The sequence below is a fragment of the Lynx rufus genome, unplaced genomic scaffold (assembly GCF_022079265.1).
Source record: "Lynx rufus isolate CCGP_SWC_20201006 ecotype Redwood Valley unplaced genomic scaffold, mLynRuf1.p SCAF_3, whole genome shotgun sequence".
In the NCBI taxonomy this organism is placed as follows: domain Eukaryota; kingdom Metazoa; phylum Chordata; class Mammalia; order Carnivora; family Felidae; genus Lynx; species Lynx rufus.
Window position 1 is genome coordinate 149,667,965 of NW_025814845.1, and position 72,089 is coordinate 149,740,053.

The 72,089-nt window shown below is 40.5% G+C and overlaps 2 protein-coding genes, 1 non-coding gene and 2 pseudogenes across 3 annotated transcripts; 4 read left to right on the top strand and 1 right to left on the bottom strand.

The window, feature by feature from the left end:
• Positions 1–11,785: 11,785 nt before the first annotated feature.
• LOC124520999 (COP9 signalosome complex subunit 5-like) lies at positions 11,786–12,721 on the top strand (annotated as a pseudogene).
• A 9,600-nt stretch (positions 12,722–22,321) lies between these two features.
• On the top strand, positions 22,322–23,279 carry LOC124521335 (Y-box-binding protein 1-like; annotated as a pseudogene).
• A 2,286-nt stretch (positions 23,280–25,565) lies between these two features.
• On the top strand, positions 25,566–27,740 carry DEFB134 (defensin beta 134). Its single transcript, XM_047091097.1, has 2 exons — positions 25,566–25,623; positions 27,598–27,740. Exons 1-2 carry the CDS (start codon positions 25,566–25,568, stop codon positions 27,738–27,740), a joined length of 201 nt encoding a protein of 66 aa, XP_046947053.1.
• A 37,862-nt stretch (positions 27,741–65,602) lies between these two features.
• On the bottom strand, positions 65,603–65,734 carry LOC124521464 (small nucleolar RNA SNORA72). Its single transcript, XR_006964545.1, has one exon. It is a non-coding gene; the product is annotated as a small nucleolar RNA SNORA72 (small nucleolar RNA).
• Positions 65,735–68,959: 3,225 nt separating this feature from the next.
• Positions 68,960–69,638, top strand: DEFB136 (defensin beta 136). Its single transcript, XM_047092302.1, has 2 exons — positions 68,960–69,014; positions 69,466–69,638. Exons 1-2 carry the CDS (start codon positions 68,960–68,962, stop codon positions 69,636–69,638), a joined length of 228 nt encoding a protein of 75 aa, XP_046948258.1.
• The last annotated feature ends 2,451 nt before the right edge of the window (positions 69,639–72,089 follow it).

Consider the following 72,089-nt stretch of genomic DNA (forward strand, 5'->3'; position numbering starts at 1 on the left):
CTTCCACAAAGAACCCTAGGAACAAATGGTTTCATTGGTGAGTTATACCAAATATTTAAAGAAAACTTAACATCAATTCTTCTCAACTGTCCAAAAAATTGAAGAGGAGGGAACACTCCCAAGCTCATTTCATCTGGCCAGATTTACCCTGACACCAAAGCCAGGTAAAAACACTACAAAAAAGTAATAAAACCACAGTCTAACATTCCTGATGAATATAGATGCAAAAACTCTCTACAAAATATTAGCAAACTAAATTCAACAACACATTAAAAGTATGCTACACCATGATCAAGTGGGATTTATTCCTAAAATGCAAATATGGTTCAACATATCCAAATCAATACATATAATACACTAAATTTATACAATGAAAGACAAAAATCATATGATATTCTCAATAGATGCAGAAAAATCATCTGACAAAGTACATCTATTAATGATAAAAACCCTCAACCAATTCTGTATAGAAGGACCATAATATGGACCACATATGACAAACCCACAGCTAATATCATACTCAACTGTAAAAGGTTGAAAGCTTTTCCTCTAAGATCAGGAATAAGACAAGAGTTTCCACCTCACCATTCTTATTCAACATAGTTCTGAAAATCCTAACTAAAATAATTAGGCAAGACTAAGAAATGAAATGCATCCAAATTGAAATGGTTAAGTAAAATTGTCATTATTTGCAGGTGATATAACCATATAGCAAATCCTTACTCAGCCAAAACCTTTTGGAATTAATCAACAAATTCAGTAAAGATTCAAGATATAAAATTAACATACAGGGGTGCCTGGGTGGCTCAGTTGTTTGAGCGTCCAGCTCTTGATTTTGGCACAGATCATGATCCCAGGGTTGTGGGATTGAGCCTCACATTGAGCTCCATGCTCAGCATGGAGCCTGCTTGAGATTCTTTCTCTCTCTCCCTCTGCCCCTCTCCCCCACTCTCTCTCTCTAAAATTAAAAAAAGAAAAATCAAAATACACAAAACAGTTGCTTTTCTATACACAACAACTAAATATCAGCAGAAGAAATAAAGAAAATTATCTCATTCACAACATCTCTTAAAAATGTAGGTTTAGTTCAAAATGGTGGCAAAGGAAGATCCTGAATTTACTCCATCTCAAAGATACAACAAATATACAACCATATATGGAATAATTTCCTCTGAAAAAGACTAGGAAACTGGTTGAACAGAGCATCCACAACAAAGGACAAAAAGGACAGCATTGAGATGGGTAGGAAAGGCAGGACATCATCTGGCCAAGTAAGCCCCACCCTGGGTGTGGTAATCCACAATTGGGAGATCTCAAAAATATGGAATTTTTTCCTGAGAAGTAGGGGATGTGTGCTCCACATCAGGGACTACAACCCTTAGATTTTTCACAAGCCCCCTAAATACTAGGCTTTGAAAAACCAATGTGAAATATGTCCAGGAAAACCATTGAACTCTAGGGAATATGAACCCATTCTTAAAGGGTTTATGGCAGACTTGCTCACCCTGGGAGCCAAGGCAAAAATAACAACGTGAAAAGACCCTAGACCATATGTGAAGAAAATCTACTTATTAATTTTAAATTGCCTGCCAGAACTTTCCCAGGGATGGAGACACTAGTGGATGCCATATTTGTGACCTCATTCTAACTTGCTAAGGTTGGCACTGGCATGTGACATTTTGAAACTCTCCTTCTAACTTTCAGGAGACAGTGTGCATAACCAGCTGAGAACCCTACCAATCCTTGTAATACAAATGTGCCTCATAGCTGGGTCAGGCAATGGTTCAGCCCACCTCCATGTCCCAACACAGCCATGTGTCACAGTCAGGCTGACACCAGCCCTACCTAATCCCACAGTACAACTATGGGTCGCAGCCCCACCCACCCTTCTACCACATACACACTCCACAACAGCAGACAGGTGTGTGCAGCCCACATAGGAGAAAACCTTTGAGTACGCCAACTCTAATAGTCAGAGGACATTGCATTCCTGGGCTCCAAGTGACATCTCCTAAAAAAGGCTGCTCTGTCAGGACTGGGAAAGGTACTTAATCTGACCAATAAATAGAAACAAACAGAGCCAGGGAAAATGAGGAGACAGAGAAATACATTCCAAATGATAGAACAAGATAAAACATCAAAAAAAAAAAAAGCATTAATAAAACAGAAATAAGACATCTACCTGGTAAAGAATTCAAAGTAATGATAATAATGATGCGTGATGGACTCAGGAGAAGAATGGATAAACACAGTAAGATCCTCAACAAAGAGATAAAAAATATAACAAAGTTCCAAACAGAAGTCATAGAGATGAAGAATACAATAACTGAACTAAAAAATATAGTAGGGTTTCAACAACAGACTGGGTGAAGCTGAAAATCATATCAGAGAGCTAGAAGACAAGCAATAGAACTCATCCAGACAGAGCAGCAAAAAGAAAAATAATAATAATAATAATAATAATAATGATAATAATGATAATAAAGATAACTTAAGGGACCTTTGGGACATCAAATGTAATAACTTTTGCATTACAAAGAACCAGATAGGAAAAAGAAAGGGCCAGAAAACTTATTTGAAGAAAGAATGGCCGCAAACTTCCGTAATCTGAGGAACAAAACAAACATACAGATTCCCAGGAAGTTACACATATGATGAACCCAAAGAGACCCACACCAAGACACATTATAATTAAAATGATAAAAGTTAAAGATAGAAAGAGAGAATCTTAAAAGTAGCAACAACTTATTACATACAGAGGAAACCTCATAAGGCTATAAGCAGACTTTTCAGCAGAAACTTTGTAAGCCAGAAAGAGAGTGGCACAACATATTAAAAGTGCTGGAGGAAAAAAGTTCCAGCCAAGAATTCTCCATATGGAAAGATTATAATTCAGAACTGGAAGAGAGATAAAGAATTTCAAATGCAAGCAAAAACTAAAGGAGTCCATCACCACTAAATCAGACTTATAAGAAATGTTGAAAGGTCTTCTTTAAGTGGAAAGAAAAAGGCCGTGATGAGAAGAAAATTACGAATGGAAAAAAAATTCCCTGGTAAAAGCAAATATATACTAAAGTCAGTAAACCAACCATTTATAAAGCCAATATGAATATTAAAAGACAAAACTAGTAATCGATAATATCTACAATAATTACTTAAGGGACACCCAAAATAAAAGATGTCAAATACAACATCATATACACAAAATATAGAATGGGGATAAAAATGTAGTTCTTTTAGAATATATTTGAACTTAAGTAACCATCTACTTTAAATAGACCTCTATATACATAAGATGCTTTGTATGAACCTCGTGGTAACCACAAACCAAAAACCTATAATAAATCCAAAAAAATAAAGGAAATCAAGTATAACACTAAAAAAGTCATCAATTCACAAGGAAAAAGAGCAGGAGAAAAAGAAAGGAACAAAGAACTACAAAACAACCAGAAAGCAATTAATAAAATGACAGTAAATACATTTAAGTATAATAATTACTTAAAATGTAAATGGATTAAATGCTCCAATCAAAAGACATAAGAGGTCTACACTGATTTAAAAAAAAAAAAAAAGATTCATCTCCATGCTGCCTAGAAGAGACTCCCTCCAGGCTGAAAGACACATACAGACTAACAGGAAACAATGAAAAAACTTTCTATAGCAGACTTCCCTGGTCCAGCCAGTGAACAGAATTTTCATTCCAACATTTGAGCATATTTAAAGCTAATTATTGGAAAATTGATTTTCCTTACTATAAATATTTGCCAGAATCTGCCATTACAGAAAGAATTTAAACAGTTTATTAACCTTCAGCAAACCATCATCTTTAAGATGTATGCTTGGAATTTACTCCTCTTAGTTCTTTCATTTCTACCCCCTTTCCAGGACAGTAAGAATTTTTTTATTCACTGTATACTCTAGTTTCTATAAACAAGACAAGCATATAAGCTCTGTGCTCTCATTATTTGTGAAACAGGTGAATCATTATCATATACTTGCTAAAATCCTAAACTTTTAATTCTTTTACATATAATAGATAGAAATACCTTAAAATATATTCTATAAATTCATTGCAACAGCTCATATAAATTTCAGCAATCAGTCCACTGTAAAAGTGCATATGTAAATTATATTTCTTGGGTTTCTAAAGAGTTCTTTAAAAACAATATTAGACTTGGGGCTCCTGGGTGACTCAGTTGGTTAAGTGTCCGACTTCAGCTCAGGTCATGATTGCACAGTTTGTGGGATGGAGCCCCACATCATGTTCCTGCACTAACAGCTCAAGAGCCTACTTGTGGGTTTCCCTATCCCTCTCTCTCTGCTCCTTCCCTGCTCGTGCTCGCTCTCTCTCTATCTCTTTCTCTCTCAAAATAAATAAATAAACATTTTTTTTACTAAAATAAAACTGGGAAACTTTCTTCTGGTTTCTGGTTTAGCATGTAAGGAGCTTAGAACCATAACTGCCATTTTCACAGAAAGAGAAAAGCGGAATGAACTGAAAGCCAACAACTCTTTCTTTCGTCTCTCAGAGAACTGAAGTCACAGAGCAAACCACAGCCCCCATAATTAGAGAGATAGAAAAGCAGATACAGAGAATTAAAACTTACCAGAACAGAAGCCCATGTGCATTATCCATGAGAACAAGTACCAGGGTAATTGACAAATTTCAGGAAACTTAATATAAATTCGAGAGTTAAAACCTAGAAATTAAGCAAAAAAGTCTTAGGGGTGCTTTCACACTACTATGAATTTTACTTCCTGGAGTGCTAACAGGTTTTTACAATGATTATTAGGAAGAAAATCCTTTCATAGGTCCAGCAGAAAGAGATGAGAGTAGTCATTTTGAAATATACCCAGATCAATCTGTTCTTAACAAAGTCTGCCCTTAAAAGAAACTATATCACCAGAACCTAACCAACTGAGGTTTTACCAGGGCCAGAGTGACCAGGTGAAAGTGAAACACCCAACTCTAGCCTGATCTAGGTTTCCACATGGGGGAAGGAAAATGTCCAACTCCAGTCTCCTCTAGACTCTTGTCTCACCTAAGGTGGGAGAGGGGAGTACTGAGAAACAATTTGTGAACGTCATAGCCCTTCCAGGGGCACAGTATCACTAAAAACTGATATCTAATCATAGGACTATAAAATGATTTCTCTGCCCCCACACCAAAATATTGCAAAAGGGGAATACAACTGGAAGAACTGCGTGTCTCAGACCTTATTCAAGAAGTCATCTTGAGGTAAATCCAAAAGCATTTGGGAATATAAAAGCAAAGAAATCAGAAGAAATTTTCACTTCTAATAGCTACTGTTAAAGTGAAAAGTAAAAACAACTTAACCCCTAGGAAGAGAAACAGAAAATCTCACACTAAAGATTTATTTATCTCAATTCCTTTAGCCCATTATATCATGTTTAGCTTTCAGTACAAATTTACAAGATATACTAAAAGACCAAAACACAGTTTAGAGAGACAGGACAAACATCCAAACCAGACACAGATATGTCAGAGATGTTGGAATTATCAAACTGGGGATTTGAAACAACTATGATTAATACACTAAGGTCCCTAATGCAAAAATGGACAACAAGCAAAAGCCAATGGATAATGTAAGCAGAGACACAGAAACTCTAAGAAGAAATCAAATACAATGCTAGAAATCAAAACACTGTGACAAAAATAAAGAATATCTTTGATGGGTGTATTAGTTTGCTAGGGCTATATAACAAACTATCACAGATTGGTGACTTAAACAAAAATGTATTTTCTCATACTTCTGGAAGCTAAAAGTTCAAAAGCAAGGTGTCAGCACGTCTGGTATCTCCTGAAGCCATTTTCCTTAGCTTGTAGATGACCACCTGTTCATTGTGTCCTCATATAGACCTTCCTCTGTCAAGGCACATCCCTGAGGTTTCTTCCTCTTCTTATAAGGACACCAGTCATACTGGATTAGGGCTCCACCATAATAGTCTCATTAATTTCATCTATTTTAAAAACTTGTGTCCAAATATGGTTACGTTCTGAAGCTCTAGGGGTTGGGATATGAAAATATAGATTTTGGGAGAATACAATTTGGGTGATAACAATGGGGTCATCGACAAGTGGGACACATCCAAAGAATTAGTGAGCTTAAAAAATGTCAATAGATTGGGGCACCTGGGTGGCTCAGTCATTTAAGCGTCTAACTTCCACTCAGGTCATGATCTCACAGTTCATGAGTTCGAGCCCCGCATCGGGCTCTGTGCTGACAGCTCAGAGTCTGGAGCCTGCTTTGGATTCTGTGTCTCCCTCTCTCTCTCTGCCCCACCCCCTCTTCTCTCTCTCAAAAATAAATAAACAGTAAAAAAAAAAAATCTAAGGGGTGGCTGGGTGGCTCAGTCAGTTAAGCATCTGACTTCGGTTCAGGTCATGATCTCACAGTCCATGAGTTCGAGCCCCACATCAGGCTCTGTGCTGACAGCTCAAAGCCTGGAGCCTACATCAGATTCTGTGTCTCCCTGTCTCTATCCCTCCCCCACTCACACTCTGTATCAAAAATAAATAAACATTAAAAATAATAATAATAATAATAAAATAAAAATAAATTTTTTTAAATATGTCAACAGAAATTTCCAAAACTGAAAGGCTTAAACAGAATGAAAGTGAACAGACTATCCAGTAACTGTGTAACATTACAAAAGTTGTAAAATCTGTCTAATGGGAATACCAGGAAAAGAAGAAAGAGAGAAAGATAAAGAAGATATCATTGACGCAATATTGACTGGTAATTCCCAAAACTAATGATAGACACAATACATTCTAATAAACTCAGAGAATATCAAGGATAAATGGCCCCCAAAAATATAAACCTAGCAATATTATATTCAACCTGAAGAAAAATAAAAGACAAAATCTTGAAAAGAGCAATAGAAAGAAAAAATCCGGCCTATAGATGAGCTAAGATAAGAATTACAACAGTCCTCCTCAGACACCATACAAGAAAAAGGAAGTGAAGTGAAACATGTGAAGTGTTGAAAGAAAAAATACTCCACCAATCTAGAATTATTCTTTCCAGAAAAATTATTCTTCAAAACTAAAAGAGAAATCGTTTCCTTCTTTTCTTACAAGGACTTTAATTTTATTTCATTGCGAACAGTTTTTTGTTTTGCATTTCTTTACACAAAACCTAATCACATCTCTGAGAACAATGTATTAAGAAACATAGCTGGGAAATATTTTCGGTTTGTTTTTGTTTTATCTTCTATAAGGATGACACACTGGACCTGATGGACTTAAAGATATATTCAGAACATTTCATCCTAAAGCAGCAGAATATACATTCTTCTCCAGTGCTCATGGAACACTCTCCAGAATAGGTTCCATAGTAGGACACAAGTCAACCTTCAAAAAATACAAAAAGACGGAAATCATACTGTGCATATTTTCAGACCACAACGCTATGAAACTCGAAATCAGCCATAAGAAACAATTCGGAAAGATAACAAATACTTGGAGACTAAATAACATCCTACTAATGAATGAATGGGCTAACAAGAAGTTAAAGAGGAAACTAAAAAGTACATGGAAGCCAATGAAAATTATAACACCACAGCCCCAAACCTCTGGGACGCAGCTAAGGTGGTCATAGAGGGAAGTATATACCAATCCAGGACTTCCTAAAGAAGGAAGAAAGGTCTCAGATACACAATCTAACCTTACACCTTAAAGAGCTGGAAAAAGAACTGCAAATAAAACCCAAGCCCAGCAGAAGACAGGAAACTATAAAGATTAGAGCAGAAATCAATGCTATCGAAACCAAAAACAAAAAACAAACAAACAAACAAAAAAAAAACAGTAGAACAGATCAATGAAACCAGAAGCTGGTTCTTTGAAAGAATTAACAAAATTAATAAACTCCTAGCCAGTTGATCAAAAAGAAAAAGGAAACTACCCAAATACATAAAATCAAGAATGAAAGAGGAGAGATCACAAGCAACCCAGCACAAATGCAAATAATAAGAGAATATTGTAAGCAATTATATGCCAATAAAATGGGCAATCTGGAAGAAATGGACAAATTCCTGGAAACATATAAACTACCAAAACTGAAATAGGAAGAAATAGAAAATTTGAACAGACCCATATCCAGTAAAAAAATGGAAATAGTAATAAGAAATCTCCCCCAAAAACAACAGTCTAGGGCCAGATGGCTTTCCAGAGGAATTCTACCTAACATTTAAAGAAGAGTTAACACCTAATCTTTTGACTCTCTTCCAAAAAATAGAAATGGAAAGAAAACTTCCAAACTCATTATGAAGCCAGTACTACCTTGATTCCAAAATGAGACACAGACCCCACTAAAAAGGAGAACTACAGACCAATTTTCCTGATGAACATGGATGCAAAAATCCTCAAGACACTAGCCAACCAGATCCAACAATACATTAAAAGAATTATTCACCACGACCAAGTGGGATTTATACCTGGGATGCCGGGCTGGTTCCATATCCGTGAAACAATCAGTGTGATACATCACATCAATAAAAGAAAGGACAGGAACCATATGATCCTCTCAAAAGCTGAAGAGGAAGTATTTGACAAAATACAGCATCCTTTCTTGATAAAAACCCTCAAGAAAGTAGGGATAGAAGGATCATACCTCAAATCATAAAAGCCATATATGAAAGATCCATCGCTAATATCATCTTCAATGGGGAAAAACTGAGAACTTTCCTCCTAAGGTCAGGAACAAGACAGGGATGTCCACTCTCACCACTGTTATTCAACATAGTATTGGAAATCTTAGCTTCAGCAATCAGACAACACAAAGGAATAAAAGGCATCCAAATCGGCCAGAAGGAAGTCAAACTTTCACTCTTTGCAGATAACATGATACTCGACATGAAAAAAATTCCACCAAAATACTGCTAGAACTGATCCACGAATTCAGAAAGTCACAAGATATAAAACCAATGCACAAAAATGGTTGCATTCCCATACACCAATAATGAAGCAGCAGAAGGAGAAAGCAAGGAATCGACCCCATTTACAATTGCACCAAAAACCATAAAATATCTAGGAATAAACCTAACCAAAGAGATGAAAAATCTATATACTGAAACTATAGAAAGTGTATGAAAGAAATTGAAGAAGACACAAAGAAATGGAAAAACATTCCATGCTCCTGGATTGGAAGAACAAATATCGTTAAAATGTCGATACTACCCAAAGCAATCTACATATTCAATGCAATCCCTGTCAAAACAACACCAGCATTCTTCACAGAGCTAGAAAAATCCTAAAATTGGGATGGAACCACAAAAGACCCCAAATAGTCAAAGCAATCCTGAAAAAGAAAACCAAAGCTGGAGACATCACAATCCCAGACGTCAATACATATTACAAAGCTCTAATCATCAAGAAGGTATGGTATTGGCACAAAAACAGACACTCATATCAGTGGAACAGAATAGAGAACCCATAAATGGACCCACAAACATGTGGCCAACTAATCTTTGACAAAGCAGGAAAGACTATCCAATGGAATAAAGACAGTCTCTTCAGCAATGGTGCTGGGAAAATTGGACAGCGACATGCAGAATAATAAACCTGGACCACTTTCTTACACCATACACAAAAATAAACTCAAAATGGATGAAATACTTAAACATAAGACAGGAAGTCATCAAAATCCTAGAGAAGAGGCGCAGCTGGATGGCTCAGTTGGTTAAGCACCAACTTCGGCTCAGGTCATGATCACACATTTTGTGAGTTCAAGCCCCCGTGACAGCTCAAAGACTGGAACCTGCTTTGGATCCTGTGTCACCCTCTGTCTCTGCTCCTCCCCCACTCATTCTCTCTCTCTCTCTCTCTCTCTCTCTCTCTCTCTCTCTCTCTCTTTCAGAAATAAAATAAACATTAAAAAAATTTTTTTTAATCCTAGAGGCAAAAGCAGGCAAAAACCTCTTTAACCTCAGCCACAGCAACTTTTTACTCAACATGTCTCCAGAGGCAAGGGAAACAAAAGCAAAAATGAATTATTGGGACGTTATCAAAATAAAAACCTTCTTCACAGCAAAGGAAACAATCAGCAAAACTAAAAGGCAACCGACAGAATGGGAGAAGATATTTGCAAATGACACAGCAGATGAGTTAGTATCCAAAATCTATAAAGAACTTATCAAACTCAACACCAAAAAAATAATCTGGTGAAGAAATGGGCAAAAGACACGAATAGACACTTTTCCAAAGAAGACATCCAGATGGCAAACAAATACATGAAAAAATGCTCAACATCACCCATAATCAGGAAAATACAAATTAAAACCACAATGAGATACCACCTTACTCCAATCAGAATGGCTAAAATGAAAAACTCAAGCAACAACAGATGTTGGTGAGGATGCAGAGAAAGAGGATCTCTTTTGCACTGCTGGTGGGAGTCACTCTGGAAAACAGTATGGAGGTTCCTCAAAAAATTAAAAATAGAACTACCCTACGACCCAGCAATTGCACTACTAGGTATTTATCCAAGGGATACAGGTGTGATGTTTTGAAGGGGCACATGCACCACAATGTTTATAGCAGCACTATCGACAATAGCCAAAGTATGGAAAGAGCCCAACTGTTCATTGACAGATGAATGGGTAAAGAATATGTAGTATATACATACTATGGAGTATTACTTGGCAATTGGAAAGAATGAAATCTTGCCATTTGCTACTATATGGATGGAACTAGAGGGTATTATCCTAAGCAAAATTAGCCAGAGAAAGACAAATATCATATGACTTCACTCCTATGAGGAGTGTTTTAAGATACAAAACATGAACGTAAGGGAAGGGAAGCAAAAATAACACAAAAACAGGGAGGGAAGGGCACGTGGGTGGCTCAGTCGGTTCAGTGTCCAACTTCGGCTCAGGTCATGGTCTCACAGTTCGTGAGTTAGAGCCCCACGTCGGGCTCTGTGCTGACAGGTCAGAGCCTGGAGCCTGTTTTGGATTCTGTGTCTCCCTCTCTCTCTGCCCCTCTCCCACTCATTTTGTCTCTCTCTCTCAAAAATAAATAGAAACATTAAAAAAAAACAGGGAGGGAGACAAAACATAAGAGACTCTTAAATACAGAGAACAAACAGAAGGTTGTTGGAGGGGTTGTGAGAGGGAAGATGGACTAAATGGGCGAGGGGCATTAAGGAATCTACTCTTGAAATCATTGTTGCACTATATGCTAACTTGGATGTGAGTTTGAAAATTTAAAAAAAAAAACTAAAAAAAATAATAATAAAATTTTTTAAAATTAAATTAAAAAAATAAAAGTAAAGAAATGATCTCTATAAAACTTAGATTTCTTGGAGGGCAAAAGATAGAAGGAAATGCCTATGTGACACAGAAAGAGAGAGAGAAGTGGGGGTAAGAACTGGAAACCAAAGTGAGAAATTATGACTTACAGGAATTTGTGTAATCTTAGAAACTTCCTCAGTAAAGGAGACATGGCTTTGAGCCTAAATATACTGGACAGTTAGAACCAAGATTCAACTTCCTTATTGTCAGTTGATGATTTCTTTTTATTTCACCAAGAAAGTAAAAGCACCAAGAGATAACTGCTGCATTTTCCCACCACCATATGTCTCCCCCTAATTTTACCTTCCTCTGCCTTCTCTTCATTTTCTGATTTAAAGTTAGCCCTCCGCGAGGTGTCATGGTTGCCTCCAGAGACTAGTAGGAGTTTGCACCTGTGGTGGAGAGAGTCCCAAGCCCACATCCGGGAGGCTGCGTCTTGGGAGGAGATGACTTCTCCGATTCCACGGTGATGGCTGCATCCGGGAGTGGTACGGCTCAGAAAACCTGGGAATGGGCCAACAACGTGCAGGAAGCATGTTGTTCATGATATCGATGAAATCTAGAAATACAAGAAACAGCAGCAAGAAATTCTGACGGCGAAGCCCTGGACTAATGATCGCCATTGCTTTAAGTACTGCAAAATCTCAGCATTGGCCCTACTGAAAATGGTGATGCTTGCCAGATCAGGAAGCAACTGATCTGAAGTGATGGCCTAATGCTAGGAAAGGTGGATGGTGAAACCATGATCATTATAGACAGTTTTGCTTTGCACTGAAACCCGAGTAAATAAGTGCTCAGGCTGCTGCATATGAGTACATGGCTGCATATATAGAAAATGCCAAACAGGTTGGCCTCCTTGGAAATGCAATTGGCTGGCATCATAGCCAACCTGGCTGTGGCTGCTGGCTTTCTGGGATTGACGTTAGTAATCAAACGCTGAATCAGCAGTTCCAGGAACCATTCCTAGCAGTAGTAATTGACCCATCAAGAATAGTATCTGCAGAGAAAGTGAATCTTGGAGCCTTTAGAACACACCCAAAGGGCTACAAACATGCAAACAATATTATGTCTTACAAGTGTCATATTTCAAATCCTCCTTGGATCGCAAATTGAGCTTTTGCAGAATAAATACTGTGTGGATATGATGAGTTCCTCTAGCTTTCTTCCGAATGCAAACTATACCACTGGTCAGGTCTTTAATTTGTCTGAAAAATTAGAAACAGTCAGAAGCAAGCCCAGCTGGGATGAGGGAGTTTCATGTTGGGTTTGGAAACACATGACAGAAAGAAGACAAACATGCCAAGGCTAAAGTGACAGGTGTAGTAAAACTACCATAGAAGCTACCCATGGATTGATGTCTCAGGTTATTGAGGATAAACTGTTTCACCGAATTAACATCTCTTAAACAATCACTAAGTAGTACTTTTGACTGAAAGTCAGTGTGAGAAAAATACTCAAGGAACACTTTAAAGCCAGTTACCAAAATTCTGATTTTAACTAGAAGGTGCTCTGAAGTATTCCGATTATAACATCCTGTAATAAAACTCTTTAAAATGAAAAATAATGTAACTAGATTTCATCCCCACTCACTTGTTAAAGACTTCGCTGCTGAAATGGAACATTGTTTCTTGCATCATGAATCCCCACCACTAAACAAACTACCCATTTTACACAGAAATATGCTGTCATATTCTCAGGAAAAACTCTCCTCTTTAGCTCACTGCCCCATTTAGCTACCCTATAGAAGAAATCCTCATTTATTGTTATTCACTATCTCTGCTTTTCTCTTCTGCATTCTTTTTGTTGTTGTTGTTATTTTTTTCTGAGCAAGTTCTTTACTGATGTTGTTTTAATTTATTGTAAAACACTTCAGACATTAAAATATACAAATAAAAGTATCACTTTTTTTTCTCTTTTCAAAGCCAGGACCTCATTTTTTAAAGACATATGTTCCTCAAGAAACTATCACTGCAGAATGAAGTGCAATCCTGATGAACATGCAATTAAATACTGTGCTGACTGGACCATCTGCTGCAAACCAAAGAGAATTCAATTTAGGGAAAAAAAGTGGTGAAAAGTCTATCTCCACCTTCTTCAGATTCTGGGAAAAGAAGCTAAAAATGTTTAAAACTCTTTTCTATATAAGAATAATCAATATGATGGATAAAGGAAATTCATGATAATTATATGTTTAAATGACAAGGTTCAAGTAAATATGAATTTTATAAAGGCTTACACTCTATTTTCATGTGTGCGCTTTTACATTAATTTCTTTAATTTATATCCACAACCATATTGTTGTTTCACCTATAGTACTATATCCCAGCCCCACAATTTACTGTCTGACCTTGAGCAAGTTCTTTACTCTCTCTATATATCAGTTTCCTTACCTACAAAATGAGATAACAATGATACCTACATCATGGTGTTATGGGAATTATATTACTTAGTATGTGTAAAGGTCTTAAGCAGCACCTGACCCCGTGTATGTTCTGTATGTGTTAACTATAATTTCATGGAGCGAGAGAATGTGACCTGTTCTATAGCTTTTGGAATTTATTAAAAAATTCTTTGTGATCTAAGTTAAAATTAATATTTGTGAAAATTCCATGTGTTTTTTAAGTAAGATATATTTTCCATTTATGAGATATACAACCTTATAAAACACAATATGTTTATTCAGCACTATTCTACTGCAGTAATCTAGGACTGGGACACTGGTACTGAGGGCTAAGAAGAAAGAAGATATTCAGGATGGATTTCAAAAATAAGATTGACAGAATTTAGTGGCTATATGATATAATAAGAAGAAAGTATGAAAGATGATACTGTGATTTCAAAGCTGACAAAGAAATGGTTAGCAACACAATTCACTACACTAGAGAGGCCAGAAGAGAAGGTAGGTTGGGAGTGGGGGGAGTGTCAATAAAGAGATGTTTTAGCATAATGGAGTCATGCAAGGGATATGGATATCAGTTCACTGGACATATTTTTAAGAGTCTAGTTTTATTTCTTTTTTAATTTATTTTTGAGAGAGACAGAGCACGAGTGGGGGAGGGGCAGAGAGAGAGGGAGACACAGAATCCAAAGCAGGCTCCAAGCTGTCAGCACAGAGCCTGATGCGGGGCTCGAACCCATGAACCATGAGTTCATGACCCGACCCAAAATCGGATGCTTAATGGACTGAGCCACCCATGCACCCCAACTTTATTCTTTTAATAAATGAGCCTAATTCCTATAATGAACCTCATTCCCCTTCGTCACAGAAACTTAAACTCAGTGTATTCAGAGTTGTTTCTCTAGAATTATTTGGAAGTTTGAGAGGACTTATAGTGGTGAGGCATCTGGGAGAGCATTGATTATGCTAACATTACTAAGATATCATTATCCCTGCTTGGTCTTGAGTCACTAGCCAATGTACAATTACTAAGGTGCTTCTTGTTCTTACTAAAATTCTTAAAATTCTTTTTGGGGGCTTGGGGGACAGCTGGCTGGCTCAGTCAGTTAAGCATCTGACTTTTGATTTCAGCTCAGGTCATGATCTCAAGGTTTGTGGGATCGAGCCCCTCATCGGGCTCTCTGTCTCTCCCTGTCTCTCTGCCCACCCTCACTCTCTCTCTCTCTCTTTCTCTCTCAAAATAAATAAATAAACATTTTTTTTAAAAAACCTCTTTGGGAAAGGCTCATTCTTTAGTGCATAGGATAATTCTGCCACTCAAGCATCATTCTAGTTTACCAGAAATTCCAGTGGGAATATCTATCACTCCACCACATCCTATGGTGATCTCAGTAATATAAGGATTCTACTCTTACTCCCTTCACATGCTGGGGGAACCCGTGTGAGGGAAGACTACCTCACAATGCTGTGAGAATCTCAGACCTATCTACCAAAGAAAACCAATCAGTGCTATGCTACGCTATGGCCTTGCCACCTCTCTGAGCTCCACTCACATAAGCAAACACTAGTGTCTGTCCTCCATTACCTGCTCCCATTTCTCTCCCCTCCCACTATATGAATTCCAAAATTGGAGACAGAAACAGTGATGCCCTCCCCCCCAATATCTAAAATACTCATTTTCTTTCATTTTTATTCTATCCTTCCTCTACCTTACTCAAAATTTGGTTTAGGGAAGAAATAAGCTCTTAATTCATCTGCATTCGCCAAAATCTATCATAAAATCTGAATCCAAGAGTTCCTTCCAGTGCCCAAGAGAACAAAGTCTTTTGACATGCAGAAACCTGCTCTTCATTTCTCTCTTTTCAAGGGGAAAAGGTACACATTGTTCAGAATATGGTAATACTGAATTGTTTTGGACTTTTTAAAACAGGGGGGAAGTAACCAGATAAAATTTTCTTAATATTCTCAAAATCAAAATCTAAAAAATTAGTAAGAAATTTCCCAAACAAAATCCATGTATAGGGTAGCAGCTTTTAAAATGGCTTCCAATGATTCCAGCATCTTGGTATACATGCTCTTATGTAATCCTCTCCTATTGAGTTACTCACCTCTAATGGATGGTATTGAGTTGACTCTTGAACAACATGAGTTTGAACTGCATGGCTCCACTTACAGACACCTTTTTTTTTAAGTTTATTTATTTTTGAGAGAGAGAGAGAAAGCAGGGGAGGGGCACAGAGAGGGAGACAGAGGATCCAAAGCTGGCTCAGCAGTGAGCCCAATGTGGGGGCTCAAACTCACAAACCAAGAGATCATGACCTGAGCTGAAGTTGGAAGCTCAACTGACTGAGCCAGCCAGGTGCCCAAAACACAGATTTTTTTCAATAAATATATTAGAAAAATTTTGGAGATTTGGGACAATTTGAAAAACTCACAAATGAGACATATAGCAGAGAAATATAAAAAAGAAAAGAAAAAGAAAAAGTCATGTCATGAATGCATAAACTACATGCCAATATAGTCTATTTTATCACTTACTAAACTATAAAATATGCACAAATATATTATATTTGCTTTCATTTAACTATTTTTCCTTCCTTTTTATATTTCTTCCTTCTAGTTGTATCAATTTTAAAATAAAAATAAAGATGAAACAGACAGACAAACATAAAGAAATAAATCCAGCATAAAGATCATTGTAAAAAAAAAGAAAAGGATGAGGTGTTCAGTCGGTTGAGTGTCCAACTCTTGATTTCAGCTCAGGTTGGTCCCAAGGTTGTGGAATTGATCTCCACATCAGGCTCCATGCTCTCTCCCTCTCTCTTTCTGCCCTCCTTTGCTCTCCCTCTCTCAAAAACATAAAAAATTAAAAAAAAAAAAAAAAGGAATTCATCAACCCATCCTCACAGCTATACCAGCAAGTGTAAAATTTGCACTTTTTGCAAAATATCTTTTTTTTAAATGTTGTATTTATTTTTGAGAGAGAGAGAGAGACAGAGTGCAAGCTGGGGAAGGGCAGAGAGAGAGGGAGACACAGAGTCTGAAGCAGGTTCCAGGTTCTGCTGACCCACGTAGGGCTCGAACTCACAAACTGTGAGATCATGACTTGAGCCAAAGTCAGACGCTTAACTGACTGAGCCACCCAGGTGATCTTGCAAAATATCTTTTTATGTCCTACTGAAAAATGTATTTTTTATGTAGGTGCAGAATTGCTATAAGAAAGGCTTACCTGTAGACTCTCATGTGATCAGAGAAAAAAGCAAAGTTAACTTAAAGCAAAAGGAAGGTTAAGAATCTAAGGCTGAAAAGTTTAATGCTAACAGAGGATAATTTGATAATAGAAAGAGGTATGACTTTTAAAATGTCGAGATAACAGGAGAAGCAACTTCAGCTAACCAAAGGGTAGCAAACAAGTTCCCAGATGCCATTAAGAAAATGTATGTATTCTAGCATACAGGTTTAAAAAAATGGTCAAAAATATACCTATGATATTTTGTTAATGGGTACACAATATAAAAATATGTAAATAGGAGCACCAATAACATAAACTTTAAGGGTAAGAAAATAAATGTATGAACTTTTTTATGCAATCGAAGTTATTATTACAGCTGAAAATACACTTACAGTTGTAACATGTACTATGACACCTTCATTATAATCACAAGGCAAAATCCATAATAAATACATAGATAATAAAGAGAAAAAATAATAGAATACTACTATAAAAAAAATCAGCTAACAAAGAAAGACAGCAAAAGAGGAAAAGAATTTAAAAACTACCAAAAACATCATAAAGCAATTGACAAAATGGTGATAGTAAGTTCTTACCTCTCAAAAATTACTTCAAATGTAAATGGTTTAAATTTTCCAATTAAAAGACAGAATGCTTCAATGGGTAAAGAAGTAAGACCCAGCTCAGCTATATGGGCCCACAAGATACTCAAGCATTAAGGACACTCATCATCAGAAATTGAAGGGAAAGACATTCCATGAAAACAGAAAACAAAAGAGAGCAGAACTAGTTATATTTTTACCAGACAAAATAGACTTTAAGTCAAAAACTGTAATCAGAGACAAAGTCATCATATAATGAAAAAAGGGTAAATTCATCCAGAGGATATAACAATTATAAATATATATGTGCACAATATTGCAGCACATAAATAAACAGACCCGAGGGCAAAAATAAAGAGCAGTATAATAATAGTAGGGGAATCTAATACCCTATTTTCAAAAATGGATAGATCATCCAGACAGAAAATCAATAAGGAAATAATGGACTTGAACTGCACTTTAGCCTAAACGTACCTAACAGACATCTACAGAACATTCTATCCAACAGAAGCAGAATACATATGATTCTCAAAGAAAATTTTCCAGAATAAATTAGAAAAACAAAACTAGCCTTAAAATGTAAGAACATTAAAATCATAGAAAGCATGTTTCCCAAATCCGATGTTATGACACTAGAAATTAGTGACAGGAAAAAAGTCAAAAATTGGCTAATGTGGGGGAAATTAAACAACACTCTTCTGAAAACACTATGAACCAAAGAAATAAAAAGGTAAATAAAAAAATATCCTGAAACCAATGAATGAACAAACCACACACCAAAACTAATGCAATACAACAAAAGAAGTTCTAAGGGGGAAGTTTGTAATGATGAACAAGCACATTAGGAAAAAAGATACCTCAAATAAACAACCTAACCTAACACCTCGACTAGAAAAGAAAAACAAACTAAGCCCACAGTTAGCAGATAGAAGACAATAATGAAGATTAGATTAGAAATAAATTAATTAGACACTAGTAAGACAACAGAAAAGATCAATGAAGTTAAGAATTTTTAAAAAAAAAATAAAATTGACACATTTGGCTAAACCAAGAAAAATAAGAGATGACTCAAGTTAATAAAATGATAAAGGAAAGAGTAGACATTAAAACTGATAACCACAGAAATGCAAAGGACCATAAAGACTCCTATGAAAAATTGTATACCAATAAATTAGATAACAGGAGAAATAAATTCCTAGAAACACACAATGTATCAAGACTGAATCATGAAATAATAGAATGGCTGATAACCAATAACAAGCAAGGAGATTAAATCAGAAATCTAAAATCTCCCAATAAACAAAAACCCAGGACAAGATGATTCCACTGATAAATTCTACCAAACATTTAAAGAAGACTTGGGGCGCGCCTGGGTGGCTCAGTCGGTTGGGCGTCCGACTTCGGCTCAGGTCATGATCTTGCCTTCCGTGAGTTCGAGCCCCAAGTCGGGCTCTGTGTTGACACTCAGCCTGGAGCCTGTTTCGGATTCTGTGTCTCCTTCTCTCTCTCTGACCTTCCCCCATTCATGCTCTGTCTCTCTCTGTCTCAAAAAAATGAATAAACGTTAAAGGTAATAATAATAAAAAATAAAGAAGACTTAATAGGGCGCCTGGGTGGCTCAGTCAGTTAAGCGTTCGACTTCGGCTCAGGTCATGATCTGGCGGTTCATGAGTTTGAGCCCTGCATCAGGTTCTGTGCTGACAGCTCAGAGCCTGGAGCCTGCTTCAGATTCTGTGTCTCCCTCTCTCTCTGCCCCTCTCCCACTATGCTCTTTCCCTCTCTCAAAAATAACTAAACATTAAAAAAAATTGAAAGAAGACTTAGTACCTTAAATAAAAATAAATCTTCTCAAATATTCCCCCAAAAATTGAAAAGGAAGTAACACTTTCAAACTTATTGTAAAGGCCAGCATTACCCTGCCACCAATACCAGTCAAAGAAACCACAAGAAAATTATAGGCAAATACCCCTGATGAATAAGGTGCAAAAATCATCAAGAAAATATTAGTTAACCAAATTCAAGAGCACATTACAAGGATCATACCCCATGATCAAGTGGAATTCATCCCCAGAATGCAAGGATGGTTGAACATAGGCAAATCAATAAATGTGATAAATCATATTAACACAATGAAGGATAAAAATTATGTGATCATTTCAATGGAAGTGTTTAACAAATTCAACGTTCTGTTATGATAGAAACTCTCAACAAATAAGGTATAGAAGGAATGTTCCTCAATATAATAAAGGCCATATAAGACAACCACACAGCTAACTTCATACTCAATGGTGAAAAGCTTTTCCTCTAAGATCAGGAAAAGGACAAGGGTGCCCATTCTCACCACTTCTATTTAACATAATACTGGAAGTCCTAGCCATCACAATTAGGCAAGAAAAAGAAATTAAATGTATTCAAATCAGAAAAGAAGTAAAATTGTCTCTGTTTACAGATTATATGAGTTTATGTATAGAAAACACTGAAGACTCCACCAAAATAACTTCTAGAACTAATAAGTGCATTTGATAAAGGATACAAAATTAAAATAGAAAAAATATTTACATTTCTATACACTCACAAAAAAACTACTTGAAAAAATGAATTAATAAAATAATCCCCTTGGGGTTCCTAGGTGACTGAGTCAGTTAAACATCAAATCTTGATTTCAACTTAGGTCATGATCTCCCAGTTCATGAGTTTGAGCCCCGCATCTGGCTCTGCACTGACAGATTCTCTCTCTCTCCTGCCTCTCCCCTGCTCATGCTGTCTCTCTCTCAAAACAAATAAATAAACTTTAAAAAAGAAAGAAAGAAAACAATCCCCTTTTTAATAGCATCAAAGGAATTAAATACTTTGGAACATATTTATTTTTTTTTTAATTTTTTTTCAACGTTTATTTATTTTTGGGACAGAGAGAGACAGAGCATGAACGGGGGAGGGGCAGAGAGAGAGGGAGACACAGAATTGGAAACAGGCTCCAGGCTCTGAGCCATCAGCCCAGAGCCCGACGCGGGGCTCGAACTCACGGACCGCAAGATCCTGACCTGGCTGAAGTCGGACGCTTAACCGACTGCGCCACCCAGGCGCCCCACTTTGGAACATATTTAAATAAGGAAGTAAAAAGATCTTTACACTGAAAATTATAGAATATTGATGAAAAAGTGAAGAAGACAAATAAATGGAAAGAAGTCCTGTGTTCATGGACTGGAAGAATTAATATTGTCAAAATGTCCATAATACCCAAAGCAATCTACAGATTCAATGCAATCCCTAGTAAAATTCCAATGGCATTTTTCACAGAAATAGGAAAAATGATCTTAAAACTGCTATGGGAGCACAAAAGACCATGAATGACCAAAGCAATCTTAAGAAAGAACGAAGATAAAGGCATCACTCTCTTGACTTCAAACAGTATAAGGCTTTAGTAATCAAAACACTATGGAATTGGGGCACCTGGGTGGCTCAGTCGGGTTAAGCGTCCAGCTTCAGCTCAGGTTACGATCTCGCGGTTCATGAGTTCGAGCCTCGCGTCGGGCTCTGTGCTGACAGCTCAGAGCCTGGAGCCTGTTTCGGATTCTGTGTCTCCCTCTCTCTCTGCCCCTCCCCCGTTCATGCTCTGTCTCTCTCTGTCTCAAAAATAAATAAAAACGCTAAAAAAAAAATTTAAAAAAAAACACTATGGAACTGGCACAAAAACCGGCACATATCAGTGAACAGAATAAAGAGCTCAGAGCTAATCCCACACATATATAGTCAACTAATATTTGACAAGGGTGCCAAGAACACATAATGGGGAAACTATAGTCTATTTAACAAATGGGGTGTTGGGAAAACTGGATATCTACATGGAAAACAGTGAAACTGTATTCTTCTCTTACACCATATACAATAAATTCAAAATATATTAAAGATTTAAATGTAAGACCTGTAAGCATAAGACTCCTAGAAGAAAACATGGGGGGAAAGCTCCTTGACGTTGAGTTCTTGGCAATAATTTTTTGGATATGACACCAAAAGAACAGGCAACAAAAGGAAAAATAAACAAGTGGACTACATCAAACTAAAGAGCTTCTGCACAACAAAGGAAACTATCAACAAAATGAGAAGAATGAGAGAAAATGTTTGTGAATCATAGATCTGATAAGAGTGTAATATCCAAATTATATAAGGAGCCCATACAACTCAATAGAAAAATAACAAACTAATTAAAAAGAGGCAAAGGTCTTGAATACAGTTTTCCAAAGGAGACATTCAAATGGTCAATAGGTAGATAAAAAGGGCTTCAAAATCACTAATCATCAGGGAAATGCAAAGCAAAACCCAATGAGATATTGCCTCACACCTGCTGGAACGGCTATTATGAAAAAGACAAGAGACAGGAAGTGTTGGCAATGATGTGGAGAAAAGGGAACCCTTGAGCACTATTGCTGGGAATGTAAATTGGTACTGCCATTACAGAAAACGGTATAGATTTAATCAAAAAAATAAATCAAAATTTAATCAAAGAATTAAAATTACATGTGATCCAGCAATCCCATTTCTGGGCACATATCCAAAGGAAACTTTATCAATATCTCAAAGAGTTATCTGCACACTCATGTTTAATGCAGCATGATTTACAATAGCCAGGATATGCAAACAACAGAATTCCACCAGTAGCGGGAGCAGAGAGCAGGTCCCAGAGAGCCCTGAACAGCCCCACCACCACCACCCGTCTAGGTACCATCACACCTGGGAGGAGCTGCCACAGCCGGCCCAGTCACCATCACTGCAAGCATGAGCAGCAAGGCAGAGTCTCAGCAGCTGCCTGACACCCCCAGCACTGCCCACACCAAGCTGGGCATCACCAGGCAGCGGCACAGGGAGCGGTGACCCCGATGGCCTCACATCCACAGTGCCTTCCAGCAGGGACAGGGTCATCCAACCAAGGTTTTGGGAAGAGTGAAATGGCTCCGTGTAGGAAGACAGATATGGGTTTATCAAGAGGAATGACACCAAGGTAGATGTATTTGCACGCCAGGCTGCCATAAAGAATAACCCCAGGAAGCACCTTTGCAATGGAGGCAGGGGATGGAGAGACTGCAGAGTTTAATGTTGTTGAAGGAGAAAAGGGTGCAAAGGCAGCAACTGTGATAGGCCCTCGTTGCATCCCAGTGCAAGGCAGTAAATATGCAGCAAACCATAAGCATTATGGATGTTATGCATGTCACAGAGGTCCTCCACGCTACTGCCCCCAGAATTACCCAAATGGTGAGAGTGGGGAAAAGAACCAGGGATCAGACAGCGCTCCCTAAGGCCAGGCGCAACCGTGCCAGCCCTAAGGCAGGTGACGATTCCCACTTTACTTACATGCGGAGACCCTATGGGTGTCAACCAGTCTTCCAACCCTCCTGGGCAGGGAGAGGTGGTAGAGGGAGCTGTCGAGCAGGGTGCAGGAGAGCAAGGTAGACCAGTGAGACAGAATATGTATTGGGGGGGTGGGGGGGCGGGGGGGGTTATAGACTATGATTCTGTAGGGGTCCTGCTGACCGAAGGCAACAATGCAGAAGATAAGGGAAATCGCGATGAGACCCAAAGCCAGTGGTCACTTCAATGTTGGTACCGCTGCAACTTCAATTACAGAGGCCAAAGCCCAGAAAACCCTAAACCACAAGATGACAAAGAGATAAAAGCAGCCAGTTCACCAGCTGAAAAATCATCTGCTCCCAAGAATGGGCAGGGCAGGGCTGAGTAAATGCCACCTTACCATCTTTACCATCATCCAGGTTAGTCTTCCAACAATAAGAAACGGATAAGGAATTCTAGCAATAAGAAATGAACAAAAGATTAGAGTTGAAGACCTTAAGTACTTGTTTTTTGCCCATTGACCAGATAAATAGAGCTATCTATGCAGCATGGGGGTTTTATCACTTTTCCTTAAAGATGTCTCTTTTTGGTAATGACAAATGTGTTTAAAGGAAAAAAAACTGGTTTTTCTCAATATGCCTTTAAAGGTTTTTTAATTGTTTCATATCCTGTCAAGCCAAGGTTTTTAAGAACCTCATTTTTAATTTGTATTAAAAGTCTCTAACTTCATTTTTTCAAAAAAAGTCAACAAATGGCAAGCACCTGTAAATAAAGGTCTTCAGTAATTGTCAAAACTAAAAAATAATAATAATACAAATTTTTAAAAACCATGGAAACAACCTCAGTGACTGTCAATACTAAGTAGATAAAGAAGATGTGGTATGTTTATGCAATGGACTATTATTCAGCCATAAGAAAGCAGGAAACCTTGCCATTTGGGACAACATGGATAAACCTAGAGAATATTGTGCTAAGTGAAAAAAGCCATATATAGACAAATACTGGCTGATCTCACTTAAGGAAATCTCAAAAAAGTGAAACTCAGAACCAGAAGGTAAAGTGGATATTGCCAGAATTTGGAAAGTGGGGGAAATGGGGAGATGTTAGTCAAAGGTAACAAACTTTCAGTTATAAGAATACGTTCTAAGGCCCTAATGTGCAATATGGTGACTCTAGTTAATAAAATATTGTATACTTGAAATTTGCTAAGCAAGTAAATCTTATATATTCTCACCAGAAAAAAATTGTAACTATTTTTTAATTGTTTTAATTAAATGTTTAATGTTTATTTTTGAGAGAGAAAGAGACACAGCGTGTGAGCAGGGGAGAGGCAGAGAAGGAGGGAGACACAGAATCCGAAGCAGGCTCCAGGCCCTGAGCTGTCAGCACAGAGCCCAGCAAGGGCTAGAACTCACCAACCTCGAGGTCATGACCTGAGCCTGAAGTCAGACGGTTAACTGCTTAACCGCTTAACCCACTGAGCCAACCAGGCGCCCAAATTGTAACTATTTGAGGGGATAGATATGTTAATTAGTTTGATTGTGGTAAGCATTTCACAATGTATATGTACTTCAAATCATCACATTTTACTGCTTAAACATTAGCAACTTTCATTTGTTAATTATACCTCACTAAAGCTGTTGAGGAAAAGTCTTGAAGAATGGTTGGGGTAACAGATATGTTCATCATCTTGAATGTGATGATGGTTTCACAAAAGTATATGTGTCAAAGCTTATCAAATTGTACACTTTAATATTTAAATTTTTATGTCATTTATATCTCAATAAAGATTTTTTTTAAGTTTATTCATTTACTTTGAGAGAGAGCAAGCACAAGTGAGGGAGGGGCAGAGAGAGGGGAGAGAGAGAGAGAGAGAGAGAGAGAGAGAGAGAATCCCAAGCAGGCTCTACACCATCAGCAGAGACCAGGGCTCATAACCCATGAACTATGAGATCATGACCTGAGCCAAAATCAAGACTCGGAGGCTTAATCGACTGAGCTACCCAGGCACCCCAGTAAAGATTTTTTTTAATAGTGATAGTTCTAAAAAATGACCTTGACAGAATATTATGCAGCTTTTAAAATATCATTTATGAAGAGTTTATAATGAGACAAAAAATACTTATGGTATATATCATGCTATAAAAAACAGCATATCTGAGTATATTGTTTAGAACTATACAAAACAAAACATCAAATAATAAACCAGGCATAAATAAAATTTCTTTAAGAAACACACAGCTTGTTTCTGAGAGATGAGGCTCACGTGTTAACTTTTCCTTCCTTGTCATTTTTAGTATTTTATAAATTTTCTAAAATTGGCATTTAATTTTCGTTGTAACGTGAAAAACCCAAAAATTCAAGGTTATTTCCTTGAAAAAGAAAAACTATAGTTCTCAGGTCTCCACTAATGCTTTTGGGAAATCCAGGTGGGGGAGCAGTGCCTTCATCAACAGGAGAAGCGGCCACACCAGAAAGAGCTGGCTGTTTTTCCTCACACAAGCTGGCCAACTCCATTGCCTCGGGGAAGATCAGTGTAGCATGTCTACCCGGAGCAATGTATACCCCAGACCTCTCGGGTTTGTACGGGACGGTGTGTCCAACCTTCCCTTTCTGCACTCTGACAGCCAGTGTCAGACCCTGCCACCTTCATCCTCAACAGAAGCTCCCGGCCATGAAGCCTCTCGTCATTGTCCTTGTCTTGCTCTCCTGTGTGGACCCAGCTCTGGCAGGTAAAATGGGTCTCTTCCTGGGGAACCATTTGTCTAGAAGAGCAATTCCACTAAGCAAACCTACAAATGTCCTCCTACCGTGGACCCTTTTATTTTCAAAGTGGAAGCATCAACCGGTTTGATGTTAGCAAGAACTGAGCTTGAATCTGGGCTCTCCAACTTGTTAACTGTGCAGCTTTAGGCAAAAGTCAAAGCTTCTCTGAACCTTAGTTTCTTCATTCACAAAATGGAAACAAAACTAACCTCTGAGTCTTGCCAAGATTAAGTGTGCTGATGTATAGAACAGGCCTATACATAACAGGTACGTGACTCCTGAGAGTTTTCATAATATTTTCATTAGTAATACCCCATCCTGTTTTGCCACTATTGTTTTGTCCCTAATTTAGGAACACGTCCAGGCAGAATAGTCCAAAACAGAAAATAGTGATAACACAATTTGTTAGCTTTCTAATTTACTGAAATTTATAATTTGTAGATTCCTTAGATACGTGGAGAAACAGATTTGGAACTACTTGTTCCAAGAGAATTAAGGAGCTTTACGTGCTAAAAGAAATATCTGATCAGGGACACATGAGAGAATGCTGACTGGCCTCAAACTGTAGCTTGACCACATTCATGACTGATTTTTAAAATCTCTCCTGAATATTCTCTTCACTCAGTGCTATTGAATCAGTTCAAGTCCATATGTTATAGGGTCCCATTTAATTTCTCATCCGCCCTCAAGTAATCTCTAGGCAGGTGAACCAGATTTTCTGGTCACCTGACTCATTAGGCTGGATTTAAGAATCCATTCAACCCAGGCCTCTTGAAGCTATTGATGGGACCAATTCCACTATGGTTTATGGAAATGGATTCATGGCTTCTAGACAACTGAGATAGTCTACAATATTCACTTTAGTGCCTTATACATTCCCAAAGCTGTCATTTCCATAGGAATTTCTTGTCTTGTTACACAGCCCACTTCACTTCATCTCCCTGGGCTTTCATCTTGCCAGGTAAGTAACCCTGATCCCTTTTCTGCCCTATAGGACAATTACCTTCCAGGACATGATAACTTGCACAGGATATGGGCTGACTCAAAATTTCTACAGATGACCAAAATACTTGACATTCTTTTCCTTTTAACACCTTCTTACATACGGAAATAAAGACATATCCATATTTTGATAATTCTACAGAGTAACATGTCCATAAAATCATAAGCTCAGCTCAAAATGCCCCGGGTCCCAATAAGACATTCTAAATCTTCAGAATATATTTTATCCTCCACTGAATTCATCATAGCATTCTGTTTTGCAAATGATTCTGTCTTCTGCGCTCTCATAGATATTTTGTGTTTCTTCTCTCTTGGTCTAGATTGAAAATTCTTTGAGTTTAAGGTCTACATTGCATTCAAATCTTATGAAAACTGGCTTGGGAATGAATACATAATTAAATAATGAGTGAATGACTACATGCATAGGTAACTTGATTGTTTAGAGTATATTAACTTACCAATTTGGGCAAACTTCCAAGCTACTAACTGTCTCAGCTCAGAGTACCATAACAAAATACCACTGACTGTGTGGTTTCAACAAAATGAATTTTCTCACAGTTCTGTAGGCTGGACAGTCCAGATCAACCGCAGGCTGATTCTGTTTCTGATGGGAGTTATCTTCCTGGATTTTGGACAACCAGCCTCTCTCTGTGTCTAAGAGCCCCACCCTTAGAAATGCAATTCACTTTACCTCCTAGAATCCCTCTCTCCAAATAGTCACATTGGGGGTGAGGGTTTCAACATACGAATGGAGGATGAGGGATAAAGTGAACACAATTCAATTCATAGCACTAGTTCATCCTTTTTCTACTACAGAATCAATCATTATGATTAAGACTTGATTAAGTCCCCTTGGAATCCAGTTTGATAGAAATGGAGGCACTAATTCTGTGACTTTTTGGACTAAATAATTATTTTTGCATTCATCTTCTTTCCAGGCTTGAATCCACTGTCATCAGAAATGCACCAGAAATGCTACGGGAATGGTATCTGTAGACTTGAGTGCTCTACAAGTGAAATGTTAGTTGCCTACTGTATGTTTCAGCTGGAGTGCTGTGTCAAAGGAAACCCTGAGCCCTGACACAAGAAGCCAGTGAATGCCAATTAACTTGAAAGTAATTGACATCCTCTCCACCAACTTTCACACAGTCAGGGAATTTAGATTAAACTGTGACACTGTGATGTGCCACAGTTGTTGGTTTTTAGCATTTTTTACATAAGCCATCAGAATCTTATGATTTTGCATTTGAAAAGCTGAGCTGCAGCCTTACTCAAGACAGCTAAGCTTCTCATGAAAACAACTTAGGATATGTTTTCTCGCTTCAAAGTGATATCTATACTCTTCTCAGTGCCTATTTCTCTCTTAGAAAGGACACCTTAATTATTTATAGAAGCTTCAAATTACAGAAACATCCAGTCCCTTCAGTTCCCCCATTTTCTTTCTCTTTGTACTGCCCATCTTTAGAGAAACAGATCTGCCCTGGCCCCCTGATGACTTTGTAGGTTTCTCACAAAGACCACATAGGTGAGGCTTAACTGCAGGCTGGCCCAAGTCTTGACTGAGTCTGACCCTGTAGTTCTTCGTGAAACACAAGGGAAAAGGCTTTGTGGTAATGGGAAGCCACGAAGTAGGTTCTCAGCCACAACCATGATTTCAGAGAGTGAAAGCACAGGACCTCCCCCCTCAACCTCCTTAGGGTTTAGTTACAGGCTACCAGACCACTTGGCTATGGTTTGCAGTCAACTCCTCAGCAACAGAGTGGCCCAACACCTCTGCTACCTCTCATCTGGCCCCTCTGGTTGGGGGTCATCCTGTGGCACTAGGAACTGACACCACGCTGATCTTACTTTGCCGTGCGTATAAGTAATAAATTGTCTGAATCCATTTGGACTCACTGTTTTCTTTACCAGTCAACCCTATGAAGGTGTCCAGGCAAACCTACAAATTCTATTATGGCGCTGATTATCCCACTGACTACAGTGATGCTGCTGCACGTCTGCCTAACTGCTTAACACCGTCAACCTATACACAAATGCATGAGTGCGGAGTTCTGCACTTGCTGTTCAGGATAAGGGGCGCAGCGGCCGAGGGGGTAGATTCTGGTTGTCTTCTTTAACTTCAGTGCTGAACACAGCATGGTCTCTCTAGTAATTCTGAGAAGATGGAGCTGTAGCTGCAAATAGTCGATTGGCGATCTAGTACATGGCTGAGGAAACAACGGCTAAGTCCTGGCTTGAAATCACAGTACTGCCCTTGCAGCCACTCTCTGCAACTAGACAGAGAAGAAAGGAGAATAGTAGATGAGAAAGATGAGGGGTTGTGAGGAGCTCTACCCTCCCAGACGCTGTTCAGTCTTTGAGAAAATCCAGTGTTTGTGACTTTAGGGAGGAAGGTACTAAAAATATGGTAGTGTGTCCTCTTCTCAGAAGCCCGAACTCACCTGCAGAGTCAGTAGGGGAGATGGGCCAAATGGAATAGCATTAGAGATGGCCTGGAATGGCAGTCATGGTTATTAAGTATCCAGAGTAAAGAATGCATCCAGACAGAGCCCAGGAAAACTATTGGACTCTGAAGGAGGCAAGGGAATCTTCATCCAAAGAGCACTGGATCTTATCAAAGTGTGACTCCAGACCTCCTAACATCCCAGGTAGCCTTAGGCTTGCTTCTCATTTTACTCTTTCACCTCAGATGTACATCCTCTATACACACAGATAACTGAAATTTGAAAGCAATTCAGTCTACTATCTGAGGAGCCTCTCTTTCCAAATGGATCGAAGGACACCATTCTCTCATTAGGGAGGTGATCGTCAAAGCAACAGAGAAAACATGAGTTCTCTCTGCTGGAACAATCAGAAACTCTCTGGAATCTGGTTAAGTCTTGAACAAACAGAAATTCCCACCACTAAGGAAAAAAAAAAAAAGAAAGAAAGAAAAATAAAGTTGGATAGGCCAACAGTACGCTGCCTTTACCTTACTGTTCCATAAACCCAAACCTCTACATTCATATGCCCTGTCAGGAAATGAACTCTGTTATTAACAATGGTAGCTGTAAACTGTTTTATTCTTTTGACATAAGGTGTTGAAAGGGGGGGCCTACGCCAGCCGACTCCATCTTGTTCTGTGTCCTTCACCTAGACCACGCCTCCTCCCCTTGAGTAACCTCCCGCTCACCCATTCAAACTTCCTGATCAAAACAGCCCAGAGACCTGCAAAACAGGACTCCGACCCTTCCCCAGCCAATCAGCTGAGGCCACAGCCATTACCTCACCAACTGCCCCTAGACCCCTATAAAACCTTTGTGCTTTTGAAACTCTCTCTCCCTGGTATCTCACCACTGCGTCGGTGCAGGTAGGGGACTGAGCTCGAGCTAGCTCGAATAAAGGCTCTTTTGCTTTTGCATCTGACTCGGCTCCCTGGTGGTCTTTGGGGATCATGAATTCTGGGCATAACAGTGTGAATATTACACAAGCAACTTCTGGCTTTTCTGGGATTCTGTAAATATGGAACCTGAAAAGAAATTGGCTAACTATGGTTAGTCTCTGTACATGGACACATCCAAAAGAAACTTAATTCTAAGATCCAAAGCATTTTTTTAAAATAACGTATTTACCAAATCTCTCAGTAAAGCCACAAAATGTGGAAGGGTATTCTCACAATAAAGAGCAAACTTCCTTTAGAATTATTTTTGGGTATCAGTCCCTGACATCCCACTCATCTGGTGGCAAAATTGCAGTCTAAAAATGATACATGGTGTCCATCAATAGATGAATGGATAAAGAAGATGTTGCACGCATGCACACATGCACACACACACACACACACACACACTGGAATATTAGTCATAAAAAAAGAATGCCATTTGAGACAACATGGATGGACCTAGAGGGTATAGTGCTAAGTGAAATAAGTCAGACAGAGGAAGATAAATACTATATGATTTATTTCACTTATATGTGGAGTCTAAAAAATAAAACAAATGAACAAAACAGATTCTTTTTTTTTAATTTTTTTTTCAACGTTTATTTATTTTTTGGGGGACAGAGAGAGACAGAGCATGAATGGGGGAGGGGCAGAGAGAGAGGGAGACACAGAATCGGAAACAGGCTCCAGGCTCTGAGCCATCAGCCCAGAGCCCAACGCGGGGCTCGAACTCACGGACCGCGAGATCGTGACCTGGCTGAAGTCGGGACGCTTAACCGACTGCGCCACCCAGGCACCCCACAAAACAGATTCTTAAATGCACAGAACACACTGGTTGCCAGAGGGGAGGCAGGTGGGGAGATCGGTGAAATAGAAGAAGGGGACTAAGAGGTACAAACTTCCAGTTATAAAATAAATAAATCACAGAGATGAAAAATACAACATAGGGAATATAATCAGTAATATTGTAATAATGTTGCATGGTTGACATCTGAGGACTACACTTATCATGGGGAGCACTGAGTGATGTATAAAAAATGACATCTGGGATGTCTAGAAGATGCGCTAGAGATTCTGAGAAGACTCAAGAGCAAGAAAAAGCTCTGTCTTTAAGGAAATTCGTTTTTACTTAGAGCTGACTTAAATAAGTGGATTTGATGTCTCTCAATCAGCCAAGGAGCTGATGAACTAGAACTGCCTTTAAAGATGCAGAGATCATGGCAACAACCACAGAGATAGATTTTTAACCCAGCCTTCTCCTTTTGCTCCTTTTAGTGGAGACAAGATAGGGTAGAGAAAGAGAATCCATTACCTTCCCTAGTGCTCTGAGTGACTCTCTTCACCAATTGCTTCCTGTGACCATAAGCCAGGGAGATAGAGACATCCTCGATCTCTCTCCTTTTCTCGTATGTCACACAAAAGTGGGACGGACTCCATAGCTTGAATGTGTCCTAAAATCAGCTAGAATATAAAAATAATCTTGCCTCATTAAACTAAAATCCCATAAAGAGCAGGATGTTGGTTTTCTGATGCTTTGTATTTCAGAACATTTTCATCATTCAGGATTTGCATTTCAAATCCTGTTAGCTTGTTTAAATATTGGAAACCTCCATTCATTTGTATATTTGATCCAATGTGCAATCCATACCCTTCTGACTCAATAACTGTGAATTATTTGCTTTACTCCATCGAGTTCATTCTCTTTTTGATTTTCCCAAACAGCTATTTTGAATTCTTTGTAAGGTGAATTGCAGATCTCCTTATCATTGGACTCTGTTATTGGAGATTATTGTGATCTTTTGTGGTGCCATGTTTCCTTCATTCTTCATGTTCCTTGGAGCTTTGTGCTCCTGATCTCCCATCTCAAGTATCAGTGTCCTCTTCCCATCATTACTAGCTGCATTCAGATGAGAGGCACTTTTTGTTGGTCTTGCTTATATCTGGGGCTTTTTCTGACCTTGTATAGATACACCTGCTCCAAACTGCAGGTACCCTCTTGTAGCAGAATTCTTAAGTTTTTGTCTTCATTCAATTTTCAACACATCAGGATGATTGCTAGAAAACTTATTTTCCCAAATGGACCACTACAGCCCACAATTGTGATTTCTCCCTTGACACACACAGGCTTTGGTTCCCCACCATGTTCGCTCCCACGTACTGGGGATCACTTTTGCCACCACCCTTAGAAACACATACAAGGAACCAGTCACAGTGTGGAAGGGAAAGGGGAAATATGAGTTTGGCACTCAGGGAATTGGGGGAGATTGCAGACCAGGTGGATTACCGCTAGACATCTTAAAATGGCCAAAATTCAGAACATTGACAACAGCACTGTTGGCAAGGATGTGGACTAACAGGAACCCTAATCATTGCTGGTGGGAATACAAATTGTGCAGCCATTTCAGAAGACTGTTCGAGAGCTTTTTAAAAAACTAAAAATACTCTGAATATGGTCCAGCTATCACACTCACTGGTATTTATCCAAAGAAATGGAAACCTATGTCCACACAAAAATCTACACACTTGTGTTTATAGCAGCATTATTGATAATTGCCATCACTTGAAAGCAACCAAAATCCTTCAGTAGATGAATGAATGAATAAATAAACTATAGCACATCCACAATGGAATATTATTCAGCACTAAAAACAAGTGAGCCATTAAGCTGTGAAAAGATGTGAAAAAAATTTAAATTCATATTACCAAGTGAAAGAAGCCAATCTTAGGGCTACATACTGTATGATTTCAACTATATGATATTCTGGAAAAGGCAAAACTATGGAGACAGCAAAAGATCAGTTGTTTACAGGGGTTAAAGGGGAGAAAGAGATGAATAAGTATAGCACAGAGGATTTTAAGGCATTGAAAATACTCTGTATGGTACCATAATGATGGATACACGTCAATATACAATCGTCCAAACCTACAGTATGTACAACATCAAGAGTGAAGCTTAGGGGCACCTGGTTGGTTCAACCAGTAAAGCATGCAAATCTTGATCTCAGGGCCGTGAGTTCAAGCCCCACATTGTGCATAAAACGTACTTTAAAAAAAAAGAGCGAAGCTTAGTGTAAGCTACAAACTTTGGGTAATAATGATGTGTCCATGTAGATTAATCAGTTGTAACAAATGTACCACATTATTTTTTTAATATTTATTTTTGAGAGAGACAGAGACAGAATGCGAGTGGGTTAGGGGCAGAGAGAGAGAGACACAGAATGCGAAGCAGGCTCCAGGCTCTGAGCTGTCAGCACAGAGCCTAACACGGGGCTCAAACTCACACGCTATTAGATCATGACCTGAGCCAAAATCAGACGCTCAACCGAGTGAGCCACCCAGGCACCCCAAATGTACTACATTATTTATAGCAGCACTATCAACAATAACCAAAGCATGGAAAGAGCCCAAATGTCCATCAACAGATGAATGGATAAAGAATATGTGATATATATATACAATGGAGTATTACCCAGCAATCAAAAAGAATGAAATCTTGCCATTTGCAACTACATGGATGGAACTAGATGGTATTATGCTAAGTGAAATCAGTCAGTAAGAGAAAGACAAATATCATATGACTTCACTCCTATGAGGACTTTACGATACAGAACAGATGAACATAAGGGAAGGGAAACAAAAATAATATAAAAACAGAGAGGGGGACAAAACATAAGAGACTCTTAAAAATAGAGAACAGAGGGTTGCTGGAGGGGTTGTGGGAGGGGGGATGGGCTAAATGGATAAGGGGCATTAAGGAATCTACTCCTGAAATCATTGTTGCACTATATGCTAACTAACTTGGATGTAAATTAAAAAATGAATAAATATATTTTTTTTAAATGTACCACATTAGTGCAGGATGTTGATAATGGAGGAAGATAGGACTGAGGACCTGGTGAGGGGAGTGAGTAAATGGGAATCTCTGTACCTTCCACTCAATTTTTCTGGGACCTAAAACTATTCTAAACAATTAAAATCTATTAAAATACAAAAAAATAAATAAATAAAAGAAAGAATGATACTGATTTCTGATATTAGCTGCTGATATATGGTACAACACGAATAAATCTCAAATGCATTATATTAAATTAAAAATCCAGATTTAACTGGCTACATACTGTTTGATTCCATGTTAATGACCTTCTGAAAACGGCAAAACTATAGGGAAAGAAAACAGGTCAGTGATTGCCAGGAACTAAGGGAAACAGGAGAGGTTTTCTATACAAGCATATGAAAGAATATTTGGGCAGGATACAATTACTCTGTATTTTGGTTGTGGTGTGGTTACACAACTGTATCTGTTTGTCAAAGCTTAAAGATATATACTGAAAAAAAGGTTATGTTTACTTGATGCACACTCCTTAAGGAAAATAAGTAAAAATGAGGAAAATAAAGTTTGTTTAAAAAAAAAGGAGTAAGTATACCTTTATTTGCAGATGACACAATTGTTTATGTAGAGAGTCTTAAATGTAAATCAGAAATTTTAGAATTAGTGAGGTTAGCAAAGTTATGATGCAAAGTCATCATAAAATCAATTGTATTTTTATATGCTAGCAGCAAAAGAAAAATGAAAATGAAATGTAAAAGGCAATTCCATTTATAGTAGCATCAAAACTATAAAGCATTGCAGCAATAAATAAAAGAAGACCTAAATGGAGGAAATACTATATTCATGAATTGTCGTCGATTCTTTCTAAAACGACCTATAGATTTGATACAATCCCAGAAGACATTTTTGTAGAAACCAAAAAACTAACTCTAAATTTGATATAGAAATGCACAGGACATAATATTTTAAAATGATATTGAAATAGAAAAACCAAATAGCAGAACTATCATTCTATGAATTTAGGACTTATTATAAAGCCATTATTAAGAAAGGCAGCATGGGGGTGACTGGGTGGCTCAGTCGGTTAAGTGTCTGACTTCGGCTCAGGTCATGATCTCGCAGTCCATGAGTTGGAGCCCCACGTTGGGCTCTGTGCAGACAGTTCAGAACCTGGAGCCTGCTTCGGATTCTGTGTCTCCCTCTCTCTCTCCCCTCCCCTCTCCCCTCCTCTCCAACTCCCGCTCACACTCTGTCTCTCTCTCTCTCTCTCTCTCAAAAATAAATAAACGTTTTAAAAGGCAGCATGATACTGTTTAAGGATTGACTAATGGAACAGAATAGAGAACCCAGAAATTTGATTTTGTACACAGCTGCCAAGGATATCCAATGGGAAAAGGAAAATCTCTTCAACACGTGCTGCTGAAACAGCTTAATATTCATATAAAAAAAAAAAAGAAACCTTTTCTCAGACCACACTCAAAAATTAATTCCAGATGGATCATAAAAGTAAGCATAAAAGCTAAGCTCACAAGAGAACAGAGAATATTTTTATAACTTGAGGTAGGCAAAGGTTTCTTGGGACCCAAAAGAGCAATAACCTGAAAAGGAAAAACATTGATAAATTTGACTTTAACAAAATTCAAAACTACCAAACATCAAAACACACCATTAAAAAAATAAGAAGATGGGGCGCCTGGGTGGCGCAGTCGGTTAAGCGTCCGACTTCAGCCAGGTCACGATCTCGCGGTCCGTGAGTTCGAGCCCCGCGTCAGGCTCTGGGCTGATGGCTCAGAGCCTGGAGCCTGTTTCCGATTCTGTGTCTCCCTCTCTCTCTGCCCCTCCCCCGTTCATGCTCTGTCTCTCTCTGTCCCAAAAATAAATAAACGTTGAAAAAAAAAAAAACTTTAAAAAAATAAGAAGAAAACTAAAGATTAAGAAGTCAATAATAACAGACCAAAAAAAGTAAAAAATGGACAAAAGTTTTGAACATACACCTAACAAAAGAAATATAGAAATCGCCAAGAACCACATTAAAAAGTGTTTTCTGGTCATCAGGAAAATGCAAACTACAATGACAGTGAGATACCACTGCACATATACACTGCAATGGCTAAAAATTAAATAGGCTAATGCCACCAATATTAACAAGAATGTGGAGACACAGGGTATACATTACATTATTGGTAGAAGTATGAAATGTACAACTGCTCTGAAAAAAGTTCCTAAGTTTTATTATAAAATTAAATGTACATCTATACAACAGACTATTTGGTAAATTAAAAATGAAATATTGGTTCGTGCTACAACAGGAATGAACCTTGCAAATCTTATATGAAGTGAAATAAAATCAGTCAAAAATCTTTTTATATGAAATGTTTAATTCAGGCAAATCAAAAGGAGATGAGTGGTTGGCCAGTGCTGAGTGAGGATGTAAAGAAATAGAGAATCTTATGGGTTAAATTGTGTCCCCCAAAATTCATATTTTGAAGTCCTAATTCCAAGTACCTCAGAATTTGACCTTATTTTAAAATGGCATTGTTGTACATGTCAAAATGGCCTTATGTTGTACATAAGGATGGGTCCTAATCCAATAGGACTGATGTCCTTACAAAAAGGGTAAATTTGCAAAGGATACAAAAATACAGATTTGAAGGGGTACATTCACCCCAGTGTTTATAGCAGCATTATTAACAATAGCCAAACTATGGAGAGAGCCCACATGTCCATCAACTGATGAATGGATAAAGAAGAGAATGGAATGTTACTCAGCCATCAAAAAGAATGAAACTTTGCCATTTACAATGATGCTAAGCAAAATAAGTCAGAGAAAGACAAATACCATATGATTTCACTCATATGTGGAATTTAGGAAACAAAACAGATGAACACGTGGCAAGGGAAAAAAGAGAGAGGGAAGCAAACCATAAGAGACTCTTACTGATAAAGAACCAACTGAGGGTTGATGGAGGGAAGGGAGTAGGGAATGGGCTAAGTGGGTGATGGGCACTAAGGAGGGCACTTGTTGTGATGAGCACTGGGTGTTATATTTAAGTGATGAATCAGTAAATTCTAGTCCTGAAACCAATATTACACTATATGTTAACTAACTAGCATTTAAATAAAAATTTAGAATATAGAAAAATAAATAAATAAATAAATAAATAAATAAATAAAGTTGGGAATTATAAATATAATAATAATAAAAGGGTAAATTTGGACAGAGACCTATGCACACAAGGAAAACACCACATGAAAGGTAGCGATTAGGGTGATGCTTTCTTAAGCTGAGGAATGCCAGCAAACCATGTGAAGTTAGGTGAGAGGCATGAAACACATTCTCTCTCCCAGCCTTCAGAAGGAACCAGTCCTGCTGATATCTTCATCTTAGACTTATAACCTTCAGAACAGTAATACAATAAATTTCCATTCTTTAAGCACCTGGTTTGTGGTACTTTGTGAAAACCCTAAAATACAAACACAGGAATGACTGCTACAGAGTTTCTTTGGGAAGGGATCAAAACATTGTAACGTTGTTTGGGCAGTGGGTGGTACAAGTCTGTGACTATTCTAAAAACCACCGGAGCTCATACTTTAAAGGGAGGGGTTTTATGAAATTATGGAATGTGAACTGTATATCTATAAAGTTGCCTAAAAGAAAACTAAACATACAACTACCCTGTGTCTGAGAAATTCCACCCATAGGTATTGACCCAAGAGAAATAAAAGCTTCTCTTCACAAAGAGATTTGTACAAGAGTGTTCGTTGCAGCTTTGCTGCAATAGGTAAAAAGTAGAAACAGTTCACACGTGCATCCAGAGGAGAATGGATAAATAATCTGCGGTAAAGTCACACAATAGAATACTACTCAGCAATGAAAAGGAATGGACTACAGATGAGGCAGTATCATAGAAGAACCTAAAATATTACCTATGTGGAAGGAAAACCCTTACACAGTAAGGGTAACAGTAAGTAACCCTTACACACTCTAATGACATATATATATATATATATATATATATATATATATATATATGAAGTTCTAGAATAGGCAAACACAACCCACCACCTATGGTTAATATAAAACTTAACAGAAGTTGCTGCTCAGCAAATAGAAAGCTGGTGGCAAATAACTGGAAAAGGGAACGAGGGAACTTTCTGGAGGGAAGCAAATGTTTGATACCTTGATAAGGTTTCAATTACATAGGTGTATGCATTTGTCAAAGCTCTTTAAATGATACACTTCATACCTGTGTATTTCATTGTATGTAAGTTTTTAATGTAAAAAAAAAACTATTGAACACTAATTAATGATATCATTCTGAAGTGTTGAGAGAGAAATGTTCTGATGTTTGTAACTTACTTTGAAATGCATCCATAATTAGATGGATCAGTGGTTAGATTTCTTATATCCACAGAAATAAGTGTTTTCTGTGTAGTTGAAGGCCTGATATTGGCTTTCCTCTACTGGCACAAGTTAAGTTTTATGTGGAGAAAGGGACATAAAGGAGAAAATTTTTGCAGATGTTCCTGGAAGGAGAGAGGAATGTGGAGTCCGTTAGATGACTCTCAGCCACATAAATATTTGCCTGAGTCCTGTGCAGAGTCTTCAGGAAGTAGCAGTAAATGCTGTTTTCTAAAGGGACTCTGTGAGACCTGAGGCCATGAGCAGCATTGATCTCATGCTGAAGTTATGGGGGGGGGGGGGGGGGAATACAACACAGGTGTATTTACCTATCTCAGTATGGACTATAGTATGAGGCTGGCTCAGTGGAGCCTGCAGGGAATGTGGCAGCCCTTTCTTTTGCCCTAAAGAATATGGAGAGACATCAGAGTGAACAGGACAGTACCAATCAGTGGCACCTGCAAGGGGAAGATCCCACCTCCAGTCAAATTTCCAATAGCAGACACCAACACCAGAACTCAAACAAGAAAAGCATGGAAGAATTTTTAGGGAGGTCAGTCTCATAAGGCACATCCAAGGTCTCTAAGTAAATGAGTGATTTGAGGCAGACAAGACAAGAAAGCATAACTCTGTACAATTATAACTTCATCACCATTCAGAGGCTTAATGGAACTCATGTACCACAGATGACTATTAAGTTAGAAAAATTAAGTCTAGCCTATTTTAGTCTACTCTATTTCACAAACATGTATACAGTCCACAACAGCAAACACTAAAAAAGAAGAAGGAAAAAGGGGAAGAGGAAGAAGAAAGGGACCAAAAAGAAGGAGTAGTAGTAGAGGTGGTAGGAGAAGAGGAACAATAAATAATGAATAATGAAGAAGAAAGAAGAAGGAGAAGGAGAGTGAGAGGGAGAGGGGGAAGGAGAGAGTGAGGGGGAAGGGGAGAGGGAGGGGGAAGGGGAGAGGGAGGGGGAGAGGGAGGGGCAGGGAGAGAGAGAGGGGGAGGGGACAGGGAGGGAGAGAGAGAGAAGGAGAGGGAGGGGAAGAGGGAGAAGGAGAGGGAGGGGGGACGGAGGGGGAGGGGAGAGGGAGGGGGGAGGGAGGGAGAGGGGGAGAGGGAGGGGAAGAGGGAGAAGGAGAGGGGGGAGAGAGAGGGCGAGGGGAGAGGGAGGAGGAGGGGGAGGGGGAGAGGGAGGGGAGAGGGAGGGGGAGGGGCAAGGATCCTCTTTATTAGTTATAGTAGATAAAGAAGGAACCCCCTATATTACCTACTCTTCCCACCTGAACAGGACACCCTCAGGACAGATGTAGCTGATGACAGTAGTGATGTTAATGACATTGAAACATAACTTGGCTGTGTGTATAATCACCTTTTTTCCTTTTCACAGAAGAGCTTAAAAAGTCTCGTTCAGTCTTAGGATATAATCTGCACAGGATGGGTATTTGACCTTTCATAGCAGCCAGTGTTGACTTAAAACCCCATACTTTGACAGTGTCCCCTCCCAGAAGTTTGCCCATCAGGAGCAAATCTATTCCTTCTTTCCCTGTCATATTGGAAGAACTGCTTCTCTTTTGGCTTAATTCCCCCTATAACCTATTCAAGAAACAAGAGGGTTGAATCACTACTAACTTGAATGATTTATCTTGCTTGTGATGATAAAATTTAATAATATTTAAGAATAGAAACATTTTCACAGCCTTGTCATACTAAACAGTACAAAATTTCTCTAACTGTGCATTGTAAACTACAACATTCTCCATATTTAAACGCAAATATTTTCCACATTATTATTTCCAGTGTCAAATAATGAGTGTTTCTTAGGAGATTCCCAAATAGAAAAAGTCAGACAATTCCATAGAAAAATGGATGAAACTCTTGAACAGGTATATCACAAATAAGAATATCTAAATGGCCAGTAAGGGGTATCTGGCTGGCTCAGTCAGTAGAGCATATGACTCTTGATCTCAAGGTCGTGAGTTCAAGACCGACACTGGGCATGGAATCTAATTTTAAAAATGGCCAATAATCACATAATAAGTTGGATAGTTTCATTAGTCATCAGTGAAATGCAAATTAAACCACCACATGACATCACTACATACTCTTCAAAATGAAGGGGGGAAAAGACCAAAAGTACTAGTTGTGGAAAGGGTTAGAAAAAAGCAAGAACTCCTGGACACTGCCTAGAGTATTAATTGCTATAACCAATTTGGACAACAGTTTAACAGTATCTACTAAAATTGAATATATGCATGGTTCATGACTAGCAGTTTCACTCCCAAGTATATACCCACAGAAATGCTTGCATAGAAGACTCAAAAAACACGTACAAGAATGTGCATCACAGCGCTATTTATAAGAGGTAAAACCCAGAAACTACATAAATGACCATCTCTGCTAGAATATTCAAATCTTCCCCAATGCAATACTATACAACACTGAGAATACATAAACTATAATTACATCAAACAATATCAATTAAGGTCATAAAGTAATTTAGATTAGAAGCCAAACACAAAAGAGTACCATTTATATAAAGGATTCCATTTATATAAAGTTTAAAAATTGGGCCACCTGGCTGGCTCAGTCTGTTAAGCATCCGACTTTTGATTTCAGCTCAGGTCATGATCTCATGGTTCATGAGATCAAGCTCCGGGGCTCTGTGCTGACAGCGTGGAGCTGGCTTGGGATTCTCTCTCTCTCCCTCTCTCTCTCTGCCCCTCCCCCACTCTCTGTCTCTCTCAAAATAAATAAATACACTTTTTTAAAAAAAGCAAAAAATAAAGTTCAAAAATAGGTGCCAAAGCTTATGCTATTAGAAGCTGGGCTAGAGATTATTATCCTTTGTGGAACACGGACTAGTAGTGACTGAGATGTTGTAATATTCTTTTTCCATCCGAGAGCAGGTTACGTGGATGCGTTAAATTTATGAACTTCATTAAGATATTCATTTATGATTCGCAACTTTTCTGATTGCATCATATACTTCAAAAAAAGTTTTTAGGAAATGTTTAATAAGGAATAAATTAATGAAAAGAACAATCCTGAAGACAAGGAATTTAACCAAGAGATTATTTTCATAGGAGAGACACTGAATGCCTCTAAAGGTAGAGAAACAAAGCAGACATAGAAACACAGAAGGACTAAAACCAACATTTTATTAGGATAGCACAATTGAAAAGGATCTGGGTCCCAGAGGAAGTCAGCAGGAGCCTCAGATACTCACAATTATCTTCTAACCCGTACATCTAAAAGCTTTTGTTAACGCAGCACAGACGTCTGACATCACAAAAAATGTGATAGTCTTCATTTCCTCCACATAATTTCCTGCAAACACCTTTTCCTCCCCAGCATGTAGAAAATGCTGTTCTTATATATGTATTCGGTCCACTTCTAACTGTCAACAGAAACAAGGGTTAATGCACAGTGTTCTGCAGGGTCATGATACCATGGATAAATCAGATTGAAGGCTGTACTTTATAACATTTTAATGGTAAATTGGATAAGATCAAAACATCCCAGTCATGTTATGGCTGAATGCCTGTTTTTCAGTGGCTCTCATTTTCCAGAGACCCTATTATAAGTCATTAGTTCCCATGGTCCCCCATTACATGAATCACTAATCAACAATATGCAGGTACCAGGGCCCAGCAAATTCTGCTTGGGACTATTTGCCATGGAAAGAACACTAAGACCTCAGGGTAGTCCCAGGAATCCACAGAGGCCCTATACCAGAAGGCATGCGGGGTCTGGGATAGTAACAAGGTAGTTGGAGATTATCAGAGCCTCAGCTTGAAGAAGCAAAGACCACTGACCTAGAATTACAGAAGCCCATGGTTCTAGCTCTACATCCCAATAACATTCTGTACGATTTTTAGCCAAGTACCCTACTACCAGTCTTGGCTTAGTCACAGAGTACATGAAAGCATCACATGGGATAATGAGTGTGAAAGGATTTGAAATACCTGAAACACACATCTTATATCCATAAGGTTAGCATACTTTCTAACCTTAACACCTGGGTACCTCTGGAAGCTGAAAACATGGAGGGGGTGGTAGGAAGGCGACTTAAAAGAGTGCAGGTGGCTCTGAGTCACCCCCTGAACTATACACTTTTGTGTGCTAAGCCTTATCAGTCTCACCCAGCTGGTTCATGGAACCATCCCTTGGGCCTTTGCGATAGAAGAATAATCAATGTGGTATGACCAAAGGCCACTGGCAAGCAAACCTGCCTGTCAGGTGCCCATTAGCCCTGAGGCACCCCTCTTGGGACAAGGGAGCCCAGCAGAAACACGGCTCACACTGTCCAGAGGTCCTTCCATCCAGAACAGCAGCAGTAGTCTCAACACAATCACATCTGGGCCTGTCTTCTGAGTACTTCACACCTGACCTTTAACTGGCACCTTTCGAATATGAAGGTCTGGGGCAGCTTTCTGCAGACCCCAGCAAACTACAAGCAGTTTTTGAGAACCTCCACTTCAGAGACTTAAGTGGACCCTTCTTGGTATTATCAAGTTGCTAGTTTCTGTCCAGAGGACATGAATTCTCTCAATGATGTTCCAGGGTATCCCATCATGCTGTAAGTTAAAACACTAGAACAACCAGCTCTATTTTCTGATTCTGCTCAGCATTGAGTTTGCCTTGGCTTCTAAATGTGTGAAAAACAGTCTGGGTAACTGACTTAGGAATACAAATTCTAAAAGTCCTAAAGGAACGCCCCCCACCCTCCCGTCCCCGAATCCTATCTGTCTTCTAAATACCAATGTGATGCCAATATCATCAGTCTGACTTTCCCCTCAACCATCACAGACTCCCCAGACCAAAATCCAGGACCATTTTCTTCACTGGAAAGAACCACCTCCTGTTATGTGTCCTCAGTATCTTCTCTCCATTTTCCGGAAAAGCCCAGAATGTCCATCTCTGTTCTCATCCCTTCCTGTTTCATCTTCCTTCCTCCAAGTCCTGCTTTCTTTTCACTCTTGTAGAACCTCATGCCCTCTCTCCCTTCACTGTTCATAGTTGCACAGGAAGGGGATTTCATTTTACCTGGTGGAACACAGGAGAGCAAGACAAGGACCACAAGGACCAAGAGTAAGCTCTTCATTGCTGAACCAATCAACAAAGGGACAACTGGAAGGCAAAGGACAGTCACTCTATATGTAGTTCTCTAGACATGGGGAGCTGCATGGCTAGTGAACCTTTCAGGAACAAGAACATCTCCTTGCTCCACTGAGCAGTCCAATAAACTAAAGGGCTGACTTTGAACATGACATCTCACCATGAAAATCTACTTCCTTAGTGTCATTTGTATGCTGGCAACTGAATTCACACTGCATCAACAGCCCTATTCTATATTCTCTATATATGATAGAATATAAAGTGATATATATATATATATATATATAGTGTATATAAAGTTATATACATATATATATAGTGAGATAGTATATAAACTGGACTGCTGTTTTCAACTTCAAGAAGTGTGTGATGTGATTGAGATTTTAGATCTGTGAAAGACTCCTAAAAGAATTGCAAAGCAAAAATCAGTATATACAGGAAGAGTAGAAGACATGAGTTGGGAGCACCCCAAAAAGAAGTGATCAAGGGAGCATGAGGGTACTAAGGGACACTCTCCTGAGGATCACTTTCTAACCTGGAGCATTGGCTACAGCCACATCAGCATTCTCTCACTCCATCTGCCTGTTATCTCCTTTTATCCAACCAATCTGCTTGTCCTCTAACTTTACTCTTTCCACTGTGCCCGCCAGAATCTCAGTTCCTTCTACTTTGCATCTTCTCCCCCAGCACACCCTTCCGCCTCTGGGTCCCTGTGAACTGCTGGGTTCTCCTCGAAGGACACTACTCCATAGTAGCCTTCGGTGATTAGAGGCTGTTCATCTGCTGAGGCCCCACATATCATAGGACAGGTAAGCAGCATTTCATAATCTCCTAACAGCCCCATGCTATTTCCAGATCAATAGCAGGCATGCCCCTGATACCTCCTTCCCCTCACCCCACTTACAACCAACCTTACCAATTGTGCTCCAACATATAGCTCACACCCAACCATTTCACTCCATCTCCACTATCACCACCCACTCCAAGGCATCACCATGATTCATTAAACCAATTAAATCACTTCCTAACTGGTCTCCCATATATTTTTTTTACATATTTACTATTCATCCTTCCTGCAGTAACCAAAATAACCTTCATAAGGGTCATGAAATTGGGTCATGCATTTGCCCTGCATAAAACCTTTCCGGTAAGAATTAAGACTAGAATTACCATATTATCCAGCAAGTCCATTTCTGGGTATATATCCAATGGAAATGAAATCGTTACCCTCAAGAGACAGCTGCACTCCCATGTTCATTAAGATATATATATATATATATATATATATATATATATATATATATATTCACAATAGCCTAAACAGAGGAACAAACTAAGTGTCCATCAAAAGATGAATGGATAAGAAAATGTGGCATATATACACCTACAATGGAATAATATATATTACTAAAAAAAAAGAAAAGAGGGGCGCCTGGATGGCTCAGTCGGTTAAGCCGCCGACTTCGGCTTGGGTCATGATCTCACGGTCGGTGAGTTCAAGCCCCGCGTCGGGCTCTGTGCTGACAGCTCGGAGCCTGGAGCCTGTTTCAGATTCTGTGTCTCCCTCTCGCTGACCCTCCCCTGTTCATGTTCTGTCTCTCTCTGTCTCAAAAATAAATAAAACGTTAAAAAATTTTTTTTAAAAAAAGAAAAGAAAAAAGAAAATCCCACCATTTGTAACAACATGGATGGATTTTAAAGGTATTATGCTAAATGAAGTAAGTCAAGCGAAAAGAGACAAATTCTGTATAATCTCACTTATACATGGAATCTTAAAAAAACAAACTCACAGAAAAAGAGATCAGATTTGTGGTTGCCAGAGGTACAGGGTGGGAGGTGGAGGAAAAATGAGTATAGGTGGTCAAAGGTGCAAACTTCCAGTTATAAGGTAAAGAAGTTCTGGACATGTAATGTACAACATGATAACTATAGCTTTAAGAAAAAGTTCTGTGTATTTGAAACTTGCTAAAAGAGTAGATCTTGGGGCGCCTGGGTGGCTCAGTCAGTTATGCATCTGACTTCAGCTCAGGTCATGATCTTATGGTGTATGAGTTCGAGCCCCGCACTGGGCTCTGTGCTGACAGCTCAGAGCCTGGAGCCTGTTTCAGATTCTGTGTCTCCCTCTCTCTGACCCTCCCCTGTTCATGCTCTGTCTCTCTCTGTCTCAAAAATAAATAAATGTTAAAAAAATAATAAATTTTTTAAAAATTTTTTTTAAAAAGTACATCTTAAAAGTTCTCATCACAAGGAAAAAAATGTGTACCTATGTCAAGTGATAGATATTAACTAAATTTATTACACTAATCATTCTGAAATACATTTGTATGTCAATATGCTGTACGTAAGGTACCTTAAACTTATAAAATGTTATATTCAATTCTATCTCAATAAAACTGGGGGAGAAATCTAAGCAGTCGGCAGATTAACCAAAGTTGTTCAGGAAGATCAGAGAATTTGATTCAAAGAATGTTAAAGACAATCTTACAGCTCAACCTTCCCAGTCCCTTTTCTGGGACTTCATCAAGATAAAAAGCTTCTGAGAACTCCTGAGTGGCTCAGTCGATTGAGTGTCTGACTTCGGCTCAGGTCATGATCTCGCGGTCCTTGAGTTCGAGCCCCATGTTGGGCTCTGTGCTGACAGCTCAGAGTCTGGAGCCTGTTTCAGATTCTGTGTCTCCTTCTCTTTCTGCTCCTCCCCCGCTTGCTCTCTCTCTCTCTCTCTCTCTCTCTCTCTCTCTCTGTCTCTCCCTCTCTCAAAAATAAGTAAACATTTTTAAAAAAGATTAAAAGCCTCTGCACAGTGAAGGAAGCAATCCACAAAACTAATAGGCAGCTTACAGAATGGGAGAAGATATTTGCAAATGGCATACCTGATAAAGCGTGAGTATCCAAAATCTATAGGTTTATCAAACTCAACACCCAAAAGACAAATAATACAGTTAAGAAATGAACAGAAAACACTTTTCCAAAGATGACATCCAGATGGCTAACAGACACATGAAAAGATGTTCAGCATCACTCATCGTCAGGGAAATGCAAATCAAAACTATTCTGAGATACCACCTCACACCTGTCAGAAGGGCTAAAATTAACAACTCAGGCAACAACAGATGTTGTTGAAGATGTGGAGAAAGGGGAACGCTTTTGCACTGTTGGTAGGAATGCAAACTGGTGCCACTCTGGAAAACATTATGGGCGTTCCTCAAAAAGTTAAAAATAGAACTAACCTATGACCCAGCAATTGCCCCACTATGTATTCACCCAAAGGGTACAAAACTTCAGATTCAAAGGTGTACATGCACCTTGATGTTTGTAGCATTATTATCAACAATAGCCAAACTGCGGAGAGAGCCCAAATGTCTACTGACTGATGAATGGATAAAGAGGTGGTATACATATATACAATGGAATATTACTTAGCCACCAAAAAGAATGAAATCTTGTCATTTGCAATGACATGCGTGGAGCTTGAAAGTATTACACTAAGTGAAATAAGTCGATCAGAGAAAGACAAATACCATATGATTTCACTCATATGTGGAATTTAGGAAACAAAACACATGAAAATATGGGAAGGGGGGGGGGGGAGAACAGAGGGAAACAAACCACAGGAGGCTCTTCGTGATAAAGAACAAACTATGGGTTGATGGAGGGAGGTGGGTGGGAGATGAGCTAGATGGGTGATAGGTACTAAGGAGGGCACTTGTGATGAGCACTGGGTATTCTATGTAAGTGGGGAATCACTGAATTCTGCTCGTGAAACCAATATTACACTGCACGCTAACTAGAATTTAAATAAAATTTTTAAAAGAAAAAGAATACATATTAGGATACAGAAAGCAACTGTCAAAGTCACACAGAAGGTCACGGGTGAAGTGGATCTAGAACTCAGGACTAGACTCCCAGAGCTGTTATCGTTTTTCTAGCTTTACTGAGGTACGATTGACAAATGAACACTAAAGATACTTCAGGCGCGCAATGTGATGTTTTGACACACATATACCTTGTGAAATGACTCCCCTAATCAAGCTAATTAACCTAGCCATCACCTCACATATTTGCCTTTTTTTATGGTGACAATACTTAAGATCAATTCTCCTCGCAAATTTCAAGCATATAATACATTATGACCAGACCTGTTATCTTTTCTATTCTGCCTTTGCTGGGTGTCCTCAAGTTGCCTCCAGTCACACCTATGTCATGATATGATGCGTCTTCACATATACATATGCACCGACCATCTCTGAAGCATGCGGTTCAGTACACCTGCGTGTACTGAAATACTGACACAGAGGCAGAGGAAATGGGTGTAGCCAGGGAGATTCTTTGGTCTTAAATTCCACTAATTCCCAAAACTTGAGAGTCCCTTGTGAGTCTCTTAACATCTACAACACATAAGGAAATTTTATAATAATCTCCAAGCCTGATCACAAGCGTTTTTTCTTTTCTTTTCTTTTCTTTTTTTTTTTTTTTAATGTTTATTTTTTGAGAAAGCGGGAGCGCAAGCAGGGGGCGGGGCAGAAAGAGAGGGAGACAGAGGATCCGAGGCAGGCTCCACGCTGTCAGCACAAAGCCTCTTGTGGGGCTTGAACTCACCAGCGGCGACATCATGACCCGAGACGAAGCCAGCCGCTCAACTGATCGGGCCGCCCAGGTGCCCCTGAGCACAAGCGTATTATAGGCTTTTTTCCCCCTAACTACAACATAAGAGTTACCATCGTCCTTCTTTCTCTCCCAAGGGTCTTCTTCCACTCCTCCTTGACAGTGGCATTCTCTCCAGATTCTCTCCTCAGCATTGTCCTTTTATTCACCTTGCAGACGCTCTCATGAGTGATTCTGTCTGAACTCAGAGCTTGCACTCTGGTGAGGATTCCACGACTTCAGTCATCAGGGCTCTACAACTGGACTGCTGGGCACCCACGGACAAAAATCACACGATAAAGTAGACCAGCGCCCCTGTCAAGTCAGGGAGCGCCCAGAGCTACCCGACGACTCTTGTGTCTGCCTAGTCGGCACTGTCTCCCAAATGCCAGGGCCAATTTCAGAGCTCCCCCGCTTTCTTCAGACCTTGCCTTTCATCATCTCCACCCTCCCTTCCAACTGGCAACAACGCCTCCTCCATTTCAAAACCCTACGTTCAGATCTACACACTCCAGTCTGAATCCTTCCTTTTCTCCTTCCTGCCTATGACAGCTCCGTCCAGCAAAGGTCTAGGTCAACAGTTTCGAACTGGAACGTGCACATCCCGGAGGGTCAAACTTTTTTTCCGAGTTAATTGAAGCCAGAAACAAGGAGCCGCAAGGCAAGGCGCGCCTGGGGGAGGTGTTGGCGCTGGGCGGGGAGAGAAGCCAGCGAGACTCCTCGGCCCAGGGGCTGCACCCGGAGGCCGAGGGGGCAGCGGGGCCGCCAGGCTTCCCCCCCTTCCTTCCGCTCGACGTGCGGGGCGGCGGGAGAGGCGCGGACCCGCTACCCTCTGGCTTCCCCTGCCCGCAGGGCGAGACAGCCGCACCAGGCGCCCCACGCTGAGCCAAAAGGGCGCCCCACCTCTGCCTCCCCCGAGAGAAGGGGAGCCTCACCTACTCGAACTCGGAGCAGCCTCTCCCTTACCTTCTGCGGGGGTCTCCCACGCTTGCGCCCGCGGAGGAGGCGGCTGGCGCCCCGGAAGGCACCGCGGGGCCCCAAGGGAGAGTGGCGCGCAGAGGCTCTGGGCCGCTTCCCTGCGCCACGGGGAGGACGGGCGGCCAGAGAGCCCCCAGCAGCTCCGTCGCTGGGCCCGGGGGACAGCACCCAGGCTGCCTAGGGGACAAGCGGGTCTCGCGGGTGCGCAGGGCCTCTGCCACGGCCAATGCCTTTGTACAGCAGCAACCTGCGGGATGACACAAAAGCCATCCTGGGGCACATCAGTGCCCAGGGCCAGAAACACGGAGGGGTCCCCGCCCCAACCCCTGGCCCAGCTCACTGTAGCCCTGAGCTAGGCCGACTACCAGCTGCCGTTGTGCTGGGCCCTGACACGGCTGACGAGGACAAATGTTGCACCATCCTTGGCTCGCACCACGGGGGAAATAAGGCGGGCAGAGCCCACACTGCCAGCCCGCGCCCGGGCGCGTGACCCGCTGTTGCGCCACATAGAGAGCATGCGCAGGAGCAGCGGCTTCAATGTCTTCTGCAACCAGGGGCAGGCCAGAGGCCGCGGGCAGGGGAGGGCCTGGCAGAGGAGGACACCAGGGACGGCAAGATGGGCAAGTTCATGCCCAAGATCCCGGGTGCTTCAAAAACAGGAAATGAGTCTCCTGGTCCACCAGACCGGGTCTGGGTGCCCACAGGGCCCTCACGCCAAAGCAGTGGGGAAGCCCACTGAGCACAGTCAGAGCTCCACTCCACTTGAGGCTCACCTGGTGTCTGCCCTGCCTCTTCCCCCTGACTTCTGTCGCCTTGGGGCTCCAGGCCCTCACTGTGCAATGCCTTACTCCCCCAACCCCATCTCCAATCCCTGTGCCCTCAGCCTCCCCCTTCCTACACATCTGCCACCACCATCTCTTTGGGCTTCGGCTTCCCTTTGGGCCTTCATTCGCCTCCAGGCCCCATCTTTTGTGCCTCAGCCTCCCCCCGCCCCCCCCCAACCCAGTTCTCTCCAGGCCTTGTGTCTCAGGAACTTCTCTCAGGGTTGCCCTCTGCACACAGCCTCCTGGCTATGCCGCTTCTTCACTCTGCTGCCTCTTTGCTCTTTCCTGGCAGGGCCCGTTGTCTCCACCTCCATCTCAGATGGCTTGGTCCCACTTCTTTCCCCTGCTTGGAAACCTCCTTTGCCTCCCTCCCTGCTTCCTGCCACCTTTCTTAGTGGCCCATCTTTCCACCTTGGGATGGCAGGGCTGCTTACAGGCCGTTTGTGAGGAAGGAGTGCAGCCAGACCCAAAAGGCTGTCCCTCCCAGGAAGCACAGTGGGGCTGGGGCAGGGGGAGGGGGGTGCAGAGGGCAGTGGGTGCAAGCACAGAGGACCGCTAGGGGGCTGCCCTGCCAAGAGAACTGAGGTCTACCTGGCCACTCTTCCAGCAAGGCTCTGGCATCACCTGGCAAGGAGTGAGAGTTTTTGTCACACAATAAAACCAGGTCTGGACGGATGATGCTGGGCCCCAGCTTCATGAAGGATCTCCTGCACATCCTGACAGTCACGTTCATGGGCGCCATCCCCAGCCATGCCACGGAAAGGGCCTGGATGTGGAGTACTTGTACTTGAACAGGTAAGGGCAGAGGACAGATGTGGTGGGACCTGAGCCCCAGCCCATGGCTCCCAGGGGGCCTGACGCACTTGAAGTGGGAGTGGTCCTCGCCCTGCAGGGGCCCAGCAAACCCCAACTCCACCCTCTTCAGGATGCTTTCTTCTTTGTCACCAACCCACATAACCTGTCCAAATTTCCCCGCTTACCTTTCTTGTGTCTTTTTCACCTCCGGAGAGTAATTTTGATTTGGAGTAACACATTTTGGCATCAAATGTTTCGAAAGTTCCCCACTGTAGATGCTAACATTGTGAAATTAGTGTTTCTGCTATTTCTTTTTAACAGTTTAGGGGATTTTTTTTTTTTTAAGTATAAGAAATCCCAGTTGCTCAGACTGAGAAATCGTGTGTGTGTGTGTGTGTGTGTGTGTGTGTGTGTGGTGGTGGTGTTGTTATTTGGGATTTTTTAAATTTAAACTCTAGTTAGTTAACATATAGTGCAATACTGGGTTTAGGAGTAGAATTCAGTAATTCATCGCATACAACACCCCCGGCTCATCACAAGTGCCCTCCTTAGTACCCAACATATTACCCACCTAGCCCATCTCCCACCCACCTCCCAATGTCAACCCATAGTTTGTTCTCTATCATCAAGAGTCTCTTGTGGTTTATTTCCCTCTCTGCTCTTTTTCCACCCCCTTTACATATTTTCATCTGTTTTGTTTCCTAAATTCCACATATGAGTGAAATCATACGGTATTGGTCTTTCTCTGATTGACTTATTTCACTAGCATAATACATTCTAGCACCATTCATGTCATTGCAGATGACAAGATTTCATTCTTTTTGATGGTTGCGTAATATTCCTGTGTGTGTGTGTGTGTGTGTGCGCGCACGTGTGTATACACCACCTCTTCTTTATCCATTCATCAATCAGTGGACATGTGGGCTCTCTCCATAGTTTAGCTATTGTTGATAATGCTGCTATAAACATTGGGGTGCATGTACCCCCTTCGAATCTGTATTTTGGTAACCTTTGGGTAAATATCCAGTATGGACTGGGAAATGATTTAAGAAACAAGACCACCAGGGGCGCCTGGGTGGAGCAGTCGGTTGAGCGTCCGACTTCAGCCAGGTCACGATCTCATGGTCCGTGAGTTCGAGCCCCGCGTCAGGCTCTGAGCTGATGGCTCAGAGCCTGGAGCCTGTTTCCGATTCTGTGTCTCCCTCTCTCTCTGCCCCTCACCCGTTCATGCTCTGTCTCTCTCTGTCCCAAAAATAAATAAACGTTGAAAAAAAAAATTTAATAAAAAAGAAACAAGACCACCAAATGAAGGCAGCAGTTCTAACTCCAAGCAGCTGGAGAAGGGTGGGTGGTGGGGCTGGGGGACACTTCTGCTCCCCAACAGCTCCTAGTGTGATTACCAAAGACAACGCCCAAGTAGGAGTGACAGCAGGGACTTTTGTCCTGGTAGAAAAGGTCACTGAGGGGTCAGATGACCTGGAGTGTTCCTTGGCTTTGATATGCTTGCTGACAAGTTTGATTTTGCTCTTGGACCCTCCTGTCTGCATCTTCCACATCCTGCTTAATGACACATCTCCTCAAATATGATTCTATATATTTTGGTTTTAGCAATAAAATACAATGCACAAAATAAAAAAGAAATAAGGAGCCTTGCTTTCTCAACTTCCAAATTTACTCTCCTTCAACATGTCTGAAGGGGCACCTGGGTGGTTCAGTCAGTTGAGCGTCTGACTCTGGCTCAGATCATCATCTCACAGTTTGTGGGTTCAAGACCTACGTTGGGCTCTATGCTGACAGCTCAAAGCCTGGAGCCTGCTTCAAGTTCTGTGTCTCCCGTTCCCTCTCTGCCCCTCTCCCACTCATGCTCTCTGTCTGTCTCTCAACAATTAATAAACATTAAAAAAATTTTTTTAAAAAGAAAAAACATCTGGAGCTGAGGCATCCTGCCAGTTCTTCCCAAATTCCCACTTCATCCTGTTTTATGAATGAAAAGCATACCCAAACGCACATATCCCAAGTCTTGCTCTGATGCAACAACTTAAGATGTAAAATCTCCTTGGCAACAGAATGTCAATTGAAACTTGGTTTGAAGAGTTTCTTTCATTTAAGCCCAAATGTTTTGGGCCCCATTGATATGTTCCTAATTCAAGTATGTGTGTAAGGTGGCAGGACTGATGGCAATTTCCATGTAACTACTCATGCTCCAGCTGCTGAAAGTATGTATTGCTCCTGAGAGAAGTCTCCGTGAAAGTAAAGCATGAGAAGAAACACTGACGGTGCTGATACCGTATTTCATCCAGGTAACAAAGTCATTAACAAAGTCATATCTGGGTTCCATGCTGTATGTTTATATATCTTGCCATTATAATTCAGAAGTAAGAATCTGTGGCAGAGGCTATGAATTAAATTGTTTGTTTGGATAAAAAAAAATAAAGTCAGATCTTTTCTGATGGATAGTAAGGCTAATTAAGCTGATTCATTTGATTAGTCAATATGCTGGATATTTTCCATGGAGCAAATGAGCTATAGCTGAAGTTTTGAGTTTTAACGAAATGTATAAATAACATGATAAAATAAAAGCGGTTATCAAAAAATTATATTGGTGAACATATATAGAAGTTAACAGTATTTTAATGTCCCAACTAGTTATGAGAATAAACAGTTAAGTGGGATGACTGTAAGTCATCTAGGTAACTTAACACCTTTTTGGTAAACTCAGAAAGTAAGAAAGGAATGACTGTAAAGCTGGAGTAATAAATGCATTCATAAATCAGATGTTTGTAATTCTTTCATACCAGCAAAACTGGAGAGAGGCATAATTACTTGTCAACTGATAGGGCATTTTTAAAAATTGTTGATCACTAATGATTTTTCAGCATATAACTCAGACAATTCAAGGAATTGAGAGACAGTGCTATCACATGACTCCCAGATCCATCTACTCATTTCACAAACAAGTTTTTTTAATGAATTTCATCTAAAAAAACAGGAATGGAACTCACTATAAAATCTAGCAGTAAAGAATATTTACCTAAAGATATGTGAACCAATTGAAAAAATTATTTTGTCCATCTCATTGGAAATAAATTTCTAATCAAGTTTTACTTTATAAATTTAATTACTTGTCAAAATTGATTTTTGTATTTATATTGTTTTGTTCAGTTGAATACTAACAATAATGATAATGACCACTTGGTCCAGAAGACATTTCTTTTTTTGTTTGTTTATTTATTTTTGAGAGAGAGAGAGCACGAGCAGGGGTGGGGCAGAGAGAGAGGGAGACACAGAATCCAAAGCAGGCTCTAGGCTCTGAGCTGTCAGCACATAGCCTGATGCAGGGCTCGAACTCACGAACCACGAGATCATGACCTGAACCAAGTCATATGCTTAACTGATTGAGCCAGCCAGGCGCCGCCCCAGAAGACATTTCTAATACTACAGTCAGGCATGAAAAAGATAGAAATTTCTATTTTGTTCCAGAGATAAAATGGGATAGTAAATCCTATCCTTACCTTAGCTCACCCTTCCTTTTCACAGGCTAATTTCAAAAAAAAAAAAAAAGTATCCATTTGCTCTTTATTTTATCACCCCCACCACCACTTACTGCCATCAGCTCTTTGCATTCAATACTCAAAAGGAAAAATCACAAATGTCCTCTTTTTACTAAGTTCAATACACATTTTCTCCAACCTCATAGCGGTATTCAGCAATATTGATCATTCCCCTCTATCCAACTTATCTTGATTTTTGATTACTGAGCCCCCACTCACCTGATTTTTCTCCTGACTCCTTTGCTTCTGTTTGCCCTTTAACTGTTAGAACTTCTCAAAGTTGTCCCCAAGGCCTTGATTTTAGTTGCACTCAAGAGGTTTTCCCAGGGTGATGCCAACCACCCTCATCTTTTGCCCAACAATTTCCAAAATTATACCTTATACCCCAGTGTCTGTCCTGATTGTCAGCCAAGCCCATCTGCCCACTGTCTATCGTGCACAGTAAAGAGTATGGATAATAGGCTATGCTGACTTGCCTCAAAATAATGTGTGTGTCTTAAAGAAAACCACTTTACTTTTCTGTGCTTCCAGGTTTTTTTGCATTCATTATTTAGAAAGGCTTATCAAAGGATTAAATAAGATGATGTTGGGGGCGCCTGGGTGGCTCAGTCGGTTGGGCTTCCGACTTCAGCCCTGGTCATGATCTCGCGGTTTGTGGGTTCGAGACCCACGTTGGGCTCTGTGCTGACAGCTCAGAGCCTGGAGCCTGCTTTGAATTCTGTGTCTCCCTCTCTCTGCCCCTTCCCTACTCATACTCTGTCTCTCTCTGTCTCTCAAAAACAAATAAACATTGAAAAAATTTAAATAAGATGATGTTGTTGAGGCACAACTGCTGGGCCCATTGTCAGTGCCCTTAGTGTTAGCTAGTATGATAACCATGGTTCGGATGAGGTCCAAAACAGAACTAACTTCTCCCTCTTGAGAACTGTTGCTCCCCCTGCCCCCATATCAGTGAATGCACCATCATCCACTCAATTACCCATGCTGGACACTTGAATGCTGTTCCTGACCTTGCCCTTTTCCTCACCCTCCCCCAAATTTAGTCAAATCCCAACCCTTTCCCATGATATTCCTTAAATGTCTCTGGACGTTGTCCATTTTGGATTTTTTTATTTCCACTGTACCTTACTCTAGCCCAAGCCACCACCTCTGTTTCCTACATTACTAGAGAAGACTCTAACGAGTTTTCCCGACTCTACTCTTGACCTCCCCAGTGCATTCTCCAGCCACACTATGTCCAAAGCTTTCAGTTGTGTCCTACTGCCTATAGGACACAGCCAAATTCCTTCCTCAGAATGATGAGCAAAAGCCTTACCTGACCTTTCCTCACCTGCTCTCACCCAAATATTCCATACCTCCTCCCTCCTCTGAGCTTACATACAAAATGCCTCTGTGTGAAAGTGGCTTTCTCCCTTCCTTTACAATCACCACTTTCTTGTCCAAAATTTACCTCAAGATTCAAATTTGAGTATCAGGTTGGTGATAGCCAACTAAGACTCTCTTTCCCCTTCCAAGCTCCATCGCCCTCACAGTTAGACAGTGGTCTCCCGTATTCCTGAAGCAGTCATGGAAACCTCAAGCAATATACTTACCATATATTTCAGTTTATTCTGTCTCTATCAGCCTGATAGCTCTGATCCTGCTTACGCATGATATAAGCTCAGGAAATAGTTGTTGAAAAATGAATAGGTGAAAATTTTCTGTACTATTTCTGTAACTTTTTTATACATCTAAAACTATTCTACAGAATAGTTTTAATAAAGATCTCAATAGTTTTATAAAGTTTTAATAGCTTCAATAAAGATTGATACTGGCAAAAAAATAATATTGTAAAAAAATTTTTGTTCATATTACATATTTCACAATATATAATATTTGTTCGTATTATATAATATTTGCACATATCACATTATATCCAGAGAGAAAGAGAGGAAAGAGAGAGAGAGATGATTCCATGACTGTAAGGAACTTATTATCTAGTAAGAATATAAAATAAATACAAATTATTCCTCCGGGTTACAGATTTTGAGGAAGGGGTAATATTGTAATTGGTATGAGGCCTTGAATGATGCAGAGGCCAGCAAGAAGGGAAGACAGAGGGTGGTAAGGTGAAAATTTTTCCTACTGGTAGCTAGATTGTTGAGGTGACTAAGAATTGAAATGGAAACAGACTGACAAAACATACACTGACTCTCATAACTGAGAATGAAATCAGTAAGATGGAGGTTCCCTGCTGTAGCCACCTCACAGCAAAAACAATTGGCAGACTATAGATCTGGAAACAACCCATGCCCCCATGATCTTGGCTACAGCTCCATTTGACTTTGTCCTGCCACCAGCACCATTATCAAGGGGCCCAAGAGGAGTCATGCAAGTCCCAAGTAACAGGTCCACTGACCTCGGTCCCAACTGCGAACCTGAAGGGACTCATGACCCACTTCCAGTTCCTCTTAGCCACCAGTCGCCCTCACAGGCACCAAGTGGGAGTCACACCCATCCATGTCCCAAGATGAGCTTCCCAATCTCAAACAAACTGCAGATCCTGAGACAAGTTATGGCCCTGTAACTCAGCTCTAGTCTCTCATAGCAGTGGTCTGGGAACCCTCCTACTAAGCCCACCAGGAACCCACCAGGGCACACATCCATCTGTGCCTTGGGAGACAGGTCCACGGTCAGTGTGACTGTGGATCTTAAAGGGGCCCCATAACCCAGATCTAGGCACTCTCAGCCATGGTTTAGGATCAGTCCTGCCTACCTAGGGCCTAAAGGGAGACACGCCCATCTGTGTCCTAGGAAGCAGGCCTACCAACTTCAGTCTGACTGCAGATCCAGAAGCAACCATGTGACCAAACTCCAGAACCACTTGGCTAGCCTGAGGGCATTTTTGTCCACCCAGAAACCTAGCAAGAGGCATGCCAGTCTGTGGCCTGGACACAGGCCTACAGATCTGGGTCCCAGCTGCAGTTGGATTGAAATTTGGGTCCCAGATTTGTGGACCATGAAGTAGCCCTGTGACTCAATTCAAGACGTCTCAGCCATAGTCCAGGACAAATTCTTCCCACCCAGTAGCCCACTCAGTGACCTATCAGGAGCCCTCCCGGGAATCGTGAGGGAACCACACCTATCTGCACATCTGACAACAGTTCCACCATCTATGGACCTTGAAGTTGACCCTTGTGCCAGTACCAGCCAACAAACCAAAGTCCTGCAAGAAGATCTGTTCATCCAGTGACCAGACAGAATCCATGCCCATCCAAATGCCAGGTAACAGGCCTGCTAACTATGGATCCCACAATACATCCAATAGCAGCCATGTGAACTGTCTCCAACTCTGCTTAACTTTGACCTTGAAGATAATCCCATCATCCTGAGGATCCCAAATAAGAAAACCTTTATCTACTGAAGACAGTCTATAAAGACTTGAAGAAATATTTGTTCCTTAAAATGCACAAGTACATTGGGGCGCCTGGGTGGCTTGGTCGGTTAAGCGTCCGACTTCGGCTCAGGTCATGATCTCATGGTCCGTGAGTTCGAGCCCCGTGTCGGGCTCTGTGCTGACAGCTCAGAGCCTGGAGCCTGTTTCAGATTCTGTGTCTCCCTCTCTCTCTGCCCCTCCCCTGTTCATGCTCTGTCTCTCTCTCTCTGTCTCAAAAATAAATAAACATTAAAAAAAAATTTTTTTAATAAAAAAATAAAATAAATAAAATGCACAAGTACAAACGCAAGGCTACATGGATGATAAAGAATCAGGCAAACATGACACCACCAAAGAACAGTGATAAAACTATAGTAACCAACCCTAGAGAAATGGAGACCTACAAATTACCTGACAAAAAATTCAAAGTAATTATCTTGATGAAGCTCAGTAAGATGCAAAAGAAAATCAGATAAACAACTAAATGAAAACAGGAAAACAATGCATGAAAAAAATGAGTAGTTTAATAAAAAAATAGAAATCATAAAGGAACAACACTGAGTGGTTTTAAGTTGCTCTCCCACAAAGGAGAACAAAATGGAAATAAGGTTGACAGAAAATAAAATCTTTCTAAAAAGAAAAGAAATAGAAACCATAAAAAGAACCAAACAGAACTCCTGGAGCTGAAGAATACAATGCCAGAAATGAAAAATTCAATAGAAAGATTCAACAGGAGACTCAATCATGGAAAAGAAAGAATCCGTGAATTTGAACATAGGTCATTTGAAATCAGCCAGTTAGAGGAATAAAAAGAAAAAAATGAAAAACAATGAATAAACATATGGTACATATGAAACACCACTAAGGGAACAATAGGAATTATGAGAATGTCAGAAGAAGAAGAGAAAGAGAAAGGAAGAAAGTTTATTTAAAGAAATAAAGGTTGGGGCACCTGGGTGGCTCAGTTGGTTAAGTGTCCAACTTCGGGCTCTGTGCTGACAGCTCGGAGCCTGGAGCCTGCTTCGTATTCTGTGTCTCCCTCTCCCCCACTTATGCTCACTCTCTCTCTCTCTCTCAAAAATAAATAAATGTTAAAAAAAATTTTTTTAAAGAAATAAAGGCTAAAAATTTCCCAAATCTTGAGAAGGATATGAAAATCCAGCTAGCTGAGGCTTAAAAGTCCCCAACCAAAGTCAACCTAAAGAAAATTACCCCAACATATGTAATCAAATTGTCAAAAGTCAAAGACAATTTTTTAAGCACCAAGAGAAAAAAGATTTGTGCCATACAAGGAAATTCCCATAAGGCTATCACCAGATTCTCAACCTTGCAGCCCAAGAGGGAGTAGAATGACATATTCAAAGGTCAGAAAGAAAAAACAACAGCCAACCAATATTACAACCAGCAAAGCTTTCCTTCAGAAATGAAGGAGGGATAAAAACATTACCAAAGTCTGAAGAAGTTCATCACCACTAGATTTGCCTTTCAAAACATGCTAAAGGGTTGTTTTTAAATAAACAAAAGATTACTAAGTAATAGCATGAATAAACAACCTAACTTTACACCTCAAGGAATTAGAAACTAAGCCCAAACTCAGCAAAACGAAGTAAACTATAAATATTAGAATAAAAATAAATAGAAAAACAATTGAAAAGATAACAAGCCTAAGAGTTGGTTTTTTGAAAAGATATACAAAATTGACAACCATTACCTAGAATAACCAAGAAAAGAAGGCAAAGAACTCTGTCATAGAATATTCCAAGCCCATGATAACTGTTTTTCATCACAAATTAATATATTGTGATACTTGTTTCGTATTGATCTTATGAGCCTGTTTTATGTGAATCTGATCCTGGGGGATGGATATGCTTTTGGAAACTGGAAAACCAAGAGACAGACCTTGAATAATGGTAAATTCACAGGTATAATGACAGTCCTAGAGTCAGACCACTCTTCTTCAGATAATAACACTACCTCTCCCCTCAACCTCTACACAGCTTAGCTGGTACAATATCACTTTCTTATTAATAACTCGAGAGTGAACACTACCTGTTGAGTGATGCTTCAGTGTAAGGAGTAGGCCAACAGGTTTTGTCTAAACATATGACTCTCAAAAATTAAAGCCTTCTAACTTCCTTAACTCTAATCTTTCCCCTTAAATCTGTCCTTCACAAGGGTGCTCAATGGATCTGTCCAAAAGACATATCAGACTTTATCATTTCCTTGCACTCCCTTCAATAATACCTCTATAACATATTGAGTCTACATTTGTTAAAATTTCACTCACAGTCTTTTGTAACTTGGCTCTACCTCCTTCTCCATCTTCATCTTTAACCACATTGTAGCAATATGTAAATAGGTGTTTATATCTGCACACACCATACTCTTCTATACCTTTGTGCCCTGATTCTATGAATCTATTGAGTTTCCCTGGAACCCCATTTCCTGTACGTCCTGTACTTCCTGGTTAATTCCTACTTATCCTTAAAGATTCTACTCCAGGATATCATCTTCTCCAGGAGATGTTTCCCCCAATTCTCAATTTTGTGCCCCAAGTTTCCATAGCATGTTGTACATGAAAATACTATAGCTTTTACCTCATTATATTAAAATTATAACCTTATGACCCATGTGACTGTGAAGGCAAGAATCTTCCAAACACTGTAAATCCTTGGAATGCCACACAGGGCCTGGCATGAAATGGAGTGCCACAAGTGTTGACCACATTGAACTGAACTGAACTGAACTTCCCCCTTTTTCTACTCTCTGGATACCTCTATTTTCTTTCTTTTTAAAAAATTGTTATTTATTTAAGAGGGGAAGAGAACAAGAACATGAATGTGTGGGAGGGGCAGAGAGAGGGAGAGAGAGAATCCCAAGCAGGTTCTGCACTGTCAGCATAGAGCTCAACATGGGACTCAATCTCACAGTGAAATCATGACCTGAGCTGAAATCATGAGTTTGACGCTTAATGGACTGAGCCACCTAGGCACCCCTGGAGACCTCAATTTTCATACTGGAATAGATGGATATGCTGGATTTCTCCTTTACACTCAATAGTGATGCCGGCCCTTGCATGTTTCCCCAAATTAGATTTGTACCTTGATTTTTACAGATATGAGTTGAGAAAATAAAGGGTGGGCTGAGGATTTGCTCATAGTTATAAGTAAGGCTGAATATTTGTCACATGCCAGATTCTTGACGAGTGTTACAGAATTGCTTTTCTCTACAGTGCCTTCCAGAAGTGGAGATAAGGACAGCCCAATTTGTTACAATTATGCTAAGAAATTTGAGGAGGAGGAAGAGACTTAATTGTTCAAGGGAATAATCATGTTCTGTAGACAATCTGGCAGAAGCTAAGGAAGAATGCAAACTAGCCTTGGGGACTTCTGGGCACTAGTCCCAGTGGCATCAAGGCATCTGATCTTGAAAGCAAGCACTGAGGCCTTTCTTCTCTGTGTGTGGCCAGGGACAAGTTCCAAGCCAACATTTCCTCACAGAATGTCCTAAGACTCCAAGCATAATCAAATTTTGCTAAAGGTAATAAACTGATTCACCTGATTACACAGCCCCTTCCAGGCAGATGTCTCTTGATCACTTGGAACAAACAGATCTCACTTCCCTGTCTGAACTTCTGCAGGTGCAGAGAGTGATTTCTTTATTATTCTCCTGTTGAAGCAGCTGTTATGGGTAACCAGCTGGCTTCTTCCTGCTTGGGTTTTGATTTGGGTTTTGGTCTGAAGTCATCTCTTGGGGCCTGTAGAATCTCAGAGAGACTGAAACTATAATCTTACCCTCACTCTAAACCCTGCCCCAGTATACAATTAGAGAAACATGATGAAAGGGTAATGGGTCCTGGGACCATGGTCTAGAAGAGCCAATATTTAAGTCAAGGTTTGCCAGTAATCAAAGGAGTTGTCCTTGGGCCCTTCATTCCTCTGGTCTGAAGTCCCCCGTTGTTAGGGAAAAGGCAGCAATATACTCTCACCCTCTAACTTCAGTTGGTTCTCCCATAAGCTCTATAAGGAAGATCCAATTTAATAAAAGCCAACAAGTGACCATTAATGGCATAGGGAGTTGTTTTCAACATGAAATCCTAAAAATGAAATGCCACGGTTGGTTAAAATTCTGTCTGAAAACTAAAATGCTAATTCTAAATGGTTCATGCTACATTGTGGGATGCTTGGGGGTCTGGAACAGGGGCATAAAGTGCCTAATGGGAGGATCAAAACGGTAGCTAGTTGTCAAGTGATATGAGAGTATTTCAACATTTCATTTGACCTGAAAAACACAACAACTGAACAGAAAATTTCAAGAGAGAAGTTCAACAGGAGACCAGAACAATAAGCAAAGAGAATCAACAAATGTGAGGACAGGTCATTTGAAATTATTCAGTCAGAGAAACAAAAATAAAAATGAATGAAAAATATAGAAAGAAGATTAAAGGAATTAAGGATACCATAAAGTCAAACAATATGCGCATTATTGGGGTCCCAAAAAAACAGAGAAAGAAGGAAGCAGATTGTTTATTTGAAGAAATAATGGCTAAAAACTTCCCAAACCTGAGGAAAAGAAATGAATACCCAAATTAATGAAGCCTAATGGAACCCAACAAGGAAAAATTCCAAGTCCAACCAAAGCATATTATAATCATGTTGTCAAAAGTCTACAATCAAGAATTTTGAAAACAGCAAGAGAAGAGACTGGTCACATACAAAGGAACCCCCATAAGACCAGATTTCTCCACAGAAACTTTGCAAGCTGGAAGAGATAATATATTCAAATTGTTAAGAAGAGGTAGAAAAAGATGATGGCAAAGCAAGAGGATCCTGAGTCCATCTTCTGCCACAGACATAGCAAGGCAACAACTACATGTAATGCAATTTACTCTGAAAACAACCTGAAGACTGGTACAATCAAAGACATATTGATAAGACCACATCAGGAAGGGTAGGAAGGGCAGAGATGTCGTTGGGAAGCCAGTCCTCCACACAGTGACCTATAATCAGAAGGGATATCACAGGCATGGGATACTGGGGGGAATCAAGGCCCACACCAGGCAGGCCTGACCCTGGGGACCTTCATCAAAAAGACAAGCCCCCATAACATCTGCTTTTGAAAATCAGTGGGGTTTAACTCCAGGAGAGCCTGAGGACCTTAGGAAACCATCTCCATTCTTAGAGAGCCAGCAAGCTATATCACTCAGCCTGATACCTAGCACCAAAGCAATATTTTTAAAAGGACCTGGGTATATGTGATGGAGATTTATTGACTAATTTCAGGACATGTGCCAAAAGGGCAGGGATCTGCAGGAGCTTTCTCTGGGAACAGAAGTACTGGTGGATCCATTTTTCTGGCCATCCTTTAGTCTAGCTGCCGGAGCCAGTTCTGACACTTTTCATCTACCTTGCTAGCATCACTTGCCCCACCCAACCCATTCATCCCAGTGGATACCCCTCCAAAGAAGCCCCCACTGCTCCACCTCTGGTATCTCTCCAGCGAGACTTCTGCTACAGGGAGGGGGAAGCTAGCCCCACCCACCAGCAGATTTGCAGCAGCTGAACTGGGGGCAAGCCCTGTCTAGCAGTGCACCTGCAGCAGTCATGGCCCAGCCATAATAGAAAGGCACATGCATTCCACACAGGAGACGTACCTGAATCACCTGTCTGGTGACCAGGGGGACTGTGCTACAGGAGTGCACCACAAGATCTCTTCTACATAAGGCCAGTAGTTTCAAGACTGGGAGACGTGGCTGAGATGCCTAATACATAGTAATAAACACAGAGAGTCAGTCAAAGTGAGGAGACAGATGAATATGTTCCAAACAAAAGAACAAGACAAAACCACAGAAAAAGAGCTAAACAAAATGGAGGTGAGCAATCTACCTGATAAGGAGTTCAAAGTAATGGTCATAAAGGCACTCATGGCACTTGAAAGAAGAGTAGATGAACTAAGTGAGAACTTCAACAAAGAGATAGAAAACATAAAAAGAACCAGTTGTAGCTGAAGAACACAATATAGAAATAAAAACTCCACTAGAGGGAATCAACAGAAAATTAGAGGATATAGAAGAGCAGATCAGCTGGAAGACATAGTAATGAAAAGCAAGCAAGCTGAACAGCAAAAAGAAAAAAGAATTTTTTTTAATTTTAAAAAAGAATTTTTTAAATGAGCATATGTCAAGCGACCTCTGTGACAAAGGGTACTAACATTTGTATCACAGAGGTCCCAAAAGGAGAAGAAAGAAAGGGGCAGAAAGTGTATTTGAAGAAATAATAGCTGAAAACTGCCCCAACCTGAGGAAGGAAACAGGCATCCAGGTCCAAGAAACAGAGAAAGCTCCAAACAAGATGAACTGAAGGAGTTTCACTCCCAAAGTTAGTGGAAGGAAGGAAATAATAAAGATCAGAGCAGAAATAAATGAAATAGAAACAAAACAAACAAAAAGAAAAAACACACAATAACAACAATAGAAAAGATGGATGAAACTAAGATCTGGTTCTTTGAAAAGATAAACAAAATTGATAAAGCTTTAGCCATACTCATCCAGGGAAAAGAGAGAGAGTACTGAATAAATAAAATTAGAAACAAAGGAAGAGAGGGGTGCCTGGGTGGCTCAGCCAGTTAAGTGCTGGACTCTTGATTTTGGCTCAGGTCATGATCTCACAGTTCATGGGGTCGGGCCCTAGTCAGGTTCTACACTGACAGCACAGAGCCTGTCTGGGATTCTCTCTGCCCCTCCCCTGCTCACTCACACTCTCTTTCTCTCAATAAATAAATAACCAAACTAACAAACATTAAAAAAAAAAAAAAAAAAAAGAAGCGAATGAAGAGAAATTTCAACTCAATGAATGAGCACAGATGGTGGGGCATGCCCTTGGCTTTAGCATGGTTGTATCCTCACATGCCCAGCTTCACTAACAAGGTGGGGGAAGAGCACAAAAATACGTTACACTCCATTCCATTCCAAGAAAAAATCCCAATTAATCCCTACTCCTCCAGTAGACTCTTTAATATGACCAACAGAATCACCATCACATAAAATCCAATCATCTCTCAAACTGCTGCCTTTGCACTGGTTCCTGGGACAAGTGAGTCCATTCACGAGCCCCTCAAAAGAAGTATCTCAGATCCCATAGCTCCTCAGGATCCCTGGATGTAAGCTACATTGGTTTTCAAAGACAGGCATTTTGAGAGCGTGGTCTCTTGGGCGCAGGTCTCAAGGGTTGGGGTGCCCAATGTGTGACACAAACCCCTCTCTCCTCAGGGAGAGGCTTTAGAAGTGAGATCCCTCCAATTATGTGTCACAGAGCCAGGGGTAGGGTTTTGCCAGAGACAGTGTCTCTGCCTCTCCTACCCAATCTAGATGCAGTCGTTTTATCACTTGTGGAGAAAGCTGTTCAGTTAGTTTTCAGTTCTTTTTCAGCAGGAATGATTCCATATGTAGTTGTAGATTTGGTGTGTCCGTAGGAGGAGATGAATTCAGGATCTTTCTACACCGCCATCTTGGACAATCCCATAATTTGTAAAGTTTTGTTTGTTTGTTTAGAAAATAAAACTCAGGGGCGCCTGGGTGGCGCAGTCGGTTAAGCGTCCGACTTCAGCCAGGTCACGATCTCGCGGTCCGTGAGTTCGAGCCCCGCGTCAGGCTCTGGGCTGATGGCTCAGAGCCTGGAGCCTGCTTCCGATTCTGTGTCTCCCTCTCTCTCTGCCCCTCCCCCATTCATGCTGTGTCTCTCTCTGTCCCCAAAATAAATAAACATTAAAAAAAAAATTAAAAAAAAAAAAGAAAATAAAACTCAATAGTTTTATAATTCACTCAGTGGCAACTGATAATCATCAAATTAGCAATGGTTATCTTCCAATGGTTATCTTACACTAGCTGTGCTGTCATTTCTCTAGGATGAGCAGATACTCTGAGTCACAGGCATTTCCCATATAAGGTGCATCATATAAATCAGACTTGGTTTGTCACCAGCATTTATAAAACCAGGCCTAGGGAAAGAACTAGGTCTGGGGACACATACCTGGTCTTAATATACTGAACGTTTAGCCTGCCCTGATCATTACAAAATCAGAACAGTAAGAATATTCCCAGTACAAATTATTTTTCATGGACAAGTCAGTAGAAAAAAAATGGGCAAATGACTTAACTAGATACTTATCAAAAGAGGAATAAAATAAAATCAAAGCTAAAAAAAAAAAGAGGAACCCTAAATGACCAATAAACATACAAAAAGATACCTCACCTTATTTGTGATCAGGGAAATTATATTAATCTGCCCTGAGGGACCACTAGATCACCATCCAGTTGTCTAAAGTATAAAGGTCTGACAATACCAAGTAGTGCTAAGAATGTGGAGTGACCAAAACCCTTATACACCTGCTGATGGATATAAAAATTAGTAAAAGGCACTTTAGTAAACAATTTGACATTTAGAACAAATTGATGTTATGCATGTCCCATAACTTAGCAATTTTATTCCAAGGTATCTATCCTCCAAGAAGCAAGCCTGTGTGCACAGAATATAAGTACAAGAATGTCCCACAGCAGGACTCTTTGGTAATCCGTGGAAGCAACTCAAATACTTGTCATCCATCCTAAATATATTAAATAGTCAATAGACAGAAGCAAAAACTAATGCTACACTCAGAAATATACAAATATCTTTAAAATATAATAAAGAAAAGAGGAAAACAGTCACAAGTAATACTTTTGTGCCGCCTTTTACAGATAGGTCAAAAAGAGGCAAATTAAACTACCCTGGTTAGTGATCCATACTAAAGAGAAAACCATAAAGCAAAGCAAGAAAGTGATGATTATTTGGGTCAGAGCAGCGGTTGCCTTGTTGGGGAGGTAGTGAGCTATAGTCACTTAAGAGTTCACTGGGACCTTTTGTGGTGCTGGAAAAGATCTGTTTTCTTGATCTAAGAGGTGACCCCATGGTGTTTGCTTTATGTTCAGTCACTAAACTATGTGTATGATTTTATTTTTCTTTGTGTGTATTAAATTTCATCATATATCAATGACTTATTGAGCCATGGGGGAAAATAAGCTTGCACATAGAGAAAAATGAGCATGAAGTCATTGCACCCAGGAACTATCTGACTCGTGAACGAGTCAGTCAGGAAAGGGGCTTCCTCCTTCAGCAAGTTAATTCATTAAAGTAGCTGAGGGGGTGTAGTCATTGTTGGCAACAGGGGTTTTTTTCTTGAAGGTAGACATGATCAGGAGAGCACAAAAATTCTAGGAAACTAAAATAAAGAAGAAATTTCCAACAGAGCAACATTAAAGGGGATAGTATGAAGCTGTTCATGCTTCCCTGGCACCTTTTCCCAACAAGACCTCAGACAGGAGGTGGGAACACTCAGCAGAGGTAAGAAAAGCTCCTGTCCAAAGGTTGGGATGGTGACTTAATCAAGACATGCACGAATGGAAAGGAAAGGGTCCATCTCCCACACCTGCTAATCTCCAAATGTGTCTTAGATTTGCTTTTCCAGGATCAGGTATAGGAGGAGGCTCAGAAGTATTTAGAAAATGTTAGGCTCATACTTTCCATATTTCCAAATGCATGATTAATAAACTTAAAATATATGGAGGACAGAGTTCTGAACTGAGAATCAAGAGAGCTGAAAATTTTATGCCAGCACAGCTCGCAGATTGAGTCTTCCCTTTGTACAAGCCCATTCACCCATTCAAGCCTTGTTTCCTCCATCTCTAAAAGAATGGGAAGGTGCCAACTGAGTCTATGCTTTGTCTATGGCAGCAGATGGTCAGGATAAGGCCTCCATTGTATGGGCAGGAAGTATATGCCCCATGCAGGGACCTGGGAGTCTTCTATGGAGTCATTCAAGGGAATCCTCAGCCCTGATCTAGTATTGAACTACTTACTTCCAGGCTATTATCACACCTCCTCTCCCCAACTCCCATGCCAACCCACAGTGGTGCTCCCAACAATGCACATTGTTGGAACCCAGAATAAAACTCTCCTGGCTGTTTTTTGCATTCGCTAAGAGATCTCTTGGAGAGAGTGTACAAAAAAGAAAGAAAGACAGCTCTAATGGTGGAATTTAATGAAGGAGGAAGAGAAGGAAGAGAAAGAAGAGGTGCTGGTGGTGATGGAGAAGGAGAAGGAGGAAGAAGAGGAGGGGGAGAGGGAGGAGGAGGAGGAGTGAAGAGCCTAATCTATACCAGGATGAGTGCAATGCACTTTGTAATTTGTCATCCTCAGAAAACCCTTTTACAGTGCACTTTTTGAGAAGAGAAAGCTGAAGCTCAGAGATGCTAAATAATTTACCCAAGGGTATGTGACTGCAAAATGGAGCATAACCAATAAAATTATGCTCTACTACCATTTTACAGACTCAGAATCCTACGGTTATGGGACACTTGGGTACAAGCCCGCCTCAAGGCAAGAATATAACCAAAGTAAGCGTCTCCTCAACTTTTGGTCGTCCTCCACCTCTCCAGGGAAGACAGACCTAATGATCCTTCTCTGGAGCTATGCCCCTATAGCTCCAGGGAAGTGGTGTCCTGCTCTACTCTGAATGCTGGGCATCCAACCTTGCACACAGCAGTGATCTGGCTCTTCCTGTAAGAAACCAGAAGAGAGTTCCAACCTACCCACTCCAAAAAGACAACCTTTCCCAGAACCCTTAAAATTTCCAAATACTAGGCAACATTTCAATAGCAGCCATTTGGAAAACAAAGCCCTTGGTGAACTTTCCTGGGTGACACATTCCCTATACCATCTGCCTCAGCCAGGTGAATAAATCTGCTGCCCAAAGAGAAGCATACCCCTTCTCTGTTACGTCTGAGTACCTACCTAACTCTTGGTCAGATCAACAGTTGACACTCTTTATTTCTGGAAACACAGCAAGATCTTGCTCACATCCTTTGTGATCTTAAGTTAAGCCCATGTTCATAACATTGCTTCCCTTGTCTCCTGTGTTCTCAATGGGACTCCCAAGGAAAGGAGAAACAAAGTAGAAAGAGAGTAGACATTTTCCCTGCCATTTTTCTATCACTATACATATGAAGTTATAGGATAAATATTTGGGCTTGGGCAGGAGGATGCCTGGTCTCGGATCCTGTTTGGCCTTGACTGAGTTCCTTCTTTTCCCATGATTGGTAAAAGAGGAAGTAGCAACGACAGGACCAGGAACTTTTCTTCCTCTAAGCCTGAAGAAGCCTGTCTCCCCTGAATGCCCTTCCAAGTAGAATGAGGCCAGTGCCCAGCCCCACCCAACTTTGCCCAGCTCTATAAAGGAAGCTTCCAGGCAGCCACCCCCAGAATGTTCCAGCTCTGTGCCCTCATCAGCAATGAGGCACTCTCTCATTGGGTTACTCTTCCTCCTGGTAATCTCACTGCCTTCAGGTAAGATGATGGGTATAGGTCTGATCATGAAAGTGGGGGTCTTCCAAGAACACAGGTACTTAAAATCCCCTTTGGGCATAAGACCAGCAGGGGGACGCCAATATCAGATGGATCAGCAAGCCAAGGATGGGAATTAAGTTAGTGGTCTTCAGTGTCTGCCCCACTCATCGGTTGCCACATCCTGAAAGCCTACCCAAGCTCAAGAGAGTAAGGCCAACTTCTTACCACACATGTCACCGTTCAGCTATCCAAATTCCTATTTCCTTCCAACTTCCTCTGATGAGCCTTAGACATGGTGGCCCTCACTGAGAGATGACAGGAGGTGAGAGGACAGAATGTAAAAGGTAAATTGCAAAGTAATAGGCCCCCCACCAGGAAGAGAGGGGCAGGTCTAGGATTTCTCCCAGCCTCAGAAGCCTGATTTTTCTTTTCCATTCTTTTTTTCCTTCAGGGAATGGATTGTTTAGACATGATGGAATACAAATCCGTACTTGCACTGCGCTCAAAGGCAGGTGCTTCTTCGGTTGCAGAGCGGGATGGACGTGGGTTTCATTCTGTCACAACATATTGTCTTGTTGTGTAAAAATGTTGAAAAATAATCCTCCCCAGGTCGATGAGTATTGACCCTCACCTCACGGATCCAATTAAAAGGCTACATGAATAGCTAAAAGGATAAAATCTGCACTCTGTGTGTAAGGATCATTAATGAGCCATGGGTAGCAAATGGGAGGCAGATTCTCACGAACTGACTGGCAAAATTCCAGAAGTATTTTGTAAAGGGGCACTGGGGCAAAATGCATCTCCTATTTTTTTTCCCACCCTCCCGTCTCCAATCACTAATTCCTATTTCCAATTTAAATTCAGTTGATTAACACATGGCTACCGGCCCAAGGATATGATGTATGCTGGGCTCAATAACAATAGCTTACTATGTGCCAGTCACACTTTTAAGTGGTTTACATCTACTAAATCACTTAATTCTCACAACAAAATCAACTTTTTTCTCCAGCTTTGTAGATGAAGGAATTTTTCAAGGTCACACAACCAGTAAGAGTGAATTAGCACTGGGTTTGAACCCAGACAGTCTTGAGCCTGTGTCTTTACTGTTAATCTATACCATCTCTCAATTGCTAAGCGTAGGAATCTAACTGGAAGTATTAATTGTAGTTTGTAGTGATTGTAGGTTGTGATCCAATGAGGAGTCAAGAATCCAAGTAGATCCATGGAACAGCAAGCCCCTCAAAATTCTTCCTGTGGCTTAAAGCTGTAACGTTCCTGGCTGCTACATTGCGTTTGTGGCTCTACTCAGTAGCTCTGATGCATCAAGATCAATGTTGCCCTAAGATTCCACTCACCAACCATCACTTCGCCAACTGCTGGGGTGGAAGCAATGAGCCATACAGACCCACACAAAACTCCCAGCTGTCAGTGGGACAGCCTTGCTCCGGCAGCATCTCTTCACCACCTCTCCAGGGCGCCCTCCCCCAGGGGCAGAGGTCACAGATCTACGTGGAGATCCTTGTCATTAGCTGCTCAGGAAAAAGAACACCAGCTGAGTCTCGGGGTTTCCCTGCTCCAAGGATGTGCCTGAAGGAACACATCTGAGTCTCCACCCTGGAAAGCTAGGAAGGGCTTCATTCTTTCTGGAAGTCCTGCCTGCTCCGGCTCTCCCATCTTAATCCTCAACATTCCAGCAAAAAAGAAAAACCAGAAATCATCAGTAGTCCTCAGAGCTAGCTTCCCAGGGCATCTATATTTTAGCTAGCCTTTTTTTTGTTTTTTGAAGTTTATTCATTTGTTTTGAAAGAAAGAGCACATACAAGTGGGGGGGGGGTGGAGAATCCCAAGCAGGCTCTGCACTGACAGTGCAGAGCCTGATGTGGGGCTCAAAACATAAAAGCAGGAAATAAAAAGAGAAATCTGGGTGAAGGGAGAAAGCAAATATTCCTTCATCAGATTTCAGAAGGGTCCACAACCCAAAATAAAGGCTAAAGATCTCTACCCTTTTCTTGTGGTTCCCCAAATCATGATTATATCAGCCTGGGGTGAGATACGGCTCTAACTTTGACAACGGGATGCAAGAAGAAACACTCATCACTGTCTTTGATGCTCTTCAGTGCAGCTTGGACGAGACTGGAACGTTCAGTTATTCTTGCTGAAAGCCCACATATGAAATAAAGAAGAGGACTGAATTATCACACCTAAAAGCCATTTTGTACTCACCTTGTGGCTCCATGGGTAAAACCCTAGAGATAGTGGCCATCCTCTCTGAGGAAGCCAAAACTGCTCATCTTTGTTCCCCATATCACAGGGCAGCCATGCGGAAAGCCCAGGATTTAGGCTTAGCAATCAGACATCTGTCTCACTACATGGGCGCCATCGGGAAACTTGTTGCTCCTAGTGCAACAGATTGTTTCAGGACCCTACTCCAGCAGAGTGACCCGAGAGGTCCCCTTCATTTATGGCCACCTTCCGAGCCTTTGCTATGAGGTCCAGCTCTAGCGCATTCCCCTTAAGCTTAAAAATGTCCGGAGTGAATGCATGTTACTGGAAATCAAGAAATCTGAAGGACACTGAGAACGTTTACCGATACCTTATCGTACAGTTGTTTTAACATTATCTGTATGGCAAATATGTAACATGCTTGGCAATGTGTCATCTGGCTTAACTATCCTGGCAGGGTGTTAGGTTGGGGTACATAGAAGGAAGGATTTTGCTGCCCCTAGGGAAAGGCATGGAAGACAAGTAGCACTCCTGCCCCCGAATTCTACCCATACACTGTGAAGCCAGCACAGCCGTGGCAGTAGGAATCAAAACAGTATCCACTGACACACGCAAAGGGAAAGCAGAATCTCGGGGACAACCAGAACCCCCTCCCGACACCATCGCCTTAGTATAAATTTCTTTCTTCAGAATCAGACTTGGAGATCTAAAGTTTTGGCTACGTTTTCAGTCCAGGTCTGCCATAACAAATTACCATAAACTGGGTGGCTCAAAACACCAGAAATTTATTTTCTCATGGGTCTAGAGGCAAGAAAGTTGAAAATCAAGGTATTAGCAGGGCCACGTTCCTTC

Coding starts and splice junctions, on each gene's coding strand:
- DEFB134 (XM_047091097.1), top strand. CDS start 25,566: ATGAAGCCTCTCGTCATTGTCCTTGTCTTGCTCTCCTGTGTGGACCCA. Junction 25,624..27,597: donor TGTGGACCCAGCTCTGGCAG/GTAAAATGGGTC, acceptor TCTTCTTTCCAG/GCTTGAATCCACTGTCATCA.
- DEFB136 (XM_047092302.1), top strand. CDS start 68,960: ATGAGGCACTCTCTCATTGGGTTACTCTTCCTCCTGGTAATCTCACTG. Junction 69,015..69,465: donor GGTAATCTCACTGCCTTCAG/GTAAGATGATGG, acceptor TTTTTCCTTCAG/GGAATGGATTGTTTAGACAT.